General features: G+C 38.0%; 4 pseudogenes; 1 reads left to right on the top strand and 3 right to left on the bottom strand.

The window, feature by feature from the left end:
- The first annotated feature begins 14,800 nt into the window (after positions 1-14,800).
- On the top strand, positions 14,801-15,935 carry LOC117974419 (NADH-ubiquinone oxidoreductase chain 1-like; annotated as a pseudogene).
- Positions 15,936-19,996: 4,061 nt separating this feature from the next.
- LOC117981655 (ATP synthase subunit a-like) lies at positions 19,997-21,590 on the bottom strand (annotated as a pseudogene).
- An 82-nt stretch (positions 21,591-21,672) lies between these two features.
- On the bottom strand, positions 21,673-22,397 carry LOC117981654 (cytochrome c oxidase subunit 2-like; annotated as a pseudogene).
- Positions 22,398-22,448: 51 nt separating this feature from the next.
- Positions 22,449-65,939, bottom strand: LOC117974420 (NADH-ubiquinone oxidoreductase chain 1-like; annotated as a pseudogene).
- Between the last annotated feature and the right edge of the window lie 6,150 nt (positions 65,940-72,089).

The following is a 72,089-nucleotide window of genomic DNA, read 5'->3' as shown; positions in this document are numbered from 1 at the left end:
GCAGTGAAAAATGGAAAGTAAATTACATTAAAATGAAGGGTTTAAAAAAATCTATGGTGGGTGTAGCTTTAACCTATTGTCCTTGTGTGAAAAATGAAGGTTACCACTTATTTCTTTTAGAGAAATTTTCAAATACTTGAGAGAAGGAGGGAGAGAGAGAGAGAGTCATGAGCCAAGCACATTTTTTTTGTTGTTTAAATTGTTTGAGGTAATACAGGGAACTTAAAAAAAACTAATAGCTTGATTTTTTTGTCTGATACAGATTATGTAAAATAGGTACTTCAAAATGATATATGATACATAATGAATATTATTTATATTATTCCTCAATTTTAAATAGCAAATAATCCACATAGGATGTTAATTACATAGAAAATGTAAACATACCACATTTGTCCTTAAGTTTATTAATACTCAAATATCTCTGTATGTCAAAAAAAATTGAGTAACAATAATTATTTTTAACACTTACCATGTTTATTGCTTGGAGGAATTACCTTACTCCTTAATCATATTCCAGAAATATTTTGAGTTTAGACTTGGAGAAACAAATTTCTGTCCCAGGGAAGACTTTAGAAGGCTCTGAAGTATGAGAGAAGAAAATCAAAGTTGTTCAGTAGTATTTCCATCATTAAACCTTTAAAAATGTTAGTCAAAATCCATTTATTATTTCTGAAGCCTAGAAGACACAGTATGGCAAATTCCCCATAGTACATATTCTAAACTTTGCCATTCAGGTGGAACTGTTTGAAAAACCACATTTTGTGCTTCACTTCCTTCCTTTTCCTGAGTTTATTCCCTTTTACTTCTATTGGTAGCACTTAAAGTGATCCTTCCTGCTTTGAACAATTCACCATGTAAATAAAATAACATCAAAGAACCAGACTTAATACACTCCATTCCAGCATGGGCTCCCACAGGTTGATCTGAAGGAGACTGAAGAATTAATCACCCAGGATAGAAGCCTCAAGCTTTTCATATGCTTAATGCTCAAGTCACTTTCACAAAAAATGCTCTCCTTCCCTTTTGTTTTTGTGTTTAGTTTTCTAAACACTGTCATTCTGTTTCCGCTTCAGCTCCAGATCCCCAGGATGTCTTGGCACCAAACACATGTAAAACAGATAAACACCTTCTTGCACACTCTAACAAGTGCAGCAATTAGTCTCTGAGCACAGCTTGCTCTCCACCATGGCAACTCATTTGGTGCTGTTTGTTATCATAGGAAAACAACTTTGAATCAGCAACATTTGTTTGATTCCCCAGTTTTCACCCCTGTTGGCATGGTGGCTTCTGTATATCCTTTTCATATCATAAGTTCTGCACCTCTAAGAAATGAGCTGCACCCAGCATACAGCACTTGACTCCTGTATGTCACCTTGTCACATTCTCTTGGAACTTTCAGCTCTGGGTGATCTTCACTCCATATGGGCTGTGATAACTACTTGCCATGGTGTGAATGATAGATAATTTCAGTCTGGACATTTTTTTCTTTCCTTTTTTTACATAATAGTAGAAACTTAGCATTAATAATCCTTGTTATATGTTTATAAACAGCCTATATTCCAAGATGCAAAATGTTATTTGCTATATATTCAAGGGGGTATATTTAGCAGGTGAGAGAACACTTTTCTTCTATTTTCTTGATGCCACAGAGAGGCTAAAGGATTTCTCTGAGTTGTTGCATAAATTGTAAAGTTGGATGTAAAGTCCTTATAAGGTGTTTATTTTATGTATTACCTTACCTTCCCCAATTATATTATTTCAGAAGTACTGGATTTTTGAAGAGAGTATGCGGGGCTAAAATACGTTGAAATTTGTCTTCTGTCCTGAAGCATGGTAAAGGAAGTTATGAATAAGAGTGCCTGTTTTCATCAGTGATGTATAATAAACCATATTTTCTTGTGTAAATTAGTATTATTGTTATTGGTGGCAAATTCGTATGGGTCTGCAGTAACCTCAGTTCTTGCCTCCTCAGAAGAAATAATTTGACCAAGGAGGGCATAAGGCAGAAGGACAGACCAAGGCAAGTTTTAGAGCAGGAGTGAAAGTTTATTAAAAAGCTTCAGAGCACATTAATTTAGCATCCTGAGACTTTGCTGAAGTTGCCTATCGGCTTAAGGAGATTTTAGGCTGAGACGATGGGGTTTTCCAGATATACAATCATGTCATCTGCAAACAGGGACAATTTGACTTCCTCTTTTCCTAATTGAATACCCTTTATTTCCTTCTCCTGCCTGATTGCCCTCGCCAGAACTTCCAACACTATGTTGAATAGGAGTGGCAAAAATCACAAGCATTCTTATACACCAATAACAGACAAACAGAGAGCCAAATCATGAATGAACTCCCATTCACAATTGCTTCAAAGAGAATCAAATACCTAGGAATCCAACTTACAAGGGATGTGAAGGACCTCTTCAAGGAGAACTACAAACCACTGCTCAATGAAATAAAAGAGGATACAAACACATGGAAGAACATTCCATGCTCATGGGTAGGAAGAATCAATATCGTGAAAATGTCCATACTGCCCAAGGTAATTTATAGATTCAATGCCATCCCCATCAAGCTACCAATGACTTTCTTCACAGAATTGGAAAAAACTACTTTAAAGTTCATATGGAACCAAAAAAGAGCCCACATTGCCAAGTCGATCCTAAGCCAAAAGAACAAAGCTGGAGGCATCACGCTACCTGACTTCAAACTACACTACAAGGCTACAGTAACCAAAACAGCATGGTACTGGTACCAAAACAGAGATATAGACCAATGGAACAGAACACAGCCCTCAGAAATAATGCTGCATTATCTACAACCATCTGATCTTTGACAAACCTGACAAAAACAAGAAATGGGGAAAGGATTCCCTATTTAATAAATGGTGCTGGGAAAACTGGCTAGCCATATGTAGAAAGCTGAACTGGATCCCTTCCTTACACCTTATACTAAAATTAATTCAAGATGGATTAAAGACTTAAATGTTAGACCTAAAACCATAAAAACCCTAGAAGAAAACCCAGGCAATACCATTCAGGACATAGGCATGGGCAAGGACTTCATGTCTAAAACACCAAAAGCAATGGCAACAAAAGCCAAAATTGACAAATGGGATCTAATTAAACTAAAGAGTTTCTGCACAGCAAAAGAAACTACCGTCAGAGTGAACAGGCAACCTACAGAATGGGAGAAAATTTTTGCAAGCTACTCATCTGACAAAGGGCTAATATCCAGAATCTACAATGAACTCAAACAAATTTACAAAAAAAAAAAAAAACCCCATCAAAAAGTCGGCAAAGGATATGAACAGACACTTCTCAAAAGAAGACATTTATGCAGCCAAAAGACACATGAAAAAATGCTCATCATCACTGGCCGTCAGAGAAATGCAAATCAAAACCACAATGAGATACCATCTCACACCAGTTAGAATGGCAATCATTAAAAGTCAGGAAACAACAGGTGCTGGAGAGGATGTGGAGAAATAGGAACACTTTTACACTGTTGGTGGGACTGTAAACTAGTTCAACCATTGTGGAAGTCAGTGTGAAGATTCCTCAGAGATCTAGAACTAGAAATACCATTTGACCCAGCCATCCCATTACTGGGTATATACCCAAAGGATTATAAATCATGCTGCTTTAAAGACACATGCACATGTATGTTTATTGCGGCACTATTCACAATAGCAAAGACTTGGAACAAAGCCAAATGTCCAGCAACGATAGACTGGATTAAGAAAATGTGGCACATATACACCATGGAATACTATGCAGCCATAAAAAAGGATGAGTTCATGTCCTTTGTAGGGACATGGATGAAGCTGGAAACCATCATTCTCAGCAAACTATCAGAAGGACAAAAAACCAAACACCACATGTTCTCACTCATAGGTGGGAATTGAACAATGAGAACACATGGACACAGGAAGGGGAACATCACACTCTGGGGCCTGTTGTGGGGTGGGGGAAGGGAGGGGAGATAGCATTAGGAGATATACCTAATGTTAAATAACGAGTTGGTGAAGCACACCAACATGGCACATGTATACATATATAACTAACCTGCACATTGTGCACATGTACCCTAAAACTTAAAATATAATTAAAAAAAAAAAGCTTCAGCGCATTGGGAGGCTGAGGCGAGTGGATCACCTCAGGCATTGGGAGTTCGAGACCAGCCTGACCAACATGGAGAAACTCCATCTCTACTAATAAAAAATTAGCCAGGCATGGTGGCACATGCCTGTAATCCCAGCTACTGGGGAGGCTGAGGCAGAAGAATCTCTTGAAGCCGGGAGGTGGAAGTTGCAGTGAGCCAAGATTGCACCATTGCACTCCAGCCTGGGCAACAAGAGTGAAACTCCGTCTCCAAAACAAAAACAAAAACAAAAGCAAACAAAAGCTTCAGAACAGGAATGAAAGGAAGTAAAGTTCACTTGGAAGAGGGCCAAGCAGAGGCTTGAGAGATCAAGTGTGCAGTTTGACCTTTTGACTTGGGGTTTTATACTTTGGCATACCTCTGAAGTCTTGCATTATTTCTCCCCTGATTTTTCCTGTAGGGTGGGCTGTATGCACTTGCAGTGGCCTGCCAGCACTTGGGAAGGGAGTATGTGCAGTGTGTTTACTGGAGTTTTACGCATGTTCACTTGAGGCATTCTCCTCTAGTATTCCTAGAACGAGGTCATGTAACAGTTGACCTCTGCCATTTTGCCTCTTAATGCACATGCTTGAGCCCACTTGCCCAACTCCTGAGATCTTATTTGGATGCTGCTGATCATCAGTTTCAGGTTTTTTCTATCTATTGGGAGACTGCCTTACCCTGGTTCCAGCTGCCACCAATTATTATTTTAGCGAGGCCTTTCAACAACTGCGTAACCATCACTTGATGGTTGCCTAACATTCCCAGTGGGGATGGGAGGGGGCCTCTCCTTCCCTGCTCATGCCTGACTAGTTACCTATTGTCATATTATTTGGAAACGGAATCAAGTGTTTCAAGTGACAATAAAAATTGCCATTGAGCTTTGTTTCAGGGTACCAACTTCTGTCATTTCTTAGCATTGTAAGTCAAATTTTTTAGATCCTTTCTTTAGTAATACAAGGTACAAATAAATAAATTGTCACTCCGTTGTAGTCCCAGCTCTGTGGCTAAGTATGTGACTTTGGCTAAGCTGACTAACATCTCTGGGATCGAGCATATTATTTGTTAAATAAAATGGTTATACTAAGTGGTTTTCTAACGCCTTTTACAATTCTAAAATTCCACAATTTTTATTCCTACTGAATAATTCTTGCACTTGACATATTTGATTGTAAGTGATATTACAAGAAACTCTGCTTGATTATTCAGTGTAAATGATAAAGAAAGTTAACTCTTAATACTTTTTAAAAAAAATTATACTTTAAGTTCTGGGGCACATGTGCAGAACATGCAGGTTTGTTACATAGGTATACACGTGCCATGGTGGTTGGCTGCACCCATCAACCCGTCATCAACATTAGATATTTCTCCTAACTCTATCCCTCCCCTAGCCCCCCATCCCCTGACAGGCCCCAGCATGTGATGTTCCCCTCCCTGTGCCCATGTGTTCTCAATGATGAACTCCCACTTATGAGTGGGAACATGGGGTTTTGTTTTCTGTTCCAGTGTTAGTTTGCTGAGAATGATGGTTTCCAGCTTCATCCATGTCCCTGCAAAGGACAAGAACTCATCATTTTTATGGCTGCAAAGTATTCCATGGCATATATGTGCCACATTTTCTTTATCCAGTCTATTGTTGATGGGCATTTAGGTTGGTTCCAAGTCTTTGCTATTGTGAACAGTGCCACAATAAACATACATGTGCATATGTCTGTATAGTGGAATAATTTATAATCCTTTGGGTATATACCCAGTAATGGGATTGCTGGGTCAGGTGATATTTCTGGTTCTAGATCCTTGAGGAATTGCCACACTGTCTTCCACAATGGTTGAACTAATTTACAATCCCACCAACAGTGTAAAAGCATTCCTATTTCTCCACATCCTCTCCAGCATCTGTTGTTTCCTGACTTTTTAATGATCGCCATTCTAACTGGCATGAGATGGTATCTCATTGCGGTTGTGATTTGCATTTCTCTAATGATCAGTGATGGTGAGCATTTTTTCATATGTTTGTTGGCTGCATACATGTTTTCTTTTGAGAAGTGTCTGTTCATATCCTTCACCTACTTTTGGATGGGGTTATTTTTTTCTTATAAATCTGTTTAAGTTCTATGTAGATTCTGGATATTAGCCAGATATTTGTCAGATGGATAGACTGAGAAAATTTTCTCCCATTCTGTAGGTTGCCTGTTCACTCTGATGATAGTTTCTTTTGCTGTGCAGAAGCTCTTTAGTTTAATCAGATCCCATTTGTCAATTTTGGCTTTTGTTGCCATTGCTTTTGGTGTTTTAGTCATGAAGTCTTTGCCCATGCCTGTGTCCTGAATGGTATTGCTTAGGTTTTCTTCTAGGGTTTTTATGGTTTTAGGTCTTAAATATTCCATACTCATGGATAGGAAAAATCAATATTGTGAAAATGGCCATAGTGCTCAAATTAATTTATAGATTAATTGCTATCCCCATCAAGCTATCATTGACTTGCTTCACAGAATTGGAAAAAACTACTTTAAATTTCATATGGAGCCAAAAAAGAGCTCACATAGCCATGACAATTTTAAGCAAAAGAACAAAGCTGGAGGCATCATGATACCTGACTTCAAAATATACTACAAGGCTACAGTAACAAAAACAACATGGTACTGGTACCAAAACAGATGTATAGACCAATGGAACAGAACAGATGCCTCAGAAATAATGCCACACATCTACAACCATCTGATTTTTGACAAACCTGACAAAAACTAGCAATGAGGAAAGGATTCCCTATTTAATAAATGGTGTTGGGAAAACTGGCTAGTCATATGCAGAAAGCTGAAACTGAATCCCTTCCTTACACCTTATACAAAAATTAACTCAAGATGGATTAAAGACTTAAACTCTTTATACATTTAAGAAATATTTATTGAAACTCTACTATATGTTAGGCATTGTGCTAAGAGCTAGGTAAAGTGAGTGCACTAAAGTAGATACATACTCTTCTGCCTTCAGATATGTTATGTTCTAGTGTATGTGACAAGAACTTAGAAAAATAATTATACATTAAGTGTTAAAAAGGAAATAACAAGGTGAGACTGAGACAAGTGGGGATGGAAGGGAAGTATGTTATATAAGGTAATAGGGGCAACTTTGCAGATTTTGATTTCCTTGGAAATCACAGTCACTAGAAAAACCACACTGACTATTTCTGCTTATTTATGTCCTTGCATTCTGTTGCAAGGAGAGGATAATGGTATGGGAGAAATATGAGGTTTGATTTCAGAAAAGGTTAGTGAAAACATGTTTTTGCCTTGTGCTTACCATACAAGGTGTCTTGGAGAAATTTGTTTTTTTCGCTGGACTTGTTTCCTTCTCTGTTGTAATGCTTATTATAGAGGTACTTACTCACCAAGCTGCTAAGAGGTACAACAGTTGTTATCAGAATGCCAAGCCAAGTATTTAAATATGCTGATAGGACTGCATTTGATAACGGCACTTAGCAGATCTTTATTGGTTCTGCATATGTCAAAAGCTAGAGTTCCTTGACGTGACTTAGCCAGTTTAGTCTATGATATTAGAATGTCTGCATCTATAAATATGTAAGCCAGACTTAGGCTTTCAAAGATGCTGATGAAGAGCTACAGCCATTTTTACTTTGAATGGAACAGAATGATTTTTGTTGTAACTATTATGAAGTCAAATTTATAAACTTGTGAGAATATGTGGTGGAGCTATCCAGCTAGGTAGTCTTGGTTTCATCCTGGTGGGTTCAGCGTTCTCTAAACACACACTAGTGTTGCAGCTGCTGTGTTGTTAGGCAATGTTATTGGTTTTAGGATGTTGGACAAATACCTATCAAATGATATGCACAGAGGATTGCATGACAAATATCTGATTTCAAAGATGATAGGAAACATGAAAGCAGGGGCCCAACACATATACAGATGAGTACATCTTATAAGTTACAGGTATTTATCTGGTTGTCTTAAGCAAATGTTCATTATGGCCATCAGTTTACACATTGGTACTCAGCTGTACCTTTAGTGATATTTCCTTCTATTCATCCTTCTTTATTCCCGGTATAATCATTCTAAGATAATGTTGGTGTTAAGAGGTCAAAAGCGGGATTCTATCAAATGCTCTGAAATATGCAAAAATATGGTTTACATTTTCTAAAACATGCTTGAGAGGTTCTAACATCTATTGATTTTTTGAAGGTATCTGTTACACACAGATACTAAATCCTAGCCCTATATATTACTGTAGAAGGTATTTAAAAAACTGATGAAATGACAAACAAAAGATTGAATCAGCTATATACCAGGAATTATGCTAAATTATTTTACATTAATTCTTAATTTCTTAATTGCTCTTATTTCTAATATTTCTACCAACTCTGTATAGCCTCCCAATTATTCTTCAAAGTGACCCAACCTATCATGTCTTTAATTATCATTACATGCTTAGTTTTTAAAGTTGCTTTTTCCTGTTCTTGATCATCACTTGTGCTAGTGTTCTTTGCTTTCAAACTGTCTTCAGAATAAGTCAACAGATATTGTGGCAGCTTCTCAAATACAGTAAGTCTCAAGCTAAGTAGGTCATTCCTAAGTGTTCTCAATCCTCCAGTAAAAGTGTTCTTTTTCTCAGTTTCTCTACTTTTGTCTCTGATTTATAAAATTTTTCCTTGTGTGTCAGTCTGGAACATTCAAAGTCATTTTGGTTTCTTTTCTTGTCTTCGCGTTCTTTATCAAATCTGTTCCTAGATTCTATTTTTCCTATCAATTACATCTTTAATTTACCCATTTCTTTGTTCTTCTCAATCCATAACTTAGAGCTTCAAAATCTATTTCCAAATTATTTTTCAGTGAACACTCTTGCCTTTCCTTGTTGTTTCTTTTTTTTTCTTTTTTTATTTATTTTATTTTATTTTATCTTATCTTATTTTATTATTATTATACTTTAAGTTTTAGGGTACATGTGCACAATGTGCAGGTTAGTTACATATGTATACATGTGCCATGCTGGTGTGCTGCACCCATTAACTCGTCATTTAGCATTGGGTATATCTCCTAAAGCTATCCCTCCCCACTCCCCTAACCCCACAATAGTCCCCAGAGTGTGATGTTCCCATTCCTGTGTCCATGTGTTCTCATTGTTCAATTCCCACCTATGAGTGAGAATATGCGGTGTTTGGTTTTTTGTTCTTGCGATAGTTTACTGAGAATGATGATTTCCAATTTCATCCATGTCCCTACAAAGGACATGAACTCATCATTTTTTATGGCTGCATAGTATTCCATGGTGTATATGTGCCACATTTTCTTAATCCAGTCTATCATTGTTGGACATTTGGGTTGGTTCCAAGTCTTTGCTATTGTGAATAGTGCCGCAATAAACATACATGTGCATGTGTCTTTAAAGCAGCATGATTTATAATCCTTTGGGTATATACCCAGTAATGGGATGGCTGGGTCAAATGGTATTTCTAGTTCTAGATCCCTGAGGAATCGCTACACTGACTTCCACAATGGTTGAACTAGCTTACAGTCCCACCAACAGTGTAAAAGTGTTCCTATTTCTCCACATCCTCTCCAGCACCTGTTGTTTCCTGACTTTTAATGATTGCCATTCTAACTGGTGTGAGATGGTATCTCACTGTGGTTTTGATTTGCGTTTCTCTGATGTTCTGTTTCCTATACTTAAAATACCCTCCTTTCTTCTCTAAGTACATGTACGTATATTCATCTTCCCAACTCACTTAATTCTATATTCTTTTCAGACGATTCTTATCCATCTAAATCTCTGCTTTCTGTAACTGAATCCTGAATCTTCAATGTGAGACTATGTAGTTTAATCCCTTCTTAAGTCCTTATTTCAATTTTGTATTCTCAGATATAATCTCCATAAAGTGAGGAACTGTACTTCTTCTGTATCCCTTTGATATAAAGAGAAGCATTAGGATGTGTTAGATGTTTATCAAACATTTATGGGTTGACCAAAGGGCTTTCTCAAGACTGTGAAGAAAAAGTAAGAAATATCTCCACACCTCAACGTTAGTCCTCACTTTTATTCAGTGTGGTGTGCAGTTAAAAACATAAAGTTTGGAATGAGGTATATTTCAGAATTTGTATCTTGACTCCACTACTTGCCCAAGGGAATTAAATGTTTTAAGCCTAAATTTTTTATTTGTGAAATGAGGATAATTGTATCAACCTCCTGCTGTTGTTGCAAGGGACTAAATGAGATAATAATACAAAATTGCTGACCAACATTTGCACATTACTAATACTATACCTGAATAATTTACATGGATATCTAATTTAATGCCTACAGTGATCTTTTGCAGAACACTGAGGCATGGGGCTATTATCCTCTTCATTTTACAAAGAAACTAAAGTATAGAGATTAAGCGATTTGCTCAGGATTATAAAGTTCACAAGCAGTGGGATAGGATTTGAACCCATCATTAAGTTCAAAATATATGCTCCCGACCAGTAAACTATAATATGTATTAGCATTGAACATAATGTCCAGCTCACATTGAGTATTCACTATATGATAGCAGTTTTATTAGCATGAAGAATGTGTTTGCTTAACATTTGAGTGCTTGCTAATGAATGAATGAAGGAATAAACACATTCTAGTCTGTCATTCTTTTATTAACACAGACATTCATAAACTCTGTACTGTTTAGCAAGATTTTTCTTTTCTAGTAATATATTCTTCAGTAAATGAGACAATTAGGGAATTCCTCATTATCAGTCCTGTGGTCAAATTATAAGTCAAACATACCCTTATTTATCCACACCTCAACATTATAGCACCAAGAATAAGCAACCAAATTTATAGCACTAAGAATAAGTATCCCATATCTTCATTTGGTTTCTCAAATAGGAAATACTTAGGCGGTAGTGTCTTAAGTCTTGGTGGTAGAATTAACTAATATAACTACCTTGAGAATGGTAATTTTACCACTCCAAGTTTTATTCTCCCTATTCCAAAAAAATTCTTTGTTTTATTAGGTTATTATTTCTATTGTTTCTCCCAAAGATTTTCAATTAGGTCTAAATGAGGTAATCACATGTATTCTTATTTTTGAAACAAAGAAAGAACCCCTATGGGAACATTAATTTAGTTTTCAAGTATTTTAATAATTCAAGTTGTTTATTATCTGTCTCCACCAACATTTTATTTCTTTGTTTCTTCTAACGGAAAGCTTTTTCCTTTTTTTTTTTTCCTGAAAACAATGTGCAACATTCTTAGAGGAGGGCTGGCTTATTTATTTATTTATTATACTTTAAGTTCTGGGAATGTGCAGAATGTGCAGGTTTGTTACATAGGTATACACGTGTCATGGTGGTTTCCTGCATCCATCAACCCATCATCGACATTAGGTATTTCTCCTAATGCTATCCCTCCCCTAGGCGCTTCACCCCAGACAGGCACCAGTGTGTAACGTTCCCGCCCCTGTGTCCTTTTGTTCTTATTGTTCAACTCCCACTTATGAGTGAGAACATGTGGTTTTCTGTTTTCTGTTCCTGTGTTAGTTGGCTGAGAAGAATGATTTCCAGCTTCATCCATGTCCCTAGAAAGGACAAGAACTCATCCTTTTTTGTGGCTGCATAGTATTCCATGGCATGTGTGTGCCACATCTTCTTTATCCAGTCTATCGTTGATGGACGTTTGGGTTGGTTCCAAGTCTTTGCTATTGTGAACATTGCCACAATAAACATACGTCTGCATGTGTCTTTATAGTGGAATGATTTACAGTCCTTTGGTTATATACCCAGTAATGGGATTGCTGGGTCAAGTGACATTTCTTGTTCTAGATCCTTGAGGAATTGCCATACTGTCTCCCACAATGGTTGAACTAATTTACAATCCCACCAACAGTGTAAAAGCATTCCTATTTCTCCACATCCTCTCCAGCATCTGTTGTTTCTTGCCTTTTTAATGATCGCCATTCTAACTGGCATGAGATGGTATCTCATTGTGGTTTTGATTTGCATTTCTCTAATGACCAGTGATGATGAGCATTTTTTCATATGTTTGTTGGCTGCATGCATGTCTTCTTTTGAGAAGTGTCTGTTCATATCCTTCACCCACTTTTTGATGGGGTTGTTTTTTTCTTGTAAATCTGTTTAAGTTCTTTGTGGATTCTGGATATTAGCCAGATGTTTGTCAGATGGATAGATTGTGAAAATTTTCTCCCATTCTGTAGGTTACCTGTTCACTCTGATGGTAGTTTCTTTTGCTGTACAGAAGCTCTTTAGTTTAATTAGATCCCATTTGTCAATAGGATTAGGCAACAATCCCGCGGTCACACGATTAACCCAAGTCAATAGAAACTGGCGTAAAGAGTGTTTTAGATCAATCCCCCTCAATAAAGCTAAAATTCACCTGAGTTGTAAAAAACTCCAGCTGATACAAAATAAACTACGAAAGTGGCTTTAACACATCTGAACACACAATAGCTAAGACCCAAACTGGGATTAGATACCCCACTATGCTTAGCCCTAAACTTCAACAGTTAAATTAACAAAACTGCTCGCCAGAACACTACGAGCCACAGCTTAAAACTCAAAGGACCTGGCGGTGCTTCATATCCCTCTAGAGGAGCCTGTTCTGTAATCGATAAACCCCGATCAACCTCACCACCTCTTGCTCAGCCTATATACCGCCATCTTCAGCAAACCCTGATGAAGGTTACAAAGTAAGCGCAAGTACCCACGTAAAGACGTTAGGTCAAGGTGTAGCCCATGAGGTGGCAAGAAATGGGCTACATTTTCTACCCCAGAAAATTACGATAACCCTTATGAAACCTAAGGGTCGAAGGTGGATTTAGCAGTAAACTAAGAGTAGAGTGCTTAGTTGAAGAGGGCCCTGAAGCGCGTACACACCGCCCGTCACCCTCCTCAAGTATACTTCAAAGGATATTTAACTAAACCCCCTACGCATTTATATAGAGGAGATAAGTCGTAACATGGTAAGTGTACTGGAAAGTGCACTTGGACGAACCAGAGTGTAGCTTAACATAAAGCACCCAACTTACACTTAGGAGATTTCAACTCAACTTGACCACTCTGAGCCAAACCTAGCCCCAAACCCCCTCCACCCTACTACCAAACAACCTTAACCAAACCATTTACCCAAATAAAGTATAGGCGATAGAAATTGTAAACTGGCGCAATAGACATAGTACCGCAAGGGAAAGATGAAAAATTATACCCAAGCATAATACAGCAAGGACTAACCCCTGTACATTTTGCATAATGAATTAACTAGAAATAACTTTGCAAAGAGAACCAAAGCTAAGACCCCCGAAACCAGACGAGCTACCTAAGAACAGCTAAAAGAGCACACCCGTCTATGTAGCAAAATAGTGGGAAGATTTATAGGTAGAGGCGACAAACCTACCGAGCCTGGTGATAGCTGGTTGTCCAAGATAGAATCTTAGTTCAACTTTAAATTTACCTACAGAACCCTCTAAATCCCCCTGTAAATTTAACTGTTAGTCCAAAGAGGAACAGCTCTTTAGACACTAGGAAAAAACCTTGTAAAGAGAGTAAAAAATTTAACACCCATAGTAGGCCTAAAAGCAGCCACCAATTAAGAAAGCGTTCAAGCTCAACACCCACAACCTTAAAAAATCCCAAACATACAACCGAACTCCTTACACTCAATTGGACCAATCTATTACCCCATAGAAGAGCTAATGTTAGTATAAGTAACATGAAAACATTCTCCTCCGCATAAGCCTACATCAGACCAAAATATTAAACTGACAATTAACAGCCCAATATCTACAACCAACCAACAAGCCATTATTACCCCCACTGTTAACACAACACAGGCATGCCCACAAGGAAAGGTTAAAAAAAGTAAAAGGAACTCGGCAAATCTTACCCCGCCTGTTTACCAAAAACATCACCTCTAGCATTACCAGTATTAGAGGCACCGCCTGCCCGGTGACATATGTTTAACGGCCGCGGTACCCTAACCGTGCAAAGGTAGCATAATCACTTGTTCCTTAAATAGGGACTTGTATGAATGGCTCCACGAGGGTTCAGCTGTCTCTTACTTTCAACCAGTGAAATTGACCTACCCGTGAAGAGGCGGGCATAACATAGCAAGACGAGAAGACCCTATGGAGCTTTAATTCATTAATGCAAACAATACTTAACAAACCCACAGGTCCTAAACTATTAAACCTGCATTAAAAATTTCGGTTGGGGCGACCTCGGAGCACAACCCAACCTCCGAGCAATACATGCTAAGACCTCACCAGTCAAAGCGAATTACTACGTCTAATTGATCCAATAACTTGACCAACGGAACAAGTTACCCTAGGGATAACAGCGCAATCCTATTCCAGAGTCCATATCAACAATAGGGTTTACGACCTCGATGTTGGATCAGGACATCCCGATGGTGCAGCCGCTATTAAAGTTTCGTTTGTTCAACGATTAAAGTCCTACGTGATCTGAGTTCAGACCGGAGTAATCCAGGTCGGTTTCTATCTGTTCTAAATTTCTCCCTGTACGAAAGGACAAGAGAAATGAGGCCTACTTCACAAAGCGCCTTCCCCAATAAATGATATTATCTCAATTTAACACCACACCAACACCCACTCAAGAACAGAGTTTGTTAAGATGGCAGAGCCTGGTAATCGCGTAAAACTTAAAACTTTATAATCAGAGGTTCAATTCCTCTTCTTAACAATATACCCATGACCAACCTCCTACTCCTCATTGTACCTATCCTAATCGCAATAGCATTCCTAATGCTAACCGAACGAAAAATTCTAGGCTACATACAACTACGCAAAGGTCCCAACATTGTAGGCCCCTACGGACTATTACAGCCTTTCGCTGACGCCATAAAACTCTTCACTAAAGAACCCTTAAAACCCTCCACTTCAACCATTACCCTCTACATCACCGCCCCAACCTTAGCCCTCACCATCGCCCTCTTAATATGAACCCCCCTCCCCATGCCCAACCCCCTAGTCAATCTTAACTTAGGCCTCCTATTTATCCTAGCCACCTCTAGCCTAGCCGTTTACTCAATCCTCTGATCAGGGTGAGCATCAAACTTGAACTACGCCTTGATCGGCGCATTATGAGCAGTAGCCCAAACAATCTCATACGAAGTCACTCTAGCCATTATTCTACTATCAACACTACTAATAAGTGGCTCCTTCAATCTCTCTACCCTTATCACAACACAAGAGCACCTCTGACTAATCCTGCCATCATGACCCTTGGCCATAATATGATTTATCTCTACACTAGCAGAAACCAACCGGACTCCCTTCGACCTTACTGAAGGAGAATCTGAATTAGTCTCAGGCTTTAACATCGAATATGCCGCAGGCCCCTTTGCCCTATTTTTCATAGCCGAATACATAAACATTATTATAATAAACACCCTCACTGCTACAATCTTCCTAGGAACAACATACAATGCGCACTCCCCTGAACTCTACACGACATACTTTGTCACCAAAGCTCTACTTCTAACCTCCCTGTTCCTATGAATTCGAACAGCATATCCCCGATTTCGCTACGACCAACTCATACACCTCCTATGAAAAAACTTCCTACCACTCACCCTAGCATCACTCATGTGATATGTCTCCATACCCACTACAATCTCCAGCATTCCCCCTCAAACCTAAGAAATATGTCTGATAAAAGAATTACTTTGATAGAGTAAATAATAGGAGTTCAAATCCCCTTATTTCTAGGACTATGAGAATCGAACCCATCCCTGAGAATCCAAAATTCTCCGTGCCACCTATCACACCCCATCCTAAAGTAAGGTCAGCTAAATAAGCTATCGGGCCCATACCCCGAAAATGTTGGTTATACCCTTCCCGTACTAATTAATCCCCTAGCCCAACCCATCATCTACTCTACCATCTTTGCAGGCACACTCATTACAGCGCTAAGCTCACACTGATTTTTCACCTGAGTAGGCCTAGAAATAAACATGCTAGCTTTTATCCCAGTCCTAACCAAAAAAATAAGCCCCCGCTCCACAGAAGCTGCCATCAAATACTTTCTCACACAAGCAACCGCGTCCATAATTCTCCTAATAGCTATCCTCTCCAACAACATATTCTCCGGACAATGAACCATGACCAATACTACCAATCAATACTCATCATTAATAATTATAATAGCAATAGCAATAAAACTAGGAATAGCCCCCTTTCACTTCTGAGTTCCAGAAGTTACCCAAGGCACCCCCCTAATATCCGGCCTACTCCTCCTCACATGACAAAAATTAGCCCCCATCTCAATTATATACCAAATCTCCTCATCACTGAACGTAAACCTTCTCCTCACCCTTTCAATCTTGTCCATTATAACAGGCAGCTGAGGCGGACTAAACCAAACCCAACTACGCAAAATCCTAGCATACTCCTCAATCACCCACATAGGCTGAATAATAGCAGTTCTACCATACAACCCCAACATAACCATTCTTAATTTAACTATTTACATCATCCTAACTACTACCGCATTTCTGTTACTCAACTTAAACTCCAGCACCACAACCCTACTACTATCTCGCACCTGAAACAAGCTAACATGACTAACTCCTCTAATTCCATCCACCCTCCTCTCCCTAGGAGGCCTACCCCCACTAACCGGCTTCTTGCCCAAATGAGTTATCATCGAAGAATTCACAAAAAATAATAGCCTCATTATTCCCACCATCATAGCTGGTGTTAGTTTAGCGGATGAGCAGGAAGTCTCCTGCTACGACTATGGTGCTTGAGTGGAGTAGGGCTGAAACGGGGGTGGGGCCTTCTATGGCTGAGGGGAGTCAGGGGTGAAGGCCTAGTTGAGCTGATTTGCCTGCTGCTGCTAGGAGGAAGCCTAGCAGTGGAGTAAGGCTTGGATTAGTATTTAGGAGGGTTATTTGTTGTGGGTCTCATGAGTTTGAGTGTAGGAGGAATCATGGTAGGGCTAGGATAAAACCAATGTCACCGATACGATTATATAGGATTGCTTGAATGGCTGCTGTGTTGGCATCTGTTTGGGCGTACCATCAGCTAATGAGTAGAAAGGATATAATTCCTACACCTTCTCAGCCGATGAAGAGTTGGAATAGGTTGTTAGCGGTGACTAGGATTAGTATGGTAATTAGGAAAATAAGTAAGTATTTGAAGAATTGGTTGATGTTTGGGTCTGAGTCTATGTACCATAGTGAGAATTCTATGATGGACCATGTAACGAACAGTGCTACGGGGATAAATATTATGGAGAAATAGTCTAGTTTAAAGCTCAGGGAGAGTTGGGTTGTTTGGGTTGTTGCTCAGTGCCAGTTCGAGATAATAGCTTCTTGGTCTAGGCATATGAATATTGTTGTGGGGAAAAGGCTAATGATAAAGGTGGACGCGATAATGGATTTCACATAATGGGGGTATGAATTTTTTTTGTTAGGGTTAATGAGGGTGGTGAGGATGGGGGGAATTAAGGAAGTTAGGGCTAAGGTGCTTATGGTAGCATACATGGTTATTACTTTTATTTGGAGTTGCACCAAAATTTTTGGGGCCTAAGACCAACGGATGGCTGTTATCCTTTAAAAGTTGAGAAAGCCATGTTGTTAGGCATGGGGATACGAGTTAGCAGTTCTTATAAGCTTTCTCGGTAAATAAGGGGTCGTGGGCCTCTGTTGTCAGATTCACAATCTGATGTTTTGGTTAAACTATATTTACAGGAGGTGAATCCAGTGATAATATCAGGATTGAGGGATAGAAGGAGGATGGGGGATAGGTGTATAAATATGAGAGTGTTTTCTCGTGTGAATGAGGGTTTTATGCTATTAATGTGGTGGGTGAGTGAGCCTCACTGTGTTGTGGTAAACATGTAGAGGGAGTACAGGGCTGTAATTAGTATGTTGAATCCTGTGAGTAGGAGAGTGATATTTGATCAGGAGAATGAGGTTACTAGCACGGAGAGTTCTCCTAGGAGGTTAATGGTGGGGGGGGTAGGGCGAGGTTGGCGAGACTTGCTAGAAGTCATCAAAAGGCTATTAGTGGGAGTAGAGTTTGAAGTCCTTGGGAGAGAATTATGATGCGACTGTGGGTGCGTTCATAATTTGAGTTTGCTAGGCAGAATAGTAATGAGGATGTAAGTCCGTGGGCGATTATGAGAATGACTGCACCGGTGAAGCTTCAGGGGGTTTGGATGAGAATGGCTGTTATTACGAGGGCTATGTGGCTGACTGAAGAGTATGCAATGAGCGATTTTAGGTCTGTTTGTGGCAGGCAGATGGAGCTTGTTATGATTATACCTCATAAGGATAGCATGAGGAAGGGATAGGCTATATGCTTTGTTAGGGGGTTGAGGATGAGTGTGAGGCGTATTATACCATAGCCACCTAATTTTAAGAGTACTGCAGCAAGTACCATTGATCCGGCAATAGGGGCTTCGACATGGGCTTTAGGGAGTCATAGGTGGAGTCCGTAAAGGGGTATTTTTACCATGAAAGCCATCGTGTACGCTAGTCATATTAAGTTGTTGGCTCAGGTGTTTGATAGTTCTTGGGCTGTAAGAGTGAGTAATAGGATATTAAGTGAGCCTAGGGTGTTGTGGGTGTAGATTAATGCGATGAGTAGGGGGAGGGAGCCTACTAGGGTATAGAATAGGAAGTATGTACCTGCGTTCAGGCGTTCTGGTTGGTTACCTCATCGGGTGATGATAGCTAGGGTGGGGATAAGTGTGGTTTCGAAGAAGATATAAAATATAATTAGCTCTGTGGCTGAGAATGTTATAATTAAGGAGATTTGGAGGGAGATTAGTATGGAGAGGTAGAGTTTTTTTCGTGATAGTGGTTCGTTGGATAGGTGGCGCTGGCTTGCTATGATTGTGAGGGGTAGAAGTCAGGCAGTTAGTATTAGGAGGGGGGTTGTTAGGGGGTCGGAGGAGAAGGACAGGGAACAGCTGAATAGGTTGTTGTTGATTTGGTTAAAAAATAGTAGGGGAATGGTGCTGATAATTAGGCTGTGAGTGGTTGTGTTGATTCAAATTATACGTTTTTTAGAGAATCATGTTAGTGGTAGTAATATGATTGTTGGGATGATTAGTTTTAGCATTGGAGTAGGTTTAGGTTATGTACGTAGTCTAGGCCGTATGTATTGGAGATTGAGACTAGTAGGGCTAGACCTACTGCTGCCTCGCAGGCGGCAAAGACTAGTATGGTGATGGGTACAATATTGGCTAAGAGGGAGTGGGTATTGAGGGTTATGAGGGTGGCTATGACGAATAGTGATAGTATTATTCCTTCTAGGCATAGTAGGGAAGATATTAGGTGTGAGCGGTATACTAGTATTCCTAGAAGTGAGATGGTAAATGCTAGTATAATATTTATATAAATAAGAGGCATTTGGTAAATATGATTATCATAATTTAATGAGTCGAAATCATTCGTTTTATTTAAACTATGTACCAATTCGGCTCAGTCTAACCCCTTTTGTAATCATTCGTAGGCGAGGCTTAGGGCTAGGATAATGATTAATAAGAGGGATGATATGACTATTCGTGGTAGGTTGGCTGTTTGTAGGGCTCATGGCAAGGGCAATAGGAGGGCAATTACTAGGTCAAATAATAGGAAGGTGATGGCTACTAGGAAAAATTTTATGGAGAAGGGGACGCGGGCGGGGGATATAGGGTCGAAACCACATTCGTAAGGGTTAGATTTTTCTATGTAGCCGTTGAGTTGTGGTAGTCAGAATGTAATAATTATCAGTAGTAGGGCTAGAAGGGTATTGATTATTAAAATTAGGACGAAGTTTATTACTCTTTTTTGAATGTTGTCAAAACTAGTTAATTGGAAGTTAACGGTACTACTTATACTAAAAGAGTAGGATCCTCATCAGTAGATGGAGACATATAGAAATAGTCAGACTACATCTACGAAGTGCCAGTATCAGGCGGCGGCTTCAAAGCCGAAGTGATGTTTGGATGTAAAGTGAAATATTAGTTGGCGGATGAGGCAGATAGTGAGGAAAGTTGATCCAATAATGACGTGGAGCCCGTGGAAGCCTGTGGCTACAAAGAATGTTGAGCCGTAGATGCCATCGGAAATGGTAAAGGGGGATTCGAAGTATTCTGAGGCTTGTAGGAGGGTGAAGTAGAGACCCAGTAAAATCGTAATAAGCAGTGCTTGAATTATTTGGTTTCGGTTATTTTCTATTAAGCTGTGATGGGCTCAAGTAATTGATACTCCTGATGCGAGTAATACAGATGTGTTTAGGAGTGGGACTTCTAGGGGATTTAGTGGGGTGATACCTGTTGGGGGTCAGTGTCCTCCTAGCTGGGGGGTGGGGGCTAGGCTGGAGTGGTAGAAAGCTCAAAAAAATCCTGCAAAGAAAAAAACTTCTGAGGTAATAAAAAGAATTATCCCGTATCGGAGACCTTTTTGGACGGGTGGTGTGTGGTGGCCTTGGTATGTGCTTTCTCGTATTACATCGCGTCATCATTGATATATGGTTAATGTGTTAGTTAGTAGGCCTAGTGTGAGCAGTGTTGTGGAGTAGAAGTGGAATCATATGGCTAGGCCGGAGGTTATTAGAAGGGCCCATGGGCTGGGTTTTACTATATGATAGGCATGTGATTGGTGGGCCATTATGTGTTGTCGTGCAGGTAGAGGCTCACTAGAAGTGTAAAAACGTAGGCTTGGATTAAGGCGACGGCAATTTCTAGAATAGTCAGTAGAATTAGAATTGTGAAGATAATGAGTGTAGAGGGTAGATTGATAGTTGATAATGCTAGTGTGGCGCTTCCAATTAGGTGCATGAGTAGGTGGCCTGCAGTAATGTTAGCGGTTAGACGTACGGCTAAGGCTATTGGTTGAATGAATAGGCTGATAGTTTCGATGATAATTAGTATGGGGATAAGGGGTGTAGGTGTGCCTTGCGGTAAGAAGTGGGCTAGGGCATTTTTAGTCTTAAAGCGAAAGCCTATGACTACTGCGCCTGCTCATAGGGGGATAGCCATGGCTAGGTTTATAGATAGTTGGGTGGTTGGTGTGAATGAGTGGGGTAGAAGTCCGAGAAGATTGGTTGTGGCAATAAAAATGATTAAGGATACTAGTATGAGAGATCAGGTTCGTCCTTTAGTGTTGTGCATAGTTATTATTTGCTTTGAGGTCAGTTGAATTAGTCATTGTTGGGTGGTAATTAGTCGGTTGTTGATGAGATATTTAGAGGTGGGGACCAGTAGAGGGGGGAATAGAATGATCAGTACTGCGGCGGGCAGGCCTAGGATTGTGGGGGCAATGAATGAAGCGAATAGATTTTCGTTCATTTTGGTTCTCAGGGTTTATTGTAGTTTTTTATTTTTATGGGTTTTGGTGAGGGGGGTAGATGGTAATTTGAATTTAATATTTTTAGTTGGGTGATGAGAAATAGTGTAAGGAGTATAGGGGTAATTATGGTGGGTCATACGGTGGTATTTAGTTGGGGCATCTCACTGTAAAGAGGTGTTGGTCCTCTTAATCTTTAACTTAAAAGGTTAATGCTAGGTTAGCTTTACAGTGAGCTCTGGAGAGGGGTAGAGAAGGTGCTATAGAGTGAATACGGGTCCTATTTCAAAGATTTTTAGAGGGATTAATTCTAGGACGATGGGTATAAAACTGTGGTTTGCTCCACAGATTTCTGAGCATTGGCCGTAGTATACTCCTGGTCGTGTGGCGGTGAAAGTGGTTTGGTTTAGGCGTCCGGGAATTGCGTCTGTTTTTAGGCCTAATGTGGGGACAGCTCATGAGTGTAGGACATCTTGCGATGTAATTATTATACGAACGGGGGCTTCAACTGGGAGGACCACCCGGTTATCAACGTCAAGGAGTCGTAGATCGCCTGGTTCTAGGAATAATGGGGGGAGTATGTAGGAGTTGAAGATTAGTCCGCCGTAGTCGGTGTATTCGTAGGTTCAATATCATTGATGGCCGATTGATTTAATAGTAAAGGAGGGGTCGTTGACCTCGTCTGTTATGTAAAGTATACGTAGGGATGGGAGGGCAATAAGGACTAGGATGATGGCGGGCAGGATAGTTCAGACGGTTTCTATTTCCTGGGCGTCTGAAATACTAGTATTAGTTAGTTTTGTTGTGAGTGTTAGGAAAAGGGCGTACAGGACTAGGAAGCAGATGAGAAAGATAATTATGAGGGCATGGTCATGAAAGATGATAAGTTCTTCTATGATAGGGGAAGTAGCGTCTTGTAGACCTACTTGCGCTGCATGTGCCATTAAGATATACGGGGTTTAACCTGTAATTTAACTTTGACAAAGTTATGAAATAATTTTTCTAATATCTTTTTGAAAAAGTCATGGAGGTCATGGGGTTGGCTTGAAACCAGCTTTAGGGGGTTCGATTCCTTCCTTTTTTGTCTAGATTTTATGTATACGGGTTCTTCGAATGTGTGGTAGGGTGGGGGGCATCCATACAGTCACTCCAGGTTTGCGGAGGGTTCTTCTACTATTAGGACTTTTCGTTTTGAAGCAAAGCCTTCTCAAATCATAAAAATTATTAATATTACTGCTGTTAGGGAGATGAGTGAGCCTACGGATGATAGGACATTTCATGTGGTGTATGCATCGGGGTAGTCCGAGTAACGTCGGGGCATCCCAGATAGGCCAAGGAAGTGTTGTGGGAAGAAGGTTAGGTTTACGCCAATGAACATGACAGCAAATTGGATTTTGGCATAGGTTTGGTCTAGGGTATAGCCTGAGAATAGGGGGAATCAGTGAATGAAGCCTCCTATGATGGCGAATACAGCTCCTATTGATAGGACGTAGTGGAAGTGGGCTACGACGTAGTATGTGTCGTGTAGTACGATGTCCAATGATGAGTTTGCTAGTACAATGCCGGTTAGGCCACCTACGGTGAAGAGAAAGATGAACCCTAGGGCTCAGAGTACTGCAGCAGATCATTTCATATTGCTTCCGTGAAGTGTAGCGAGTCAGCTGAATACTTTGACGCCGGTAGGAATAGCGATGATTATGGTAGCGGAGGTGAAATAGGCTCGTGTGTCTACGTCTATTCCTACTGTAAATATATGGTGTGCTCACACAATAAACCCTAGGAAACCAATTGATATTATAGCCCAAACCATGCCTATATATCCGAATGGTTCTTTTTTTCCGGAGTAATAAGTTACAATATGGGAAATTATTCCGAAGCCTGGTAGGATAAGAATATAAACTTCGGGGTGGCCAAAAAATCAGAATAAGTGTTGATATAGAATAGGGTCTCCTCCCCCGGCTGGGTCGAAGAAGGTAGTGTTGAGGTTACGATCTGCTAATAGTATGGTGATGCCAGCAGCTAGGACTGGGAGGGATAGGAGAAGTAAGACTGCTGTGATTAGGACGGATCAGACGAAGAGGGGTGTTTGGTATTGGGTTATGGCAGGAGGTTTTATATTAATGATTGTTGTGATGAAGTTAATGGCTCCTAGGATAGAGGAAATGCCTGCTAGATGCAAGGAGAAGATGGTTAGGTCTACGGAAGCTCCAGGATGGGAGTAGTTTCCTGCTAAGGGAGGGTAGACTGTCCAACCTGTTCCGGCGCCGGCTTCTACTATGGCAGATGCAAGTAGAAGTAGGAGAGAAGGGGGTAGGAGTCAGAAGCTTATGTTGTTTATGCGGGGGAATGCCATGTCGGGGGCACCAATTATCAAGGGAACTAGCCAGTTGCCAAAGCCTCCGATTATGATAGGCATTACTATGAAGAAGATTATTACAAACGCATGGGCTGTGACGATGACATTGTAGATGTGGTCATTACCTAGAAGGTTGCCTGGTTGGCCTAGTTCAGCCCGAATAAGGAGACTTAGGGCTGTGCCCAGAACTCCAGCTCATGCGCCGAATAGTAGGTATAGTGTTCCAATATCTTTGTGGTTTGTAGAGAATAGTCAGCGGTCGGCGAACATCAGTAGGGTGGGGTAAAATGGCTGAGTGAAGCATTGGACTGTAAATCTAAAGACAGGGGTTAAGCCTCTTTTTACCAGCTCTGAGGTGATTTTCATATTGAATTGCAAATTCGAAGAAGCAGCTTCAAACCTGCCGGGGCTTCTCCCGCCTTTTTTTTCTTGCGGCGGGAGAAGTAGATTGAAGCCAGTTGATTAGGGTGTTTAGCTGTTAACTAAGTGTTTGTGGGTTTAAGTCCCATTAATCTAGTAAGGGCTTAGCTTAATTAAAGTGGCTGATTTGCGTTCAGTTGATGCAGAGTGGGGTTTTGCAGTCCTTAGTTGTTGCAGAAATTAAGTATTGTAACTTACTGAGGGCTTTGAAGGCTCTTGGTCTGTGTTTAACCTAAATTTCTATAAGATCATTAGTATGAAAGGGGAGATGGGTAGAAGCAGCGTGGTAAGGATGATGAGTGTAGGGAGGAAGGGGGTAGGTTTTGTATGTTCGAATTGTCATTTTATTTTTACGTTATTGGATATAGGAAGTAGTGTAATTGAGGTGGAGTAGATTAGGCGGAGGTAGAAATAGAGGTTAAGGAGAATGATGATGGCTATGATGGTGGGAATAATGAGGCTATTATTTTTTGTGAATTCTTCGATGATAACTCATTTGGGCAAGAAGCCGGTTAGTGGGGGTAGGCCTCCTAGGGAGAGGAGGGTGGATGGAATTAGAGGAGTTAGTCATGTTAGCTTGTTTCAGGTGCGAGATAGTAGTAGGGTTGTGGTGCTGGAGTTTAAGTTGAGTAACAGAAATGCGGTAGTAGTTAGGATGATGTAAATAGTTAAATTAAGAATGGTTATGTTGGGGTTGTATGGTAGAACTGCTATTATTCAGCCTATGTGGGTGATTGAGGAGTATGCTAGGATTTTGCGTAGTTGGGTTTGGTTTAGTCCGCCTCAGCTGCCTGTTATAATGGACAAGATTGAAAGGGTGAGGAGAAGGTTTACGTTCAGTGATGAGGAGATTTGGTATATAATTGAGATGGGGGCTAATTTTTGTCATGTGAGGAGGAGTAGGCCGGATATTAGGGGGGTGCCTTGGGTAACTTCTGGAACTCAGAAGTGAAAGGGGGCTATTCCTAGTTTTATTGCTATTGCTATTATAATTATTAATGATGAGTATTGATTGGTAGTATTGGTCATGGTTCATTGTCCGGAGAATATGTTGTTGGAGAGGATAGCTATTAGGAGAATTATGGACGCGGTTGCTTGTGTGAGAAAGTATTTGATGGCAGCTTCTGTGGAGCGGGGGCTTATTTTTTTGGTTAGGACTGGGATAAAAGCTAGCATGTTTATTTCTAGGCCTACTCAGGTGAAAAATCAGTGTGAGCTTAGCGCTGTAATGAGTGTGCCTGCAAAGATGGTAGAGTAGATGATGGGTTGGGCTAGGGGATTAATTAGTACGGGAAGGGTATAACCAACATTTTCGGGGTATGGGCCCGATAGCTTATTTAGCTGACCTTACTTTAGGATGGGGTGTGATAGGTGGCACGGAGAATTTTGGATTCTCAGGGATGGGTTCGATTCTCATAGTCCTAGAAATAAGGGGATTTGAACTCCTATTATTTACTCTATCAAAGTAATTCTTTTATCAGACATATTTCTTAGGTTTGAGGGGGAATGCTGGAGATTGTAGTGGGTATGGAGACATATCACATGAGTGATGCTAGGGTGAGTGGTAGGAAGTTTTTTCATAGGAGGTGTATGAGTTGGTCGTAGCGAAATCGGGGATATGCTGTTCGAATTCATAGGAACAGGGAGGTTAGAAGTAGAGCTTTGGTGACAAAGTATGTCGTGTAGAGTTCAGGGGAGTGCACATTGTATGTTGTTCCTAGGAAGATTGTAGCAGTGAGGGTGTTTATTATAATAATGTTTATGTATTCGGCTATGAAAAATAGGGCAAAGGGGCCTGCGGCATATTCGATGTTAAAGCCTGAGACTAATTCAGATTCTCCTTCAGTAAGGTCGAAGGGAGTCCGGTTGGTTTCTGCTAGTGTAGAGATAAATCATATTATGGCCAAGGGTCATGATGGCAGGATTAGTCAGAGGTGCTCTTGTGTTGTGATAAGGGTAGAGATTGAAGGAGCCACTTATTAGTAGCGTTGATAGTAGAATAATGGCTAGAGGGTCACACGATTGTTGCCACTGCTTTTGGTGTTTTAGTCATGAAGTCTTTGCCCATGCCTGTGTCCTGAATGGTATTGCTTAGGTTTTCTTCTAGGGTTTTTATGGTTTTAGGTCTTATGTGTAAGTCTTTAATCCATCTTGAGTTAAGTTTTTGTACAAGGTGTAAAAAAGTGGTCCAGTTTCAGTTTTCTGCATATGTCTATCTAGTTTTCCCAACACCATATATTAAATAGGGAATTGTTCCCTCATTGCTTGTTTTTGTCAGGTTTGTCAAAGATCAGATGGTTGTAGATGAGTGGCAGTATTTCTGAGGCCTCTATTCTGTTCCATTGGTCTATATATCTGTTGTGGTACCAGTACTATGCTATTTTGGTTACTGTAGCCTTATAGTATAGTTTAAGGTCAGGTAGCATGGTGCCTCCAGTTTTGTTCTTTGTGCTTAGGACTGTCTTGGCTATATAGGCTCTTTTTTGGTTCCATATGAAATTTAAAGTAGTTTTTCTAATTCTATGGAGAAAGTCAATGATAGCTTTATGGGGAGAGCATTGAATCTGTAAATTACTTTGGGCAGTATGGCCATTTTCGTGATATTGATTCTTCCTATCCATGAGTATGGAATGTTTTTCCATTTGTTTGTGTCCTCTCTTATTTCCTTGAGCCGTAGGTTGTAGTTCTCCTTGAAGAGGTCCTTCAAATACCTTGTAAGCTTTATTCCTAGGTATTTTATTTTCTTTGTAGCAATTGTGAATGGGAGTTCACTCATGATTTGGCTCTCTGTTTGTCTGTTATTTGTGTATAGGAATACTTGCGATTTTTGCACATTGATTTTATATGCTGAGACTTTGCAGAAGTTGCTTATCAGCTTAAGGACATTTTCGGCTGAGACAATGGGGTTTTCTAAATACGTAATCATGTCATTTGCAAACTGAGACAATTTGACTTCCTCTCTTCCTATTTGAATACCCTTCATTGCGTTATTTTGCCTGATTGCCCTGGCCAGAACTTCCTATACTATGTTGAATAGGAGTAGTGAGAGAGGGCATCCTTGTCTTGTGCCAGTTTTCAAAGGGAATGTTTCCAGCTTTTGCCTATTCAGTATGATATTGGCTGTGGGTTTGTCATAAATAGCTCTTATTATTTTGAGATACGGTCCATCAATACCTAGTTTATTGACTGTTTTTAGCGTGAAGGGGTGTTGCATTTTATCAAAGGCCTTTTCTGCATCTAATTGAGATAATCCTGTGGCTTTTGTCATTGGTTCTGGTTATGTGATGGATTATGTTTACTGATTAGCATATGTTGATCCAGCCTTGCATCCCAGGGATGAAGCTGACTTGATCGTGGTGGATAAGCTTTTTGATGTGCTGCTGGATTTGGTTTACAGTATTTTACTGAGGATTTTCTCCTCGATGTTCATCAAGGATATTGAGCTGAAATTTCTTTCTTTCTTTCTTTCTTTTTTTTTTTTTTTGAGACGGAATCTCTCTCAGTCATCCAGGCTGGAGTGCAATGGCATGGTCTTGACTCACTGCAACCTCTGCCTCCCAGGTTCAAGCGATTCTCCTCCCTCAGCCTCCCAAGTAGCTGGGACTACAGGCACATGCTACCATGCCTGGCTAATTTTTTGTATTTTTAGTAGATATGGGGCTTCACCATGTTAGGATGGTCTTGATCTCCTGACCTCGTGATCCACCCACCTAGGCCTCCCAAAGTACTGGGATTACGGACGTGCACCACCATGCCTGGCTGAAATTTTCTTTTTTTGTTGTCTCTCTGCCAGGTTTTGGTATCAAGATGATGCTGGCCACCTAAAATGAGTTAGAGAGGAGTCCCTCTTCTTCCATTGTTTGGAATAGTTTCAGAAGGGGTGACACCAGCTCCTCTTTGTACCTCTGGTAGAATTCAGCTGTGAATCTGTCTGGTCCTGGGCTTTTCTTGCTTGGTAGGCTATTAATTACTGCCTCAATTTCAGAACTTGTTATTGGTCTATTCAGGGATTCGACTCCTTCTTGGTTTTGTCTTGGGAGCATGTATGTGTCCAGAAATTTATCCATTTCATCTAGATTTTCTAGTTTATTTTGATAGAGGTGTTTATAGTATTCTCTGATGCTAGTTTATATTTCTGGGGATCAATGTTGATATCCATTTTATCCCTTTTTAAATTTTTTTAATTGTATCTATTTGATTCTTCTCTCTTTTCTTCTTTATTAGTCTGGCTTGTGGTCTATTTATTTTGTTCGTCTTTTCAAAAAACCAGGTCCTGGATTCATTAATTTTTTGAAGAGTTTTTCTTGTCTCCATCTCCTTCAATTCTGCTCTGATCTTAGTTATTTCTTGTTTTCTGCTAGCTTTTGAATTTGTTTGCTCTAACTTCTCTAGTTCTTTTAATTGTGATGTTAGTGTGTCAATTTTAGATCTTTCCTGCTTTCTTCTGTGGGCGTTTAGTGCTATAAATTTCCCTCTAAGCACCGCTTTAGCTCTGTCCCAGATATTCTGGTATGTTGTGTCTTTGTTCCTATTGGTTTCAAAGAACTTATTTATTTCTGAGTTAATTTCTTTATTTACCCAGTAGTCATTCAGTAGCAGGTTGTTCTGTTTCCATGTAGTTGTGCAGTATTGAGTGAGTTTCTTAATCCTAAGTTCTAATTTGATTGCACTGTGGTCTGAGAGACTGTTTGTTGTGATTTCCATTCTTTTGCATTTGGTGAGGAGTTTTTTACTTCCAATTATGTGGTCAGTTTTGGAATAAGTGTGATTTGGTGCTGAGAACAATGTATATTCTGTTGATTTGGGGTGGAGAGTTCTGTAAATGTCTATTAGGTTCGTTTGTTCTAGAGCTGAGTTCAAGTCCTGTATATCCTTGTTAATGTTCTGTCTCATTGATCTGTCTAATATTAACAATGGGGAGTTACATTTTCCCACTATTATTTTTTGGGAGTCTACGTCTATTTGTAGGTCTCTGAGAACTTTCTTTATGAATCTGGGTGCTCCTGTATGGGGTGCATATATATTTAGGATAGTTAGCTCTTCTTGTTGCATCGATTCCTTTACCATTGTGTAATCCTGTTCTTTGTCTTTTTTTACCTTTGTTGGTTTAAAGTCTGTTTTATCAGAGACTAGGATTGCCACCCTGCTTTTTTTTGCTTTCCATTTTCTTGGTAAATTGTCCTCCATCCCTTTATTTTGAGCCTATGTGTGTCTTTGCTCATGAGATGGGTCTCCTGAATACAGCACACTGAAGGGTCTTGACTCTTTATCCAATTTGCCAGTCTGTGTCTTTTAATTGGGGCATTTAGCTTATTTACATTTAAGGTTAATATTGTTATGTGTGAATTTCATCATGTCATTATCATGCTAGCTGGTTATTTTGCCTATTAGTTGATGCAGTTTTTTCATAGTGTCAATCATCTTTACAATTTGGTATGTTTTTGCAGCGGCTGGTACTGCTTTTTTGTTTCCATATTTAGTGCTTCCTTCTGGAGCTCTTGTAAGGCAGTCCTGTTGGTGACAAAGTCTCTCAGCACTCGCCTGTCTGTGAAGTATTTTATTTCTCCTTCGCTTATGAAGCTTAGTTTGGCTGGATATGAAATTCTGGGTTGAAAATTCCTTTCTTTAAGAATGTTGAATATTGGCCCCCACTCTCTTCTGGCTTGTAGGGTTTCTGCAGGGAGATCCACTGTTAGTCTGATGGGCTTCCCTTTGTGGGTAACCCGACCCTTCTCTCTGGCTGCCCTTAACATTTTTTTCCCTTCATTTGAGACTTGGTGAGTCTGACAATTATGTGTCTTAGGGTTGCTCTTCTCGAGGAGTATGTTTGTGGTGTTGTCTGTATTTTCTGAATTTGAATGTTGGCCTGCCTCACTAGGTTGGGGAAGTTCTCCTGGATAATATCCTGAAGAGTGTTTTCCAACTTGGTTCCATTCTCTCTGTCACTTCCATTGGTACACCAATGAAATGTAGGTTTGGTCTTTTCACATAGTCCCATATTTCTTGGAGGCTTTATTTGTTCCTTTTTTTTTTTCCTAATCTTGTCTTTGCACTTTATTTCATAAAGTTGATCTTGAATCTCTGATATCCTTTCTTCTGCTTGATCGATTTGGCTATTGATACTTGTGTATGCTTCATGAAATTCTCATGCTGTGTTTTTCATCTTATCAGGTCTTTTATGTTCTTCTCTAAACTGGTTATTCTAGTTAGCAATTTCTCTAACCTTTTTGCAAGGCTGTTAGCTACCTTGCATTGGGTTAGAGCATGCTCCTTTAGCTCAGAGGAGTTTGTTATTACCCACCTTCTGAAGCCTACTTCTGTCAATTCATCAAACTCATCGTCCATCCGGTTTTCTTCCCTTGCTGATGAGGAGTTGTGATCCTTCGGAGAAGAGGCATTCTGGTTTTTGGAATTTTCAGCCTTTTTGCGCTGGTTTATCCTCATCTTTGTGGATTTATCTACCTTTGGTCTTTGATGTTCGTGACCTTCAGATGAGGTTTCTGTATGGGCATCCTTTTTATTGATGTTGTTGCTATTCCTTTCTGTTTGTTAATTTTCCTTCTAATAGTCAGGCCCCCCAGCTGCAGATCTGGTGGAGTTTGCTGGAGGTCCACTCCAGACACTTTTTGCCTGGGTATCATCAGCAGAGGCTGCAGAACAGCAAAGACTGCTGCCTGTTCTTTCCTCTGGAAGCTTCATTCCAGAGGGGCACCTGCCAGATGCCAGCCGGAGCTTTCCTGTATGAGGTGTCTGTCAACCCCTGCTGGGAGGTATCTCCCACTCAGGAGGTACAGGGGTCAGGGACCAACTTGAGGAGGCAGTCTGTCCCTTTGCAGAGCTCGAGTGCTATGCTGGGAGATCTACTGCTCTCTTCAGAGCTGGCCGGCAGGAATGTTTAAGTCTGCTGAAGCTGTGCCCACAGCTGCCCCTTCCCCGAGGTGCTCTGTCCCAGGGAGATGGGAGTGTTATCTATAAGCCCCTGACTGGGGCTGCTGCCTTTCTTTCAGAGATGTCCTGCCCAGAAAGGAGGAATCTAGAGATGTGGTCTGGCTATAGTGGCTTTGCAGAGCTGTGGTGGGCTCCACCCAGTCCAAACTTCCTGGCAGCTTTGTTTACACTGTGAGGGGAAAACTGCCTACTCAAGCCTCAGTAATGGCAGACGCCCCTCCCTCCACCAAGCTTGAGTGTCCCAGGTTGACTTCAGAATGCAGTGCTAGCAGCGAGAATTTCAAGCCAGTAGATCTTAGCTTGCTGGGCTCCGTGGGGGTGGGATCCACTGAGCTAGAACACTTGGCTCCCTGGCTTTGGCCCCCTTTCCAGGGGAGTGAACAGTTCTGTCTTGCTGGTGTTCCAGGCGCCACTGGGGTATGAAAAATATTCCTGCAGCTAGCTCAGTGTCTACCCAAATGGCCACCTGGTTTTGTGCTTGAAATCCAGGGCCCTGGTGGCCTAGGGGGCTGGCACTTTTAATAATGGTTTTACTTTCCATTCTACCCTTTTCTTTTCATAAGTAAATAAAGGAAAAGTTTTTGATGAAGAGAATGAGAGAAAAGAATGCATGAGTTTGGCAGTATGGCCATATTTTCACTGATTGCTGTTTCAGTGTATTGCTCCAACCTGTTCCAATAACAAAATTATTAATAATTCGTTGGAACCTTTCTTTTCATGACTAATTAGTCAAGCAGCACTGAAGAAGATTCTAAAGGAAAGATGTTCATAGACCAAGAAAAGAAGTGTGTAAATATGATTATGATTATCTTATTTTGGAAAGTGACAACACATACTACTTCTTTCCACCAATCAGAGGCCAACAATAGCAACACTGATGATTTGTCTAGGCTGTGGTCATCTATTTACACTTTCGCATTCAATAAAATTGTGCAGTTACTATGGCAACTGGAAGTCTATAGGGTTTGTTTCAGAACCTGTTCTTGGCAGTTTATGTGTGTAAATCTTCTGCATACTGATATGAGGTTCTAGTGCTGTGTTTTATTAATTTGTATTTTTCTTGCATCTCAGATGTTGTGCTATTTTATAAACCATGAAGTAAAAAAGAAATTGGCTGAAGAAACAATTTCTCTTGAGAGGCTGACCTAGGCGCTTTAGAAACGTTTGGCTTACTATTGTGTAAACAAAGCACAAAACTTCTTATTTCAGAAATCTTACATAAACATTAATACTAATTTACAAAACAGGGCGCAAGCATTGGATCTTTTGCAATTCACGTTCCTAAGCAGCTTAATAATTATTTCTTTCACATGGAAGTTAGAAAAACAAATCCTAGCTTCCAAAGAAGAATATGTAGCCATGAAACGTGTTTTTCTTCTTAACATTTACACAAAAAGCATTACACTGATAGTTCTGTGAAATGATAAACTCTTCTGGTAAAAGTAAACTGCGTCATTGTCGCCCTAGAATAAAAAGACGGTAGAGAAACAGCTTTACTAACACTTAGGATCAATACAGCATTGATGAATTAAACTTTCTTAATAGACTGCTGTATATTTTACAATCTCTTATAATAATGTTCAATACTTTATCAAACAAATACTTGAACCATGTTGAGGAAGTATGTGGTTGGTGTGGGTCAGTGTGGTCTCTTTATAAATACAAGTCTTTAGCATGAGACAGACCTGGGTTTGAAAACTGGTTCTGCTTCTTGCTAAGTATATCAACTTGGCCTTTCAGAGCATCTATTACCTTATCTGAAAAATGCAAATAGGAATATATATTTATTTATTGGGTAGATTTTCTGCATAGACAAATTGTTTAAGTTGTAAAATATACGTAACATAAAATTTTTTGAGGAACCCCACACTGATTTTCATAGCGATTGTATCATTTTACATTCCTCTCAGTCATACTTGAGAGTTCCAATTTGTCCGTATGTTTACCAGTAACACTTGTTATTGTTTCTTAAAAAAATATATACTAGCCATTGTAAAGGATGTGAAGTGATGTCTTGTAGGTTTGACTTGCATTCCTGATGATTAGTGATACTGAGCATCTTTTCACATGCTATTGGCCATTTGTACATCTTCTTTGGAGAATGCCTATTCATGTCTGTCATGGGATAAATTGCGTCCCCTCAAAAATCACATATTAAAGCCCCAATAGCTCAAAGTGTAACCATATTTGGAGATAATGTCTTGAAAGACGTAATTCCATTAAAATGAGATCATTAGGGTGGCCCCTGATCCAATATGACTGCTGTCTTATAAGAAGAGGGAATTTGAACCCAGGTGTGCACACACAGTAAAGACAAGGTGAAGACAAAGGGAGAATATGGCCATCTATAAGCCAAGGAGAGTGGCCTCAGAAGAAATCTACCTTGCCAATACCTTGCTGTCAGACTTGTAGCCTCCAGAACAGTGAGAAATTTTTGTTGCTTAAGCCACCCAGTCTGTGGTATTTTGTTAATGGCATCTCTATCAAATTAATACAATGTCTTCATTTATTTTTAAATGAAGTTGTTGTTGTTGTTGTTGAGTTGTAGAAGATCTTTATATATTCTATATATTAATCCCTTTATCAGTATATGATTTGCAAATATTTTCTCATTTCATGTGTATACATCAAATTTTTGCAAAATATATAAAATATCTGGCTTATAGATAATACACAAAAAATGATAGCTGTTGTCAATGAGTGCACATTTATTACATTTTTAAAGTCTTCCTTAGTTTTATTTATGTGTTTGACTTTTTATTGTAAAAATGATACTTCAAAGAAAAAAGGAACATTTTAGTATAATGGAGTCTGTTGATATCAATAGAAAATGTGTAATTGTCTACTTGCAGATAACTTAGTACAAATGAAGTTGGTCAAACACAGTATCTGCAAACATTAGTTTCAAAGAAAATGCCAAGCCAAAAAGAAGAAACATTTTAGATATCAGACCAGATATATAGACAAAGCTGACTGGGTAGCATACAGCCTATGTGAGTCAATATAGTGCAGAAAAAGTTTTAATATGGCTCAAATCCTCTGAATTGATGATGTAAACATTTCAATAGATAAAGTCTAAAGTAAACAACATTAATATGTTGATTAGAGGGGGAAAATGCCAAATTATATATATAACATCAAAAAATATACCATTATTTCCTACAGAGAATTGCAAGTACAAAAGCTTGTAAATTAGACTAAAATTCAGTAGTTTGTATGAGCATTTTTTTGGCAGGGGGATGTGATTAACTGGTCAAAGAAATTGAAGGTAAATACTATTTTGCAAACAAAACCAAAATTAGGGCAAAATAAAAAAGCTCAAAGAAGACAAGTAAGCAAAAAACTTCCATGTTCATATTTTAAACTGCAAGTTTTACCCTAGGTGAGTAAAGTGGACATATTTATTTGGGATTATGTAGTAAGATTTCATTTTAAAAAGTGTTTTCTTATATGCATTTACTTGTAAATAGCAGCAATTATTTAAATTTTTTTCTTGTCATATAAGTGGATCTGTTTTAGTTTTGTCATTTGAAATTAGAAATTTAATAGAAAATTTTTCAGAAAAAATAAGTAAGGAATAGATAAAAGAGTAAAATAAAATCCCAGAATTTTCACTTGGCAACAATTCACCTATGATTCACTAAAAATCTGTATGAGTAACCTATTTATTTGAAACAAATCATCCTAAAGCTAGTATCTTGAAACAATAGCAATCAGGTGTTTTCCCACAAATTTCCAACTGAGTATGTCTTTGTGAAGAAGATGGCCTCTGCTCTAAGAAGCATCAGCTGAAATTGCTTGATTGGGAAGCTAAAGGGTTTTCTTTCAAAATGGCTCACTCACATGGCTTGGAAGTTGGTGCAGACTGCTGGTTGCTAACTCAGTCAAGGTTGGGGACTAGGAACCCTGTGTCTTCTCTATGTGTGCCTCTCTGCAGACTCATGAGTTCCCTTACCACATAGTGGCTAGATTTTAAGAGTGAGCATGGCATTTTTTAGCCTTTACTAATCAAAAATCATACAGCTTCATTTCATCCATATGATGTTGACTGAGATAATCACAAAAGACTACCTGGGTTGAAATAGAGGATTATAAACTCCTCCTTTTCATGGAGGAGTTTATAATCCTCCTTTTCATACTCTTCATACCTCAAGAAGAGTATGTGGAACAGGTGATGTTGTAACCATCTTCAGAAAATACAATTTGCTATGCTCCACACAGTTTAGATTCCTTCCATATGCCAAATGCATTCATCGATTCCCCAAGAACTCTAAATTTCTTATTCCATTGTGGCAATAACTTCAGTCTCAGAGTCCAAGATCTTGATATTTAAACCAGAGATAGCACAATTCGTTGGGAATTGATATGGTTTGGATTTGTGTTCCTGCCCAAATCTCATGTTGAATTGTAATCCCCATTGTTAGAGGAAAGGCCTGATAGGAGGTGGTTGGATCATGGGGCAGATTTCCCCCTTGCTTTTCTCATGGTAGTGAGTTCTCACGAGGTCTGATTATTTAAAGCTGTGTATCACCTCCCCCTTTGCTCTCTTCCTCTTGCTCCAGTCATGTAACATATGCTTGCTTCCCCTTCTGCCATGATTGAAAATTTCCTGAAGCCTCCTCAGCCATGCTTCCTGTACATCCTATGGAACTGTGAGGCAACTAATCCCCTTCTCCTTATAAATTACCCAGTTTCAGGTATTTCTTTATAGCAGTGTGAGAATGGAGTAATACAGGAACATTCTCTTGAGTATATTTCTTCTTGATCTGAAGATCTTTGAACTAAACATACAGTATATTCTCTCTTTTAAAACATATGATAACTGCTATGGACACTTGTTCAAAAGCAGGAAAATGGAAGGCTCACAACAGGTCCATAGCAGCTCTGTTTAAGCTGGATCCATATTACTATCTATGTGTATTAGTTTGTTCTCATGCTGCTGTAAGGACATACCCAAGACTGGGTAATTTATAAAGAAGGAGGTTTAATTAACTCATAGTTCTGCAGGGCTGTGGAGGCCTCAGGAAACTTACAATCATGGCAGAAGGGGAAGCAAACACGTCCCCCGTCACAAGGTGGCAGGAGAGAGAAGAATGAGAGCCAAGCAAAGGGGGAAGTCCCTTATAAAACTATCAGATTTCGTAAGACTTATTTCCTACCATGAGAACAATGTGAGGGAAACGTCCCCAATGATTCAATAACCTCCCGCTGGGTCCCTCCCTCCACGTGTGGGGATTATGGGAACTACAATTCAAGGTGAGATATGGGTGGGGACACAGCCAAACCATATCACTCTAATTAGGGCTGACTCATTCTTTGGAGGTTGTTCTCTGTGACTCTGTGTTCTGCCCTCTAGGTACTTTGTTCCACCATTTGTATTATCCTTTTTTTTCTTTTAGAAAAATGAGTTTCAACTTAATAGTCTTCTAAGCCTGCTTCCTGCCTATAATCTTTAACATCCAAAAACCGATTTTCATTTTGAACTTTCTCTGTATCATGTTGTCCAAATTGGTGGTGCTTCTGCCAGATCAATTCTTTCAAAAAACGTTGGGGGTTTTCTATAACTCTTTCTAAGGTTCACTCTATTAGACAAAAACTACTCCCACCCATCTTTTTGAGATAAGCCTTTCTCTCCCTTGGGCTTTCTGTGAGGAGGCTGTGGGATAATGCTGTGAAGATTCTTAGAATACCTATTATTTAATGAATATGAGCCAGTAACCATGTCCTTAAGATGCATAAAGGGGCTTTTGTTTATCGGAATGCTGCTATGTGACAGTATCTTAAAGTATATTACAGTCCCTCCTGATATTCAATCTTTGGTTTGAGGCCCTTTCCTAATTTGAGAATAATTCACTGTTGGGAGAAATTGTGGATAAGAAACAGTTTCATTTTCTAATCCAGCATGTCCTGACTCCTTTATATTTTCATATTTAACAGTTTATTCTTTAATTTATCTCCTTCCTCTGGAATTTTATCATAGGCAGCAGAAAGAATCCAGGTAGTAATTTCAATATTCTGCAATAGCTAGATTATTCAGTTCAACAGATGTTGAATATTTCCTCTTTTCCACATTACTGTGGACATTGTGAAGTTTTCTGTAAAGGGTTCATTTCCTCTTACTTCACTTGATATTTTTTTCACTTCCCTTTAGGCCCTTACAAATAACATCCCTAAAGTTGAAGCCTTTCAAGCTTTCACTAGCAGTCTTCTTAAGGCCCCTCCAGCTTCTGCTCACTAACTGTTTCCAAAACCATTGGCACATATTTGAACTTTTATTATGGCAGCATCTCATCTCTGGTATCAAAATATTAATACTTCTCTTTTGCTAAGTAGCAAACCAGCATAAAACTTGGTGGCTTTAAAATATTACAGTAATTAATTTTGTTCATTAATTCAAACATTGGACAAGTCTCTGTATAGAAAGATCTTTTCTGTTACATATAGTATCAGCTGGGATTACTCATTTGGGGTTGGAGAATTCACGGTGGCTCATTAATAAAGCTGGCAAGTTGATGCTGGCTTAATTCAACAAATAACATCACAGTAGCCCAACAATTTTTTCATATACGTATGTCATAATACTGGTAATAATAGAAAACAATAATAGAGAGCTTACCTTTTGATAGAGGCCACACAAAACTGATCTCATTGAATCTTTTTTTAATATTAAAAAATGTTTATTAGAGTGCATGCATCAGCCATTCTTTTATGGCTTGTAGTTTTCCTGTCTTGACAATCTTCTTCACTGTAGATCAAACTAATCTTTTAACATTTTCATTTATTTTACTTTTTAAAAATTTTTTTATTATACTTTAAGTTTTAAGGTACATGTGCACAATGTGCAGGTTTGTTACACATGTATACATGTGCCATGTTGGTGTGCTGCAACCATTAAGTCGTCATTTAACATTAGGTATATCTCCTAATGCTATCCCTCCCCCTTCCCCACACCCCACAACAGGCCCCAGTGTGTGATGTTCCCCTTCCTGCGTCCATGTGTTCTCATTGTTCAATTCCCACCTATGAGTGAGAACATGCAGTGTTCGGTTTTTTGTCCTTCTGATAGTTTGCTGAGAATGATGGTTTCCATCTTCTTCCATGTCCCTACAAAGGACACGAACTCATCCTTTTTTATGGCTGCATAGTATTCCATGGTGTATATGTGCCACATTTTCTTGATCCAGTCTATCATTGTTGGACATTTGGGTTGGTTCCAAGTCTTTGCTATTGTGAATAGTGTGGCAATAAACATACGTGTGCATGTATCTTTATAGCAGCATGATTTATAATCCTTTGGGTATATATCCAGTAATGGGATTGCTGGGTCAAATGGTATTTGTAGTTCTAGATCCCTGAGGAATCACCACACTGACTTCCACAATGGTTGAACTAGTTTACAGTCCCACCAACAGTGTAAAAATGTTCCTATTTCTCCACATCCTCTCCAGCACCTGTTGTTTCCTGACTTTTTAATGATCGCCATTCTAACTGGTGTGAGATGATATCTCATTGTGGCTTTGATTTGCATTTCTCTGATGGCCAGTGATGATGAGCATTTTTTCATGTGTCTTTTGGCTGCATAAATGTCTTCTTTTGAGAAGTGTCTGTTCATATCCTTTGCCCACTTTTTGATGGGGCTGTTTGTTTTTTTCTTGTAAATTTGTTTGAGTTCATTGTAGATTCTGGATATTAGCCCTTTGTCAGATGAGTAGATTGCAAAAATTTCTCCCATTCTGTAGGTTGCGTGTTCACTCTGATGGTAATTTCTTTTGCTGTGCAGAAGCTCTTTAGTTTAATTAGCTCCCATTTGTCAATTATGGCTTTTGTTGCCATTGCTTTTGGTGTTTTAGACATGAAGTCCTTGCCCATGCCTATGTCCTGAATGGTATTGCCTAGGTTTTCTTCTAGGGTTTTTATGGTTTTAAGTTTAACATTTAAGTCTGTAATCCATCTTGAATTAATTTTAGTATAAGGTGTAAGGAAGGGATCCAGTTTCAGCTTTCTACATATGGCTAGCCAGTTTTCCCAGCACCGTTTATTAAATAGGGAATACTTTCCCCATTGCTTGTTTTTGTCAGGTTTGTCAAAGATCAGATAGTTGTATATATGCAGCATTATTTCTGAGGGCTGTGTTCTGTTCCATTGGTTTATATCTCTGCTTTGGTACCAGTACCATGCTGTTTTGGTTACTGTAGCCTTGTAGTGTAGTTTGAAGTCAGGTAGCGTGATGCCTCCAGCTTTGTTCTTTGGCTTGGGATCGACTTGGCAATGTGGGCACTTTTTTGGTTCCATAAGAACTTTAAAGTAGTTTTTTCCAATTCTGTGAAGAAAGTCATTGGTAGCTTGATGGGGATGGCATTGAATCTATAAATTACCTTGGGCAGTATGGACATTTTCACGATGTTGATTCTTTCTACCCATGAGCATGGAATATTCTTCCATTTGTTTGTATCCTCTTTCATTTTATTGAGCAGTGGTTTGTAGTTCTCCTTGAAGAGGTCCTTCACGTCCCTTGTAAGTTGGATTCCTAGGTATTTGATTCTCTTTGAAGCAATTGTGAATGGCACCTCACTCATGTTTTGGCTCTCTGTGTGTCTGTTATTGGTATATAAGAATGCTTGTGATTTTTGCACATTGATTTTGTATCCTGAGACTTTGCTGAAGTTGGTTATCAGCTTAAGGAGATTTTGGGCTGAGACCATGGGGTTTTCTAGATATACAATCATGTCATCTGCAAACAGGAAACAATTTGACTTCCTCTTCCTGTTTGAATACCCTTTATTTCTTTCTCCTGCCTGATTTCCCTGGCCAGAACTTCCAACACTATGTTGAATAGGAATGGTGAGAGAGGGCATCCCTGTCTTGTGCCAGTTTTCAAAGGGAATGCTTCCAGTTTTTGCCCATTCAGTATGATATTGGCTGTGGGTTTGTCATAGATAGCTCTTATTATATTGAGATACGTCCCATTAATACCTAATTTATTGAGTGTTTTTAGCATGAATGGTTGTTGAATTTTGTCAAAGGCCTTTTCTGCATCTATTGAGATAATCATGTGGTTTTTGTCTTTGGTTCTATTTATATGCTGGATTACATTTATTGATTTGCGTTTGTTGAACCAGCCTTGCATCCCAGGGATGAAGCCCACTTGATCATGGTGGATAAGCTTTTTGATGTGCTGCTGAATTCGGTTTGCCAGTATTTTAGTGAGGATTTTTGCATCGATGTTCATCAGGGATATTGGTCTAAAATTCTCTTTTTTGTTGTGTCTCTGCCAGGCTTTGGTATCAGGATGATGCTGGCCTCATAAAATAAGTAACGGAGGATTCCCTCTTTTTCTATTGATTGGAATAGTTTCAGAAGGAATGGTACCAGCTCTTCATTGTACCTCTGGTAGAATTCGGCTGTGTATCCATCTCATCCTGGACTTTTTTTGGTTGGTAAGCTATTAATTATTGCCTCAATTTCAGATCCTGTTATTGGTCTATTCAGAGATTCAGCTTCTTCCTGGTTTAGTCTTAGGAGGGTGTATGTGTCGAGGAATTTATCCATTTCTTCTAGATTTTCTGGTTTATTTGCATAGAGGTGTTTATAGTATTCTCTGATGGTAGTTTGTATTTCTGTGATATCGGTGGTGATATCCCCTTTATCATTTTTTATTGCACCTATTTGATTCTTCTCTCTTTTCTTCTTTATTAGTCTTGCTAGCAGTCTATCAATTTTGTTGATCTTTACAAAAAACCATCTCCTGGATTCATTGATTTTTTGGAGGGTTTTTTGTGTCTCTATTTCCTTCGGTTCTGTTCTGATCTTAGTTATTGCTTGTCTTCTGCTAGCTTTTGAATGTGTTTGCTCTTGATTCTCTAGTTCTTTTAATTGTTACGTTAGGGTGTGAATTTTAGATCTTTCCTGCTTTCCCTTGTGGGCATTTAGTGCTATAAATTTCCCTCTACACACTGCTTTGAATGTGTCCCAGAAATTCTGGTATGTTGTGTCTTTTTTCTCATTGGTTTCAAAGAACATCTTTATTTCTGCCTTCATTTCGTTTTGTACCCAGTAGTCACTCAGGAGCAGGTTGTTCAGTTTCCATGTAGTTGAGTGGTTTTGAGTGAGTTTCTTAGTCCTGAGTTCTAGTTTGATTGCACTGTGGTCTGAGAGACAGTCTGTTATAATTTCTGTTGTTTTACATTTGCTGAGGAGAGCTTTACTTCCACGTATGTGGTCAATTTTGGAATAGGTGTGGTGTGGTGCTGAAAAGAATGTATATTCTGTTGATTTGGGGTGGAGAGTTCTGTAGATGTCTATTAGGTCTGCTTGGTGCAGAGCTGAGTTCTATTCCTGGATATCCTTGTTAACTTTCTGTCTCGTTGATCTGTCTAATGTTGACAGCAGGGTGTTAAAGTCTCCCATTATTATTGTGTGGGAGTCTAAGTTTCTTCGTAGGTCTCTAAGGACTTGCTTTAAGAATCTGGGTGCTGCTGTATTGGGTGCATATATATTTAGGATAGTTAGCTCTCCTTGTTGAATTGATCCCTTTATCATTATGTAATGACCTTCTTTGTCTCTTCTGATCTTTGTTGGTTTAAAGGCTGTTTTATGAGAGACTAGGATTGCAACCCCTGCCTTTTTTTGTTTTCCATTTGCTTGGTAGATCTTCCTCCATTCTTTTATTTTGAGCCTATGTGTGTCTCTGCATGTGAGATGGGTTTCCTGAATACAGCACACTGATGGGTCTTGACTCTTTATCCAATTTGCTAGTCTGTGTCTTTTATTTGGAGCATTTAGCCCATTTACATTTAAAGTTAATATTGTTATGTGTGAATTTGATCCCGTCATTACGATGTTAGCTGGTTATTTTGCCTGTTAGTTGATGCAGTTTCTTCCTAGCCATGACGGGCTTTACAATTTGGCATGTTTTTGCAGTGGCTGGCTGGTACCAGTTGTTCCTTTCCATGTTTAGTGCTTCCTTCAGGAGCCCTTTTAGGGCAGGCAGGCCTGGTGGTGACAAAATCTCCCCGTATTTGCTTGTCTGTAAAGGATTTTATTTCTCCTTCACTTATGAAGCTTAGTTTGGCTGGATATGAAATTCTAGGTTGAAAATTCTTTTCTTTAAGAATGTTGAATATTGGCCCCCACTCTCTTCTGGCTTGTAGAGTTTCTACGGAGAGATCAGCTGTTAGTTTGATGGGCTTCCCTTTGTGGGTAACCCGACCTTTCTCTCTGGCTGCCCTTAACATTTTTTCCTTCATTTCAACTTTGGTGAATCCGACAATTATGTGTCTTGGAGTTGTTCTTCTCGAGGAGTATCTTTGTGGCATACTCTGTATTTCCTGAATTTGAATGTTGGCCCGCCTTGCTAGATTGGGGAAGTTCTCCTGGATAATATCCTGCAGAGTGTTTTCCAACTTGGTTCCATTCTCCCCGTCACTTTCAGGTACACCAATCAGATGTAGATTTGGTCTTTTCACATAGTCCCATATTTCTTGGAGGCTTTGTTTGTTTCTTTTTATTCTTTTATCTCTAAACTTCTCTTCTCACTTCATTTCATTCATTTCATCTTCCATCACTGATACCCTTTCTTCCAGTTGATCGAATCGGCTACTGAGGCTTGTGCATTTGTCACGTAGTCCTTGTGCCATGGTTTTCAGCTCCATCAGGTCCTTGAAGGACTTCTCTGCATTGGTTATTCTAGTTAGCCATTCGTTTAATTTTTTTCAATGTTTTTAACTTCTTTGCCATGGGATCGAATTTCCTCTGTTAGCTCGGACAAGTTTGATCGTCTGAAGCCTTCTTCTCTCAACTCGTCAAAGTCATTCTCTGTCCAGCTTTGTTCTGTTTCTGGTGAGGAACTGCGTTCCTTTGGAGGAGGAGAGGTGCTCTGATTTTTAGAGTTTCCAGTTTTTCTGCTCTGTTTTTTCCCCATCTTTGTGGTTTTATCTACCTTTGGTCTTTGATGATGGTGACGTACGGATGGGGTTTTGGTATGGATGTCCTTTCTGTTTGTTAGTTTTTCTTCTAACAGTCAGGACTCTCAGCTGCAGGTCTGTTGGAGTTTGCTGGAGGTCCACTCCAGACCCTGTTTACCTGGGTATCAGCAGCGGAGGCTGCAGAACAGCAAATATTAGTGAATAGCAAGCAAGTGCTGCTGCCTGATCGTTCCTCTGGAAGTTTTGTCTCAGAGGAGTACCCGGCCTTGTGAGGTGTCAGTCTGCCCCTACATGGGTGTGCCTCCCAGTTAGGCTACTCAGGAGTCAGGGACCCACTTGAAGAGGGAGTCTGTCCATTTGCAGATCTCCAGCTGCGTGCTGGGTGAACTACTACTCTCTTCAAAGCTGTCAGACAGGGACATTTAAGTCTGCAGAGATTTCTGCTGCCTTTTGTTTCACTATGCCCTACCCCCAGAGGTGGAGTCTACAGAGGCAGTCAGGCCTCTTTGAGCTGCGGTGGGCTCCACCCAGTTTGAGCTTCCTGGCTGCTTTGTTTACCTATCAAGCCTCGGCAATGGCAGGCGCCCCTCCCCCAGCCTCACTGCCGCCTTGCAGTTTGATCTCAGACTGCTGTGCTAGCAATAAGTGAGGCTCCGTGGTCATAGGGCCCTCCAAGCCAGGCACGGGATATAATAATCTCCTGGTGTGCTGTTTGCTAAGACCGTTGGAAAAGCACAGTATTAGGGTGGGAGTGACCCGATTTTCCAGGTGCAGTCTGTCATCCCTTTCTTTGACTAGGAGAGGGAATTCCCTGACCCCTTGTGCTTCCCCGGTGAGGCGATGCCTCACTGTGCTTCGGCTCACACTGGGTGCACAGCATCCACTGTCCTGCACCCTCTGTCCTACACTCCCCAGTGAGATGAACCCGGTACCTCAGTTGGAAATGCAGAAATCACCCGTCTTCTGCGTCGCTCATGCTGGGAGCTTTAGACTGGAGCAGTTCCTATTCAGCCATCTTGGCTCCACTGCTTCTCATTGAATCTTAAGATCTGTAAAGTAGGAGATACTCTTCTCAGTTTATATATAAGAAATTGCATGTGAGAGAGGTAAATAATTTTTCTTTAATTGTGTAACTACTTAGGGTAGAGTTGGGATTTGAAAGGAAACAGTTTGACTCCAGAGAATGTTCTCATAACCACTGTGCTAAACTGCTTTCTATTTGTATGTACCAAAGTCTTGAACCAATGCCAAGTGCAAATTAGACTGTACTTGCTTTATTACAATTTTATTTCTTGCCAAAAAAGATAATTGATTTATATTTCTCTGTTAGACGTGAAATGGTCTCAGCTGACAGTGAATTTTAACTCATCTCTATGTCATAAAAAAATAAAAGGTATGAAATAAACAAGACAATTTGGAATGCTAAGAGGGGAGTGACCAGAGGGAAGGGTGAATTTGGGAGCACAGAAGACAATGTCATTCTCATCTTCCTTTACATTCACTACAGGCTGAAAAGTATATCTTAACTACTGGCTATGTGTCTGTAATCAGTCTCCTGGATGCTGTGATGGATATAAAGAACCGAAGTTTAAAATGTGAGCAGAGATGATGTTTATACCAAAAATAATTAGTTTACAATTTAAGACAGTATAAATCAGATGACTCATGCTGGATTAGAATTTTCACATTGCCAATAACTAGTTATGTGATTCTGCACACATTTCTTAATTTCCCTAATCTTCAGTTTTCTCATGTGTAAAATAGCATGTGGGATATCAATAACAGCTAGCTTTTATGACTGAGGTAAGAATAAAATAAAATTATGCACACAAATCTTTTAACTTGAGGTCTGGTATATGGAAGGTGTGAAAGAAATTTTAAGCATTATTATTATTTTACTATATTCAAATACTTCAATGCATACTCTCTGAGAGGTCAGAAATGAAAACAGTCAATCAATATTGGCTTTAATATGATGAAAAGCTTCATGGAAGAGGTGTCCTTGAAAAAATGTTGATAGCTGGCATTGGAAGGAGATATTTTAGGGTCATAGAATTGCATGTTCTCACTTATTTGTGAGATCTAAAAATCAAAATAATTGAACTCATGGAGATAGAGAGCAGAGGATAACTCATGGAGATAGGTTACCAGAGGCTGGGAATGGTAGTGAGAAGGTAGAGGGGAGGTGGGGATGATTAATGGGTAAAAAAAAAAAGAAATAGAATGAATAAGACTTATATTTGATAGTGCAACAGGGTGACTATAGTTAATAAAATTTAATTGTGAATTTTAAAATAACTAAATGAATATAATTGGATTGTTTGTAATACAAAGGATAAATACTTGAGGGGATGGATACCTAATTTTACATGAAGTAATTATTATGCATTCTATGCCTGTATCAAAACATCTCATGTATCGCATAAATATATACACATACCTATTATGTACCTACAAAAATTAAAATAAAAAATAAAAAACCCCAAAAAGGTAGGAGTTAACATGATGTGGGATGATGGCATTGGATTCTTAGCAGTGCTATTCTGAATGAGTCTTCTAGGCCATTCTTGTCTTTGTGAGAGAAGAGCCTGGGCTGTCTTTCAGCAATGTTGTGGTTTTTTTTTTCTATTTTAATTTATACAAGGGGTAAATTAATCTATTGGTTGGAGTTAGTTGGGCTACTTATTGTTTTAGATTAGTGTGGGTCAGGATTTAATGAGGTATTATGTGTTTTGTTGCATACTGTAAATATTTCTTTCAGCCTGTTTGTACAGTTCTTTAGAACTATTTGATTTACATATGCCTAGGTCATATATGAGAAATGTATTTCATTAAGATATTTCAACATGTGGCAAATTAGTTGTATGAGAAATATGATTGATTTTCTTTCTATCTGTGAGGGAATTCAGTATACTAATTGTTGAGTCCATTGCTGACATGAGTTAGCCTCTTTAGTTTGTTCTTGTCTGTGTGCACTTTCAGGTTGCATATTCAGTGGTAGAAGGTCTGCTGTGCACTAAGTACGTTTACCAGATTGTATAATATATAACAAGTCCATTATCCACACACTTATGGAAATTGGTAGAGCAGCCAGTAAACCATGTCTCTTTGGTCAGTACAAAGACTTAGAATCTAGAAAAAAAAAGTTTAAAGAAAGTTGGGCTTGAGATAGATTTGATAAAGAAATGAATTATTATACATGTACAGGTTGTTATTTATTTATTTATTTATTTATTTATTTATTTATTTATTTATTTTGAGATGGAGTCTTGCTTTGTCGCCCAGGCTGGAGTGCAGTGGCACGATCTCGACTCACTGCAAGCTCCGCCTATCCTGGGGTTCACGCCATTCTCCTGCCTCAGCCTCCCGAGTAGCTGGGACTACCGGCGCCCGCCACCACGCCCAGCTAATTTTTTTGTTTATTTATTTATTTTTTTGTATTTTTAGTAGAGACGGGGTTTCACTGTGTTAGCCAGGATGGTCTTGATCTCCTGACCTCGTGATCTTCCCGCCTCGGCCCCCCAAAGTGCTGAGATTACAGGCGTGAGCCACCACACCCGGCCCAGATTATTTTTTAAAAGTGTATTTGGCATTAGTTTTTGAGCTTTGATTCGTGATAAATTTAATACAGGTTTTTAGTGATATTGTTAAAAACATGAGAGTAAAAGGAAATCTACTTCATCCATTATAAATATTAATCTTGAAATATAACAGTGATAATTTTATATCATTATCATAATAGTGATAGTGAAGTGACAATGAAATAAAAAATTATCATGTGATTTTTATCACATTATCATAGTGATGAAGCTCTAGCCTGAAGTTGAAGTATTATATGTATTACAAAATTGTAGGTAGTCATATATGTCATAGATGATGTATATAGATGAATGTAAAGTTTTTGTAACTTTAAAATTTTGTGAGTCTTAGTCTGTGGACATTTATCAACTTATTCAGAATGTAAAGTAAAATCATATTCAGAAATATTGGGTAAATTCTGAGTAGGAACAAAATCTCTCAAATTCAAAGTTTATAAATATAAAAATTTTAAGTATGGTAAATTGATTATTTTATTCTAGGAGGAAGAAAAATTAATTATACTGCTTTGTTTTCATTTTGCTATTGTATTGCCTTTGCTACTTCTGATAAGGTTTTGAAAAAACAGGCTAATCATTTTGGAATAACTTTCAGAAATATTTGCTACTTCTGATATTTTTTTGAAAAAATAGGCTATTTATTTTGATTATTCTATGCTTAGTTTCTAGAAATAAAACACATTTAATTATTTTGATTAAAGTTACATTGGTTTTATCATATCACTGACATATTTTGAAATTTGGCATCGTAAATTCATCTTCTCAAGATAGAAAGTAGTAGAGCATTTATTGTGTCCTTAGAAATTCTTTCTGTGAACATGTGTGTGGTTGTACTCTAGCTAAGGTCAGTCCTGGAGAATGCTACTCAATTCTATATTCTGTTTGTTGTAGTTACTGCAAATGGAGAGAAAAGCCATAGCCTTGGTTTCAATCCGCTTTTCTCTCTAAGACATTAAAATCCCTGAGAACTATCTAGTTTTAAAGAAATAGGTGATTCAGTAGTCAATAGCACTAAAGATAACTGTCCCCAAATCGACTTGTCTGAAACGATATGAAAAAGCAAACTCCATCTGGAGTTCAATCACACTTTCCCATATGGTTAATCACCAGCTGCTTATGAAAGGGAGTGTTGTCAAGGCTGGTAGGCCTGAAATTAGCTGTGCAGCTGCATTTTGGCTTATAGGCAAACGCTGTAACAAGATGAGAATGTATGAAGGCAAAGATAGATATGACTCCTGTATTCCTTTTTATTCCAATGCTGAAAGTGCTGTATTAATTTTAATTTATATTAAAAAGTACCTAAACTTGTAAGAAGCAGTCTGTATTACTTTTTCAGCTCCAAATTAAAGCCAAATATAATCAACATGTGCCTAGATGTGAGTAATATTAACACAAATTCCAGAACTTTATAACTGTCATGTGAAAGTTTCTGAATTTTATTTTTGTGACTCATTTTACTCTACTATTTCTAATTACTCTAAAATATTTACTCTAATGGATTGCATTTGATCAGAATAATGGATTTTGTTTTTGTAATTTTGTTTTGTTTATAATTTACAGGCAATGTCCTAAACATTTTGAAAGCTAACTTTGAGAGTAGGAGAGTGGTAGAATTAGCCTACTGTAAAATGCTTTTGAATGCCTGCGGGGGTTGGGAGGTGGCTGGATGATGAGAGATTACTTAATGGGTACAATGTACATTATTTGAGTGATGGATACCCCAAAGCCCTGACTTTACCAGTATGCAGTCTATACATGTAACAAAATTACACTTGTATCCCACAAATTAATACAAATAAAAATAAATAAACATTATTATTAGTAATGATTTTTTAGTTGATGTCTAGTTACTTGAAGATATTTAAACTTTATAGACCTTTCAAATGACAATTGCTGAAGTTATCAATAATATCTCTCTTTTGAAGTTTTAACATTTCTTTTTGTGTGTCATCAGTAGTCTTAGCCATAAATAGAAATAGGAGGCAAGCCATTATTCCATTTTACCCAAGCAGAAAATTGAATTTAGTATCTGGTGTGTGTTACATACAGACTATTTGGTTAGGGATATTGGACCTCGTTTCTGTCCAGTGAAGCATTATGGGAATTAATGCCTTCACACATTTGCCACTGAATTTCTTATATTACAACACTGTCGCAGATAGTTTTGGGTATCTTTCTCCCCTTGAAACACTGGACCAGATCCTTTGGGGGAAATCTTTATCCAAAGTGGCCATGGGGGCAGTGATCATTTATGTCCATTGGGACCAATAATCAAGGCCTACGTTTGCTGATTGTAATGGGGAGGTTTCCCCCACTTTAATGGTAAGCAATTACCTGTAAAGGAACTGACTTAGAAATGTGATGGCTTTTGAAATAAGGTTTTTCCTATAGAAATATAATTTAGTGCAAAAAGTGCACATATCTTTGAGTGTACAGCTCGATGATTTAGACACCGATGATTTTAACTGTGGCCCAGTACTAATTGATTTGTGCAGTGTGCATATGAGACCGGAGAAGAAAAGTTACAACAAAATTTACCATAATGGAATGACATATTTTTAAAGAGGATAATGTAAGGATACATTTTGGCACAGTTTATGTAAACATAAACATGTTATTAAAATGCCATCACATGCTTGTCACACTCATGCGTATTGTTGTTAGGTTAAAGCGTTTCACCAAAGGATCATTCCTTTCAGTTGTCAATCTTCAATCATAATTTCATGTAGACTTCTCTCATGGAGAAATTAAGGGTTTTTGAATAATCGGTTCTAATATTTCCATGTAAAGTACATGACATGCTATCCACAAACTGATTTTGATGTACTTTAACATTTTCTAGTGTGCCACAGTAATTTCAGTGGTGTAGACACCTTTATTTATTTAATGGAATTGTTTTAATAGGATTTTTAAAAATGCATTTCTAAATAATATTCCTTAAGTGAATGTGATGGTAAGAAACTATCTGTGAGTGACCTGTCTGTCTATGGTATTACAGTGGCCCAGCCCGCTTGATATGAACACATAATAATTATATGGTTGACATTTAATGGTGTTTACTATATGCTGTGCACATGCACTAATTTAATCCTTGAAACTACCTTACATGGTAGATACTATTGGTATCCTCCCCATTTCACAGATGAGGAGACAGAGGTTAAGTGACTTGCCCAGTGTCACTTGGTTGGTAAGCAGTAGAGCTGAGATTTGAATCTGGGCATTCTGGATCTCCAGCCTCTACTTGATATTTATACTGTACAGGGTAATGGATGGATTGAAAATGACTCTGTCAGAGACTATTTTGGTTTGTGAAAATCTCATAAATTTCCTAGAACAAAGGTCATTTCCTACTGAGCAGGTGATACTTCAGACATATGTGTAGACAGAAAAAATGCACCAAAGAAAGGCTTAGCAAGATCAGGCATGAGACACAGACAGATCTTTTACAGCACTGTTGTGTCATCCTTTCCTTTGCCTTTTCCAGATGCTGCTATTACTGACCCTGATGATGAATGATTTTGTCACATATCCTTGTGAAGATTAACTAGGATTTCCCAGTAAACAAATGTGCCCAATGACATAGTTAGCTTTACACATCCAGCAGACCCAGATGCCACAAAGTTAATTTATGAGCATGCCAGGTCTAGTAAGTCTTTTCTTAACTTCTTCTCCCTTCTTTCTCTCTTTGTGACAATCACACAGAGGCCTGAAGTCAAGGTTAACATGCTGGGAAAAGAGGATTGGAGAATGAGAAGAAAGTAACTTACTGTTTCCCCTTCTCCAATGCCTGATAACAGCCCTGGCTGTGGGAAGGAAGACAATTCTATTTTAAATTAAGTTCAGTGTATTGATCAGAATATGGAAAGGATGCCCTAAGTTTTGAATTGAGACTGTGCTTCAGATCTAAAGTCGTTATAGAACTTTGAAAGTCATGAGGCCTAGAGATTTTTAATCTAGGGTCAGGGAAGAAATATCTCTCACAACTGAACAAATGTTAAAGGGACACAGAAGTCAAAAATAAAGATTCACTTTTATTATATCCCGTCCACCAAGCTTGATTAACTTGTGTAGGAAGAAATCACTAGGAAAATAAATAACATCTTCAATTATGTAATTAACTAGCGAAAATATAGAGACATCAGTAGGAAAGGGAGCCCAGTAAGCTTGGAGATGCTGAGCTGCATGCAACCAGTTAAAGCTGGTGGCTTCTTTTTTAAATCCTCCACTTCTTCTGATTAGTATCTTAGATGGGAGTGAGATCATATACATGTAACCATTCAACAAATTGTAAGGTTGATAGATATGTAAATTATGTTTTTTTAGTATTTTTGTACATTGGATTATACCAATGGTTATCTTTACTATATTTTTCCATATATATTTGTTTTCTGATGCAGCTTTTCTTCCCTGGAAGGATTGCATTTTTACACTTATAATTGCTGGCTTGTATTTAAGACACAACTTTTCTAAAAATAGCTTTTTTGGAAAGCTTGTTGAGGTTTTCAGTTGTGGCTATTTGATAGTTTATTCATACCACCAATGGGGAGACAAAAATCATTTTTAATCTTGTTAGAAAACTCATTAAAATAGCATTCATTTATTTTTTTGAACTGGAATTTTATATACCCGATGACAGAAAAGTTGATCCATTTAAAACAAAGATCAGATCACAGGAGGCTGCAAAGTTTTTGAAGCTTTTGAACTGCCATAAACTTTTAAATTCAATATATAATTTTTGATGTAATCTAAGCTCCTTTGTAAAACAAAGTGGAATAAACAAATAGATACATATATTAACTACATATAAAAAGATGGTATTTCTGTACATTTTAAATATACAGAATTATAGTATATATATTTTATGGGTTATATTAAAAGAATACACCGATAGACTAAAAAATTATATGCCAAATGTTTGATAGTGATTGGGTAGGGTTAGGAGGTAGTCTGTCAATTGGGAGAGAAATTGTACTTTAGGAAATTTTCTTAAAAATAATGATTTTGTTCCTATTTTTTCCTGTGTTTTATTAATAAAATCTTGAATAAAAAATAACAAATACTTAACAATTCATTCTACACGGTGGAATCATGAATATTTATTGTACTATTCTTTAAATTGATCTATATTGTTAAACCTCTCAAAAGAGAGTGAAATATGTTAAGACAGTATGAAAGATAGTGTATAAGCTGTGCTTTCCACTCTGGAAGAATTTATAATGCAAAAGTAAACAAGCCTGCCTGAGGTGAGACAGATGGGAGGTAAATAAAGACCAGCAAAGTATTTTACTAGACGGTATGCATTATGACATATGGATCGTGTTCTTATCATGAGACCCCAGCATATTAAACAGTGGTAGAACACAAGAGCATGTATTGTAATAGTAGAGTATTGTGGGTAGCAGCATGTATGTAGTGTAAAGTTTAATAGCATGTTTTGGTCTGATGTGACATCAGAGATACAAAACAAAATACAGGCTTAGTTGATTTTCATGTGGCTTTTCAATTGTCATTGCAATAATATAATCTGTTGTCATCAGGTTTGAGAAGTACATAAGGAACTGCAGTTCCAGATTGTAGAGACCCAGGAGTCTGTGAAAGATGAAAAGGACAGTATAATAAGGTTAGATAAATAAGAGAACTGTAAATATACCTAACTCCCTTGAAACCTTTGCATATTCTTCCTGCCGGAACCAAAGATTTCTACTTGACCAGTCAAGGTAGAAGGAAGTGTGTTCTATTGAAAAGTCTTCTATGACCACAACTTGTACTGGAAACACCTGTGGTGATTTTTAAAAAATGAAGATTCTGACCACATTCCAAACAACCAAATCAGATGTTCTGAAGGTTTGGATAATGTATTTTAATTTCTTATTGAGAATTGTTGGGTTATGGAATAATAATTTGATAGTAGATTCTGGCATGAAACATTAGAATGACAGAGTCTAAAAGTCCTCATTATAAAGCTATATTTCAAGAAGTATGAAACAGAAATCCTATAGAATTAAATAAAATCTGAATGATTCAAGAAAATGAGCAGACAAGCACAGACTGGGAGAAAATTTTGCAAAAGACACATCTGATAAAGAACTGTTATCAGAAATATACAAAGGATTCTGAAAGCTTAACAATAAGAAATCAAAACCCAATTAAAAAAATGGGCCAAAGATCTGAACAGACTCCTCACCAAAGAAGATATACAGATGGCAAATAAGCATATAAAAAGATGCTCCCATTATCCATCATTAGGGAATTGTGAAACAAAACTGAGATACCAGGACACATGTATTAGAATGGCCAAAATATAAAACTCTCACAACAGTAAATGCTGATGAGGATGTGTAGCAAAAAGAACTCTGTTTCATCTCTGGTGGGAATGAAAAAATGGTAAGCTATTAATACTTTGGAAGATGGTTGAGCAGTTTCTTAGAAAACTAAACATTCTCTTATCATATGATCTAGCAATTGCACTCCTTTGTATTTCCTGAAAGAAGTTGAAAACTTATGTCTACACAAAAACCTGCACATAGGTGTCTATTGCAACCTGATTTATAATTGCAAAAACTTGGAAGTAACCAAGATATTCTTCAGTAGATGAATGGATAAACTATGGTACACCCAGACAAGAAATTATTCAGTGCTTAAAAGAAATAAGTTATCAAGCCACGAGAAGACACGGAGAAATCTTAGATGCATATTCTTAAATGAAAGAAGATAATCTGGAAAAACTGCATACTGTGTGATTCAGCTATATGACATTATGGAAAGGCAGAACTATGGAGACAGTAAAAAGATCAGTAGTTGCCAGTGGGGAGTGGGTAGAGAGGAGGATAGAGAGAGCACAGAGGATTTTTAGGACAGCGAAACTATTATTTAGGATATTATAATGGTAGATACATCTCATTATATACTTATCCAAACCCATAGAATGTACAACACCAAAAGTAAACTCTAATGTAAACTGTGGGCTGTGGCAATAATGAGGTATTAATATAGGTTCCTTGACTGTAAAATAAACCTACCACTGTCATGTGGGATCTTGCTAGTGGTGGAGTTTGTGTGTGGAGGGGTTGGTGTATGGAAATTCCTTGTACTTTCTGGTCAATCTTGCTGTGAACATAAAACTTATCTAAAAAACAAAGTCTCTGATAAAAACTGTAATCATTGATTGGTTCCTTCATTTATTCATTCATTCAAAATGTTAATTGCATGCTTATTGTGTGTTTAGCATTCTGTTGTCCTTTAGGCAAATACAGATAAGTAAGCTAGTTTAATTGAGGGACAAATCAATAGGTTATAACACAGTGTGATAAACAGTGCAATTGAAACAGAAACAAAATACTTTATGGTCACTGAAAATAAAGCTGATAACTCAGTTTTAGTCAGTTAGTTGGAGAAGAAATTAGGTATTGAAGTATGACTATGAGTGTTCCGATTAAAGTCTTTCAGGCAAAGCCAATAGGGGTATGTGAAGAACTAGGGCAACCATGAAATATGATTGATCATCTCTCCTTAATGTCATTCACTGGACCACTATCATCATTCTAATTATGGTGTTATAAGGTTATTTTTTTGATGATAAGGCTTTATATATGTAGTTTGAAAATGATACTAATGATTATATTAACAAAAATTACCGTTATCTAGCTCAGGTATAGAGAAAGAGTTTCTATGAAGAAGTCTATTAACATATTGTCAATTTTTCTCTTAAAAAATCTGAAATAAGTGTTTTTATAGTTATTCTAATTAGTTTACATAATTTAGATTTAATTAGGCTAGCATAGATTATAATAGGACTTATGCATTTGTTTAATAAATTAACATTTTAGTCAATAAATTGATTTTTTTAACAGGGTGTTTGCTTATATGAGGGTCTCTTTATATCAGTGATTAGACCAATCTAACATTCTAATGGAGATGTCTGTTTGCTTTCCAGCTAATGTGATAAACACCAACAGTTCAGCATCAACACCTTAATTACATACACTGAAGGCTAATATTAGACAAATTGTATTCTGTTGACTACTTTCGGTTCAGTGGACTTCAGCAATTGAAATAAGCTCTTTAAAGACAAGTAAATGGTGCACCTGCAAAGTACATGAACACTATTATTGCCATAGAATTTGATAGAGGCTTTTCAAAAAATCATTCGGTGTGGCAGGGGCTCTAGATTTGAGTACCATTAACATTTACTGCGGTATGCTTGGCTGTGTGTTAGGTACTTGCTATAATTTTTATTCTTTTTTTACTATGTATTATCAATAGGAATCTGGTATTTTTATATTATGCTATTTTATCCTGTGGTTTGGGAAGTTGAGCATGTATGAATTCATCATCTTCAAATTCTACTCTTCCTACATCTTCCTAAGCAATAGCTAATCTATGTAATATCATAAAAGCTATTGACCAGTGGGAAGACTATTTTCCATAATGAAATATTTAGTACACAGTACATATATGTTTTAAAATAAAGTATAAACTAAATGATGAAACAAGATATAATATATAAAATCTAAGAATTTAGAATAAGCTTCCAGGTAATAACAGAGAAAAAATAACTAATGAGGGCTCAAGAGATATCTAAACTTTTTTTCAATCCAATTTTAAAGACAGAGCATCTTTTTGTTTGCAACATTATAAAGCATCTTAGGCTTTTTTAAGATCCACTATCAAAACAGTAGTAAACTGAAAAAGCTAACCATCTTTCTTCCAAAGAAGCTTGAATATAATTGATGACTATCACCAAACATTGTTAAAGAAATATGTTAACCCATTCATAAAAGCATATATTGAGTACTCACTATGTACCTGGCACTGTTGTATGGAGGTAAAGGTCATGCACCCCAGCTTCAAGGACCTCACAAAAATGTAAGCCAGTCATGACAATAGTAGCAACAATGGCTCACTCTACACTTTGAATATGCCAGTCTTCCTTATAAACATTTTGCATGTGTTGTCATTTCAGCCTCACAATAATCTGAATCTATATAAACTATTATTAATTTCACTTTGTGGATGAGAAACACAAGACAGAGAGAGAATGAGAACACTTGCCCAAGATTACACAACTAGTATGAGGCATCATTGAGAACTAGACTATGATCTGTGCCCCCTACGACCCATGTGGTTTACTAGCCTGCTATTCAGACTTCTCCCAGTTTTTTGGGTTATTGTCTTTGATGGAGAAGCTCCCAAAGTAATGAAGCTATCCAGAAGAAAGATAACTATCTTTTGGGGAGGACAGAGTCTCACTCTGTTGCCCAGACTGGAACGCAGTGGCAATCATAGCTCACTGCAGCCTTGAACTCCTGGGCTCAAGTGATTATCCTGCCTCAGCCAGCCTAGCACCAGGGACTAAATGACTACAGGTGCATACCACCACACCTGGCTAATTTTAAATATTTTTTGTAGAGACGGGGTCTTACTATGTTACTCAGGCTGGTCTCAAACTACTAGCCTGAAGCAAACATTGTATGTTGTCCTTCCAACAGCTGGGATTATAGGCATGAGCCACTGTGTCTTGCCAGAAGACATCTAATTTGAGTCAGAAGAAATAGCGTGGAAATATAAAATAAATTAGAACATAAAAGAAACTAAGTATTTCAGTATGGCTTAGGTAGAGTTCGTGAGTGTTGGGAAAAGTAGAGAAGTTGGGGCTCTATTATAATGACTATGGAAAACTGTGAAAGAAAAGTTTGAAAGTAACATGGTTGGATTACCTCTTAGATAAAATAGAAAGGGAATAAACTGTGAACAGGTGAGACAAGTGACACAATCCAAGCAAGAAGAGCAAAGGGCCTGAGCAATGACTGTACAAATTAAAAAAAAAAATTCAGATGTATTTCAGCGGTAAACCTCACAAACTTTGATGACATATTTAGTTTGGGGTGAAGGGAGAGAGAAGTGTAGTCTAAATTCCAGGTTTCTGGCTTGGAAGACTGAGTGGAATGTGATTAGTAAACTTGGAAACAAGGTTAGATTTGGTCTGGGGAGAGGGAACAGAAGGAGTTTAAAGTTGAGATCCATTGCTTTGAGTTGGCTAGTTACGTGGATCCAGAACAAAAGACTATCCTGGCCATCATTAGCATATTAGTTTAAGCTAGAGATCCATATGACATTAACAGAGAAAATCATAGTACACCAAACATTGGGACCCAAGAGTAGAACCCCACATAATATGAAAATTAATGAGGGACAGAAAAATGAGGACCACAGCGGGAAGTGGCCAGAAAAGGAGGAAAATCAGGAAAAGGGGGTATCAAACAATTTCTCTTGTTTGAGCACAATGACACACAGAGAAGAGGCTGTAATTCAAGAGCCTTAAATACTAGTTTTTAAAATTTAATTCTATCTCTAATTTCTCTAAAACTACTCTCCCAAACTGTCTTGTACCTATTCATTAAAACACCTTTGATCTCAAATTCTGTGAGATTACTCCTAAGTCAAACTCTATATTATAGGAATGTGAACTTGTGCATTCACACGAGGAAATACTATAAGCTCTTAAGTGGAAAATATGGTTACATACAGAATTCTGTCAGCATTTTGCATAAGATACTCAGAAGTGTTCTTTAATGCTATGCAATCATATTTCTAACCTTTTCACCAGTTCATTGACATTTCTACCATCATGTTAAGTGCAGACAGAAGCAAGAGATGGGTAGGAAATATCTCACACATCAAGGGAGAAGAAAACAATAAAAGGCAAAGTTGGGCATAATTTTCTTTTGGAATCCACAACACCTGCTACATTTCCTGAAGCCTAAAACGGCCTCTGTTGCTTCGACTGCTGCTCATACCATCTGCTGAGTACAAAGAGGTGGTCTGCAGCAGCTGAAAACCTTTACAAATGCTTCAAGTCAGGCTTGTTGGCACGGTAAGGAAGCCAGTGATGTACTGATGCCAAATTCTGTTCCTGTTTCTTTCCCTTTGCTGCCATGAAAAAAATTAACCAAGGCTTTAAGAGCTGCCATTGACATAAACATGATTTAATAGCTCTTTAGCATTTCCAGGACCACAGCATTAGCAAGAGCCTTGGAGATGTTTAAGAGTAGAATCTTGAAAATCGTTCTCTGGAAAGTTATTTTAAAACCAGATGTTGTAAGCGTACTTCAGTACAGCTGCCTATTAGGTGACAGTACTTCAAACACATAGAACGTGAGGGAAATGTACTTGCTGTTTTCTTTATAGGATGGCAACTGTCACCTGCCTCTCCTAAGTGTGTGAATAGATTTTCCTAGTTGATGCCTGCTCTTTCTTCTGTTTTCCATGCTTCTCTCAAGCGTGGTGATGAAAGACCTGTTTAAAGTAGGAGAGCTGTCAGTATGAATCGATAATCTATGCAACTGATTATTTACATAATTATCTCTTTGATTAGAGAGGGAGCTTCTTACGAATTAGGACCAGGTCTTATTTGGGTTTAAATTCTGATTGTACTTTTTACTAGTTTGTAAACTTGGGCAAGAAACTTGGCTGCTGTGAGTTTTGGCTTCCTCATGTGTATCTCACTAGGTTGTGCCATGCCTAATGAAGTTAGCTACCTTTTTCAAAGTTCCTAATTGGGTGCCTGGCACAAGTTCCAATAAATGTCTATCAAATAAAATAGTTATGTAACTGTTATAAAGGATTATGTTTGAATTTCAAATGTACATAATTATTGTTCACTTTATCTTCCACTTTACGTTACAGGCAAACAATTCCAATTCATTTATAGTTATTGTAGAAGTGTTTGTTCTAGTGTTCATGTGAAAATTTGCATTACACATTTGCCTTGTAATTGTATAAAGGCTCTTCCTATCATGTATGAAGCAAGTCCGTGGTTAAAATCTGAAGGGCTATATTGGCTTGCTGGTCATTTTGTCAGTCAGTCAGAAAATTCAGAGGAGTTTTACCTTGCCATTCCCTCGAAGAACTGGAGAGTTTGGCCATAATCTTTGTTTTCATTTTCTACCTATATCCCCTTTCCTCTGTCTTATCAAAATGTACTTTTTAAAAGGCACTGCTCACATCTAGCTCTTTCTTAGATAATTGACTTACAAACTAATTCACATGTTGGTAAAATGGCTAAAAATGGCTTAAAGCAGTGCTTTTGAAACTTTTTTGAGACTTGTGAGGGATTCTATGGGGAAGCCTGATGGACAGATGCAGGGATCTGGAGCTTCAAACCAGTGAGACTCTGGTACTGCACCCCTAGCTCTAATTTCAATCGAAAAATTCTACTTTAAAAAAGTTTTTATGTATATATACATATATATCTACAGATATATTTTATTCATATATTACATATATTTTTAAGCTTAATTAAAGAATAGATTTTACTGTTTTAAAAAGGTGAAGATTATTTACTGGCATATCATCTTTTAGTGTCATTACGATTTCTTTTTTTTTTTTATTGTGAGACAGAGTCTCACTCTGTCACCGAGGCTGGAGTGCAGTGGCGTGATCTTGGCTGACTGCAACCTCTGCCTCTTGATTTGAAGCGATTTTTGTGCCTCAGCCTCCCAAGTAGCTGGCGTTACAGGCGTGGGCCACCACACCCTGCTAATTTTTGTATTTTTAGTAAATTCAGGGCTTGGGTTTCACCATGTTGGCCGGGGTGGTCTTGAACTCCTGGCCTCACATGATTTGCCCGCCTTGGCCTCCCAAAGTGCTGGAACTACGGACCTGAGCTACCATGCCCAGCCCAGTGCCATTACAGTTTCATCATAAGACTAAATAATATAACTGAAAAGATTTCTCTATTCTTAGAATCCTGGCTAGTGATAGGAAGTAATAGTCACTAGGGATCACTGCATGGTCACTAAGCAAATGAAGCAGAGTTACCCCAAATCTTTCTTTGATAGAGTTATTATATTGGAGATAAATCATTTGACATGGAGTATTTGTACTTCTATAATTCATTTAGCAAAGTGTATCATATATTTTCATGGATAAAAAGGATAAGTATAAATTTAGAGTCCTTACAGTTAAGTGAACTGGACATGACAGAACATTAACTAAAGGGCCTGATTTATAGATATGCATTCATCTGGGGAGAAATTTCTATTGACAACCTCAGGGCTATGCCCCTAGTCTCATCCTATTCACTCATTTTAGAATTAGTGGCTTGAATAAAACTATAATGATTGAAATCTCGTCAGATTTGCAGATGGCAAAGCTGAGAGGGACACAGAATGTGTTGGATGACAGAATTAAGATTCCAAAAGATCTTGACAGGCCGGAACATTTTAAGCTGATATAACATAATGAAATTTAACAGGGACAAATGTGAGGTCCTCCACTTGGGTCAAAAAACAGAAACACAACTGCAGAGGATGAAGAAATTATAGCTTCTGGGAAGAATGCGTGAAAATGCTTAGAGGTATTAGATGACAGTCATATTTCTAGAAATCAACAACATGATGTGAATGTGCCCAAAGCTGATGTGGGTTTTGGGGATTAGTCAATTAAATAAATAGAATCTAGAATGAAGATGGACACGGGCTCACCTTTTTAAAGACTGCTTAGATTTAACAGTGAGAATGTACTGAGAGGTAACTACACAAATTAAAACACATCCAGAAAAGCCTGGATGTAAAGAGACTTCAAACTCTTTTGTGTGAAGAGAGTTCAGCCCTTGAACTTTAGGGAATAAGTTCTGTATGACCTACAGACAAGAATAGGGTATACCAAGGGCATCATATACAAGTATTTAAATTGTTGATATTTCAAAATTTCTGGTGTAATTTTGGAAGACGTAAGATTAATTGGTCGAAGTTGAAGATAGAAAGATGGCATCTCAATATAAGAAATAACTTTTTAAAATCAGAACTGTCCAAAGAGGGTACCGTCTCCAAAATGTAATTTGTTTTTCTTAGTGAGGATGTGAGATTAGACTGAGCTACTATTGATAGAGATGTTGTAAATACAACATTTTAAAAGATAGCTTAATGGGATAACTTGTGATTTATAGCCTGAGATTTTATGATCATTAATAAGGAAATTAAAGACAAATGACAAGCGTGTAGGATGTTTCAAGGCAGACGGGTTCTCCATTTACCTTTCAACTTGGAAGTAAATTTATAATCATCTCTTTCAAATATTAGTTAACAACACACTCAGATAGTTAAAGTTAAAATATCAAAATTACCTTCCCTTTTTGCTTTTCACATTCTAATTTTTGATTCTACAATAGAAAAATGTGACTGAATTAAATAATTTTATCAGACTCTAGACAAAGCCAAGTGCTTTAGAAGGCACATAATAATAAAATTTCAACAAATTCTTTCATTTACAAGTGTAAGCAATTAAGTCAAATAAATAAAAACAAACCACAATAACACAGCCTTCTATAAAAGTTTCACTTTATGAACTCAGAATAAAAGGTATTGAAATGTATTTTAGTTTGTTTTCATTTATTTCCAAATAAAATATATTCTGATCTCTTTCTAGTTTTTCTTTGAATCTGCCAACTACCAAGGTTTCTATGAGCCTTAGTAGTTGTATTGGCCTTTAATTAGGTTGCCCAGCAAAATGCAGCCTCCTAACAAATGAAGGCAGTGATTGGTTGATAAGCCAATCAGGGGTCTTAGTTGCAAACAGATGAAAAAGAATTCTCAAACTTGAGCATGCGTCATAATCACTTGGAAAACTTATTTAAACACAGATTCAGTAGGTCTAGAATGGAACCCTATGGTTTAAATTCCTTACAAGTTTCCAGGTGTTGCTGATGCTGTTGGTTCTGGACCACACTTTGAGGATCATTTATTACAATATATCAGAGAGCTCTCAGATTTTCTGGGAGTTCTGGTGGAACAGATTTGAGGCCAATACTATACTAAGCTTGAACCATTGTCTGTTCTGTTGAAACCATCAAGCAGAATATTTCGGGAACTATATTTTTCTGCCACTACTAATGATACCAGAGACAATGTCAACTCTGCATTAGGAATTCAACTTGTATCCAGTGATGCCTCCAAAATCCAGGTGCCTCCAATGCTGCCCTCATCATGCTCAGGTGTGAACGAAACGTCTTCCGTGGAAGACCTAATTGGTAGCGCCTAGATCATGTGATTATGTGGCTGTGAGGCAGGCTGAGCATTTTAGTTCTTTCTCCTACTTTGAGGAAACAGGACTTGTATTTGCAGAAACATATGCATTAATATTAGAAAATTCCACTACTTAACCTCATTAGTACATTTGACAGCTTGGTTTAATTTATTGATTCTCAGATTTTTACTTTTATGAGACAGCTAAACTCAGGGAGAACAAATATTTTCTGAAAACTGCCATTGGTGATGCTGTGAGAAGAAAGACGGTGAAACTACGTTAAGTTCTTCTGATGTGACCCAGGTGAGATTCCATGAAAGCATTTCTAAGTAGTTTGAAACACTTTTGCATACCAGGCATTGTACTGGGTGCAGAAATAGAAGGAAGAATAAGTCATGGATCTTGAGTTAAGGAAACTAAGGATCTTGAGTTAAGACATGGATCTTGCAGTTTCATAAAGGAAAGAGTCAAACAAATAGAATGTTTGAGTATAAATACTTATTTTTACTTACAAAAAATAGATTCTAAGGAATATATTATTTACATAAGTTCATTTGTTCAAAATGACTTGTATATACATATCTACATTTACATTTGCTCTAAATGACTTGTATATACATATATACATTTACCTATATATTTACATTTTATCTCTCAATTGTGGACATTGTGTTAATTAGATTAAACTTAACTCCTCTTTTCCATCTTCTTGGAAACTGTAAATATGGATGTTTCTATTTCAAATTTTATTTTTTATTACAGGTAAATGTATAAAAAAACAGTGCTTCAAATGCAATGGATATATAACAAGCCATCAACTTACTTATTCAAAGGCAATATCTAAACTAAGAGCACTATTAATCATGCCTTAGCGATGATGGTTCAACTTGACATTGTTTTCCTTTGTTATATCCCTTTTCTCACATTATTGAATCGTAACCTGAGCATTTGCTGAGTAGAGGAGCATCTTTATAATATGCAAAATGTAATGACAAGGATATGACAGGTAGTAACGGAGCAGAGAGGAGGATGTTGTCATTTAGTATGGAGAGTGAGGAATGCTTTCTTGGAGCATGGTGCACATGAGCCCACTTTTCAATGACAACTCTTAATTAGCTAAGAGAAATATGGGGACAGGAAATTCATGGGCAGAGACCTTAGAGGTATGGAATGGTGTGTTACATGTGGAGAACCTATTAGTTTGTAAGAAACTTGTGTTATGAGGGTCAGGAGAGATGAGAAGGTGAAACCAAAGAAGTGAGTTGAGGCCACATCACAGAGGGCCTCTCTTGCCAGAGTAGAGTGTCAGCATGCACTCTCTGTGTCACTGTGGGTGCAGCAAATACAGCTAGTTGTTGTCCAGCATCCTACTCTTCTGCTGACAGAGGAGAGTAGTGACCCATCTTTCCTTCCTTCCTTCCTTCCTTCCTTCCTTCCTTCCTTCCTTCCTTCCTTCCTTCCTTCCTTCCTTCCTTCCTTCCCCAAGGAATACCATTTACAAAGACAAAGTATACAGACAGAATGGCCATGCCACTAACATTCTCCATTCTGATTAACGGGCTGTCTGAAGCTGCCTCTATATATTCACTAATCAAACTAATTTTTTGAGACTACAGCATGAATGTCTCCAAGGCAGTATGGTACTTCTCTACAACTTTTTAACGTTATTTAGAATTTAAGGTTCTAAGAATAAAACAAAGAATATAAATCCACTCTTTCTCATTGTATGCATTATCGATGCCCCTTTAAAGGACTCTTTTTCATGCTGAAGAATATGGGTTTCTGTAAGTAATGTAAGTAATGAGTTAGCCTTTCTATACATTAAAAGCTGATGCTTTTAAAATTCTGCCCCTTTAGCATTTTCTGAATACGTAGAAGCTTTTTGCAGTGGTTGGATTTATTTAAACATATTATACACTTATTAATCATTTGTGTTGCTGGGTTTAATGTAGATTGTTTCTATTTTGGCTGTTCAATTTTAAAACACATTGTTTATAAATGGAGAGACCAAGTGAGCTTGAAATGGCTTTGTTTCTTCGTGCTGTGTAAGGAAGTTCTGTGATGCCGTGCTTTTGCCACAGAGGGGCATTACTGGACTTCTCTTTTGTATCAACCTTCTTGACAGCAAGGAAACAAACCTTTAGAAATTCATTTTTCGTCACCTTTAAAAGGAAAAACAATATATTAATACAGGAAATCCGCTCAGAGCTACTGGCCACTTACAAGCTATATGTGATTTTTAAACTAGAGAAATATTTTCCTGAGTAGATGATCTCAGGCAGCATAATCTTTTACATCTTCTTGAGACAGAATCAATTATTTCTTTTCTAGCCATATCAAATTTCCTTATGTAAAATACTTCAATATTTCAGGCAAAACTATGACCCTTATTTCAATAGAATGCTGGGCCAAATAAGACTGGTGGAAACAATGAATCTAATTGGCCACAACGGCCCCCTGAAAGAGAATGCAACTTTCATTAGTGCACAGTCAAGTTCAACTATGTTTGGAAAATATGGTCTCTATTCCCATGATGCCACCCTTTCCCCACCCCACCCACCCCCGCAAAGTGGCTGGCACATTTACAAGATGTTCTTTTTGCCCCCTGTGCACACCCACATCAGGTTTCAGAAAAGTGAAGGAAACCAGGCAGAGGCAGAAAAAACACATCCCTAATAAGGTCCTAGGTTTGCACAATGCTCCCAATACAACTGGTACAAACCTCACTCCTTATATCAAATTCCAGGTAATGGAAACGATTATCTAGTTCAATTTGAGTCTGAATCTAAATATGATCCTAATTAAGATCATGATCACAAGATTCACACATGCACAATACTTTCAAGCAGAGTATAATTAAAATAACGCTAAAGAGACAGTCTTCTGATATTTCCCTTTAGAAAAAAAATACCTACACAGCTATGAAGAGTTGTTCATTGGAAGCTTCTGTAAAAGGAACAGCAGTGCGAAGGTCACCACGTAGTAGCTAAGCCACAAGCTCAAATTTAAATGGGCAAGTGTCCTATTTCCCTCTAATTTAGTTTGGGTTAATCATGCTTTAGCATTTTCACTTCCCTTCTTCCAGCCTCAGAATTAATGAGCAGTTGATTATATATTCAGTATCAGTTTGGGGGAGCTGGTTAATTTCATTTCATGACCTCAACTTAAGTATTATACTTCAAACATATGAAAATATTTTCATGCCAATTGCCATTCAAAATTTGTGAAAATTACAATTTCTTCTTACTTCACTGTGTTTCTTCACCTCATCCCTGCAACCTTTCCATCAGTACTTCCCTCTTCAGCATTTTGCCAATCATTTTCCTTCCAAACATTTCTTCCCACTTGTGCTATTCACCTCTGTGACTCATCTCCTCTTAAAAGAAGCTGCAAGAAACTTGCTCCCGGGCTATGCAAAACCCCCTGGCATTTGTTAAAACCACAGAGAAATTTATAGCTCCCGGCCACCGTATAGGAATGTCTATTAATTTGATCCTAGATTGACATGGGAAAGCCTGGGGCATTTATGGGGACTGTTGGATTCTAGTTTGATATCATGATGAACTTGGAAAACTCTTTGATGATTGAATAAGCTCCCAATATGCGGCCTGGGGGATCAGATCTCTGGCCTGCCCTGGGGATTAAGAGGTGACCAAGGGCATTTTAAGGGGTTCATTCTCCAAAATGGAAAAAAAAAATAGAACTCTTTCCCACACTGTGACTCCATCTCAGGAAATCTTGGACTTTTCAATGTCTGTTTCTGGACACATCCCTCAGCTTTGAGCCTTTATCTTGTTTTTCTGTGTCGGATTCTCCCAGATTCCTATTGCAACTGTATTTACCAACTGCTCCCAGATACAGGCTTAAACAGAATCTGATTTCCAAGCCCATCTGGATAGACATATTTGTAGCTTTACCACACCCCCACCACCTTGGGATTAGTTTATGTACTCAGATGCAGAATCTGGAAGCCAGTCTGCATAGTCGAGATTCTGTGTTACTCTTATCACTTTCTTTTGCTACCAACAAACATTGGATTTTGCCACCTAATTTTCAGTACTCTCATCTTCCCCACTTATTCCAGTAGTGTTTTGAACTTATGATGCAAGATGAAGCTGATATCTAGATTTCCTTTCCTGTCTAGTACCCCACCTCCTCTCCTAAACCACCTTCATCAAACACAGGAACCTGCACCAAAAACTGAGTGATTGGAATCGGGACCACGTTGCTCATTCTCCTTCGGTGCCTCCCTCCTCCCCTCCCCTTCTCTTCCCTCCCCTCCCCTCCCCTTCCTTTCCATTCCTTTCCTTCCATTCTTCATAGAACCCATAGTATATCTACTATAAAGAAGCTAATAATAACTACCATTTACAAAATCTCTGCCAAATGTTAGGAAGTTCATACAAGCTCTCTCATTTAATTATCTCTCCAATCCTGAGGGGTATTAAAAACTCTTATTATATAGTTGAAGTTATTGAGAGAAGGTCTTGCATTTAGTAAGTCACCAAGTAGTCATTGAACCTTGGTTCTCTTTTATTCTGAAGTCCACATTCTTTTCACTTTGCCTCACTGTCCTGGCACTAGGGGGAGAAGAAGCCAAAAATATGACAGTCTGGTGGTGTCAGGCAAGTAAACACTTCACCATATGTTATGCAACCTGAAAAATATTCTAATGAAAAAGTAAGTCCAAAGTACAGAAAATGCTTTATGTGCTTTGGCAGATGAGGAGGAGAGTATTCTTGCTAGGCCAGGGAGTGAGGGAGATGTAGAGGGTGCTGTCATAATGTTAAGTTCAGAGGAATGATATTTAAGCTAGTCCTTAAACAATAGGATAAATTCACAAAGCAGAAACTGAGAAACTGAAGCCAACATTTAGAGTCATTTGTACATTTGTCTATTTTTCTGTTTTTCTATATCCTAGTATCAGTCCCCTTTTTCTGCTGATTTAATTTATTTTTATTTTTATTTTTTATTATACTTTAGGTTTTAAGGTACATGTGCACAATGTGTAGGTTAGTTACATATGTATACATGTGCCATGTTGGTGTGCTGCACCCATTAACTCGTCATTTACATTAGGTATATCTCCTAATGCTATCCCTCCCTCCTCCCCCACCCCACAACAGGCCGTGGTGTGTGATGTTCACCTTCCTGTGTCCAAGTGTTCTCACCGTTCAATTCCCACCTGTGAGTGAGAACATGTGGTGTTTGGTTTTTTGTCCTTGCGATAGTATTGCTGCTATAAAGACACATGCACATGTATGTTTATTGTGGCACTATTCACAATAGCAAAGACTTGGAACCAACCCAAATGTCCAACAATGATAGACTGGATTAAGAAAATGTGGCACATATATACCATGGAATACTATGCAGCCATAAAAATGATGAGTTCATGTCCTTTATAGGGACATGGATGAAGCTGAAAACCATCATTCTCATTCCCCTTTTTAAAGGCCTTGTGAATCCCATTCAAGATACGAAGTTTCTTTCCCTTTTTATTTATGGCCTTCTGTTTTTCCTCTTTATTCTATATTACTGAATTAACCTAAGGTCTCAAGCCTGAAATTATGAAGCTACTTAAATTATAACATCAAATTATCAGAGAAATAGAGTAGGACAATTATTTTGCATTCTTATTTTTCTTTCCTTTTGTTTCGTAAGAATGATCTATAGCACCGACAACAAAAAGTAAACTTTTAATTAGGTATATTGTAAGACATGTGAGGAAGGGTAAGATTCAGATGGCATGTGGCATGAAATAATTAGACATAAAATTTTCAAAGTACTAAAACTATTTTAGTTACAAATTTATCTGTGATAAACTACTAAACTGGATGGGATGACTTGAATCATGAAAGATTATATTATAATTTTGGAGTGGCTAAAAATTATGTGATTGAAGTAAATGGTTTTTGAAACAAGATGGAGTACAATAACATGAATTATTAGGGTTTTTTAAAAAATAATCATAGGACTAATAAAATATAGACTGAAAGCACATGCTTGTTGTAGAAGAGTCTCCAATTATATTTTTAAGAATCAACATATGAAGTATATATAGCAACCTGTTTAATTTTCTCTTGTATTATTTCTCAGTGTATTCCATGAATTACTATCCTCTGGATATTAATAGCATCTTATTACAGATGGGGTCCACGGTGGAATTCACCAGGTTAAATAAAACTAAACAAATTTATTTAACTTGCTATGAGAATTTTTAGAACTTTGAAATGGCTAATGAGCTTTATAATTATCCGAGAGTTTGTAATACATTTAACTCAAACTTACCTGTGCCCAGATCTCGTGTGTGTGTGTGTGTGTGCGCGTGTGTCTGTGTGAGACAGAGAGAAAGAAAGAGGGAGAGAGAGAGTATGAAACATCGTATGAGCTAGTATTCTTTGGTATCCCAGCTTAGGAAATGCCAGTATTAAAAAAAATACAAAATAAAGTTGAAAATGAGACTGTTTGAAGAATTACAGTTGTTCAAAATAAAAGAACACGGAAAGGGAGATTCATAAAACATATAGTTCATTTAAATAAAACTCTTTATTTGAAACACAATTAGAAAATCTTTTCTTCAATGAAGTTTATCATGATTATGCCAGCCTATACCAATATCTCAAACATCCGAATTCCTGTAGTTCGAATTGTCAACTTTGGCACTTAGCATATTTTACATTATATTTTTAGTTCTCTTTACATGTATGTATTTCATCTTGCCAATTGGACTATGAGAGCTTATAGAACAGATGCCTTGTGATGAGTTGATTGTGGTAATTTATATGGTTTTCAGGTCAATCACATTTTCCAGTATTTTGTTCTATCAAATCATGTGTCAGACAACTCATTCCATGTGAGGTCCAAGAAGAAGGGTCATTTCATTTACACATTTTGGAATCTGAATTTCTAGTAGAGTGCTTTATACAAACTGAGACTTTGATAATTATCTGTCAATTGTAACTTAAACATAGTGATAGGTATTTCCTGGCTTCATGAGAGAAAACAGAAGGAATAGAATAGATTTCAGCCCTTGGAATTAACTCATATTAAACTATAACTATAAGGAATGTGAAGCCATAATATGGAAAATTATATGTGTGTGTGAATATAAAGACCGTGTGTGTGTGTGTGTGTGTGTGTGTGTATGTGAAGAGCAATGATCACTTTTGCTTAATTTCTCGGGGGAGGGAGAATAAATTGTTTTTGTTTTAAAAGTTTTCTACAAGGCTACAGTAACCAATACAACATGGTACTGGTATCAAAACAGATATACAGACCAATGGAACAGAATGGAGGCCTCAGAAATAATGCCACACATCTAGAACCATCTCATCTTTGACAAACCTGACAAAAACAAGCAATGAGGAAAGCATTTTTTATTTAATAAATGGTGCTGGGAAAACTGGCTAGCCATATGCAGAAAACAGAAACTGGATCCCTTTCTTAAGCCTCATACAAAAATTAACTTAAGATGGATTAAAGACATAAGTGTAAAACCCAAAACCATAAAAACCCTAGAAGAAAACCTAGGCAATACCATTCAGGACATAGGCATGGGCAAAGACTTAATGACTAAAACACCAAAAGCAATTTCAACAAAAGCCAAAATGGACAAATGGGATCTAATTAAACTAAACAGCTTCTGCACAGCAAAAGAAACTAGCATCAGAGTGAACAGGCAACATACAGAATGGGAAAAAATTCTGGCAATCTACCCACCTGACAAAGGTCTAATATCCAGAATCTACAAGGAACTTAAACAAATTTACAAGAAAAAAACGAACAACCCCATCAAAAAGTGGGCAATGGTTATGAACAGACACTTCTCAAAATAAGACATTTATATGGCCAACAAACATATGAAAAAAAGCTGGAACATTACTGATCATTAGAGAAATGCAAATCAAAACCACAATGAGATACCATCTCACACCAGTCAGAATGGCGATTATTAAAAAGTCAGGAAACAATAGAAGCTGGCAAGGCTGTGGAGAAATAGGAACACTTTTACACTGTTGATGGGCGTGTAAATTAGCTCAACCATTTTGGAAGACAATGTAGTGATTCCTCAAGGATCTACAACTAGAAATACCATTTGACCTAGCAATTCCATTAGGGGTATATACCCAAAGGAATATAAATCATTTTACTATAAAGATACATGCACACGTATGTTGATTGCAACACCAGTTACAACAGCAAAGGCATGGAACCAACACAAATGCCCATCAATGATAGAGTGGATAAAGAAAATGTGGTACATATGCACCATGGAATACTGTGCAGCCATAAAAAATAATGAGTTCATGTCCTTTGCAGGGACATGGATGAAGCTGGAAGTCATCATCCTCGGCAAACTAACACATGAACAGAAAACCAAACACTGCATGTTCTCACTCTTAGGTGGGAGTTGAACAATGAGAACACATGGACACAGGGAGGGGAACAACACACACTGGGGCCTGTTAAGTGGTGGGGGTCAAGGGGAGGGAGAGCATTAGGACAAATACCTAATGCATGTGAGGCTTAAAACCTAGATGACAGGTTGATAGGTGTAGCAAACCACCAAGGCACATGTTTACCTCTATAACAAACCTGCACATTTTGCACATGTATCCTGGAACTTAAAAAATAAAAAATAGATAAAAAAGAAAGAAAACAAGACAGACATGGAATTCTTGACTCCATGAAAAACATAGTGTAACAGAGAAGACTAATTTAAATGAGTATTTAATTAAAATTTATGTAATGAAACATGATTCCGTCTGAACATATATCTGGGATATCAGGAGGAGATACTCTTAGGAAATGATTTTTAGTTGGAAATCTAAAGGATGAGTAAGATTTAGTTAACCTGAGACTTGGTGTACTCAGTTTGGGGTATGTTGGGTAAAAATTGCCTTCAAGACAACCAGGAAGGTAAGTTGAGTAGGCATTGGAACACATACGGCTAGGTTTTGTTTATAAGTGGAGCACAGGCTGGAGTTATACTCTCAGAAAATAGTCTGTAATTTAAGGCATGAGATTACAAAGAAACTTACAGAGAGAGAGAGAGAGAAAGACCATAGAGGGACCAATATGGTAGTCTGGAACTTAGCCCCAAGAGTTTGAACAAGAAATGGGGTTATATTTTTAGGAATAAAGCAGATTTTAGAATAGCCAGTGTGGATTTATTTATAGAAGTACTTCACAGAGCTTCAATTTCTATGGTATTATTTAAAAACATTTTATGGGGGAAATGTTTTAAAATTTCCTTTTAGCTATTTAATTTATATTACTTAGCTACCTAGGATTTGAGATGTGTAGTTACCTTTCCACAGATGTGGTACCTGTAAGTTTCATACAGATCATGACCTTGGACAGAGGCACAGTGAATTCCTCCAAGGTCATCTAGCTTGTGGTTTCAGCTTAATTGCAACTGGGGCAAATAACTTGTGTAACTGCCCATTTCTCATCCGCCTTGGGGTATTTTGAATATTTTTTCTCAACAATTGTAAACCCTAAAGTTTAGCTGAATTTTTGCTGTATTATTATCTTTTCTTGTGCTTTTCTCAGTTGTTAATTATATTGGGAGTGTTCAGGGTTAACTTATCTTTAATTTCTATATTGTGGTAACCTTCAGAAGAAGAACTCACGGCACTGCACCCACTTTGCCTCAATTATCTGGTTCTATACCTGCGCTTGTAACTAATCCTCTCATTCTATTCTCCAGCTTTCAGATGCTTGTTATTCTCTTCCCAACTGCAGTTTCCTTATGAATCCCTTTGCCTTGAAATTTTCCAAAACTGCTTAACAGGAGTGCCGTATTTAGCTTCTAAATGCGTCTAATTCTCCTATACAAGATTGTTCTCTTTTCACTTGGCGTCAAGGGATTGACTGAAAATAACTATCCTTTTGTTACAAAGAAAGAAGAGCAAAACTAAAGAAATTCACTAAAATGGAGCCTTCACAATTATTTTAAAAAGAAAAGTCATAAAATGTCTGAACACCAGTAGCTTCCAAGGATGGCAGTTTTGAGGCCCTCTATTTGCTTTTTGGGAATTCCATTTTGAAGAATTGATTTGATTTATGATGTCACATTGTGTGAGAAGGGAGAGAGGTTAAGTACTAGTCTCCAAATTTAGATTGAAGTCATAGAGACTAAAGCCATTATAAGGCTTATTTTTAGTATACACTATTATATAGCTTTTTCTTCAGTACTTTGTGTCAACAATGTAGCATTTATCATATATTTTGATTCTTATTCAACTATCTTGTCCCCTTTACTAGATTTGAAATATTCTTTTTTTATGGCAACCTGTGTTAATTTGTCTTTCTAGTGGACTAAGGGTCCTTTAAAAAGTAATCTACTGAATGAATAAATACTAATTACAGAACAGG

The sequence above is a fragment of the Pan paniscus genome, chromosome 11 (genome assembly GCF_029289425.2).
Source record: "Pan paniscus chromosome 11, NHGRI_mPanPan1-v2.0_pri, whole genome shotgun sequence".
NCBI lineage: Eukaryota > Metazoa > Chordata > Mammalia > Primates > Hominidae > Pan > Pan paniscus.
This window is presented reverse-complemented; position numbering and strand designations above follow the sequence as displayed.